Consider the following 72089-nt stretch of genomic DNA (forward strand, 5'->3'; position numbering starts at 1 on the left):
CATGCAAAAACAATTTAGCAACATTAATTTAGAAAAACTCCTAGCTAGGGCTCTTATCAAAATCAGCAGTTGGTTACCTAAAAGAAACACAATGCAATTTTACAATTTTCCTTTCATATTTACCAATTACGATCAGCATACAAGGAAGTCTTCGTCTCACAGGTACCGTTTCTCGATCAGCATGGGACGGGGCAAAAGGGGCAGGGGTGGACGGGGCAATTGCCTCACGGCGGCAAAGTAAAACTACTACTTCATGCAAAGGGATCAAAGTTAAAGTCTCTAGGGCAAGAATCATCAAAGTCTCTTTCTCTCGATTAGAGAAAGCATCAAAGTCTCTCAAAATGGCGTCGCAGCAAGATGGGCCATAATAGCTACGAAATGACGCAATGTCGGGCAATAGCTGGTAATGGCTTAATTCTTTCTCGTGCACCTGGTTTTTATAGACAACAGTTCGAATCCAGTAGGGTCTTCCATTGGAGGGTTCATAGGTTAGCTTCAAATTGTCCAATCAAAAACGACAGTTCTCAAGCTTTTACTTAAGCATACATTATCCTTGGAGATGGGTACGCACGTTGCAACATTGTATACCAATTAGTTCACTTTCAGAGCCTCCATTGTCCGCACCTGCAAATCGACCTTGGAGTAAAGAGAAAATATGCCAGGCTGGCACGAAACTTTAAGATAAGCATGTGAACGGTTTCTGTGGAAAAGTACAGCTTCAAGCAAAAATACACGTTTAATAGCACAGTGGAAAAATACGAGCATCTAAACCGTGAGACCAGGCCACTAGGCCAAAGCCTCCGCTAAAGTAATGCTAAGCTAACGCATTTCAAACAAGCAAATCGTAGCACACGTTTATGATTATGTCGGATTAGTGCAATTCTAATACACCACGTTACATAAAGCACGCTTATAAATGTTGGCGAACTACTCTAAGGGCACATTTTGTCCCCGTACAATCTTTATTAGTTCGGTTAAAGTCACACATGATTATTTCACACTACGTTTATGCGTTATTAAATCAAAACCTTCATTTTCTGCTTCATCACTTGCTATCACAGAAAAAACTGAGGTTATCAGCAAAGGTCAAGGAAAACAAGAAAGTGGACTTCTGTATTTTGTTTCCAAAACCAAAGGCATTCTGCTGCCCCCAAACTTATAGTTCCATGGAGGTATCTGCAATTACAATCCGCCAGATCAATAATGTCAGTTAAATGGTGGAACAAACAAAATACACTCTACTACCTATGTGCTCACTGCAGAATTTTCTCTTCTTGTGCCTGGGTTGGCTGGCACCCAGAGAAACTTCACCCGGCATTTCTGAAGTCTAGAAACCCAAGGAAGTCCATAACGGTATGGCTTTCGGGGATTTCATCACTTTTTCATACTTATTTTGCCCCACAAATGTCGAAGTGTGGGTAAAAAAACATACATTTTCTTATATTTAATTGACAGAAAATATTAGAACTTGTAGCCTATAGGAAAAGTTTTAATTTGTTGGTTTTCCACACCTCTGCTGATGACAATGGTATCCCACAATTGTGCGTAGGCCTAATATGCTGAATCAAAACCAGTCAAAACTTTGTAACGTCAATGCAATGTCAATGTGATTTACACCTGGTTACATTTTATGTCCATTTTTTATTACTAAGTTTCGTGGAAGCCATACCAATCTGAATTACCCTAGGTCTCTAGTTTCAGAAATGCTTGGAGTTGGTAGGGTTCCTTTTTCTGCTCACCAAACCCTGGTGTCTAGTGGACTTTATCCCCCACTGGAGTTGGTAAGCCTCACAATCTACCCCTCCAGGGGAACAGAAAGGCTATCTGAAGCCAAGGAATTGAGGGCATAACCAGATGCCAGGACCATTCGAACTTCCTACCCCGTTTTTTTTTTAAATTTATTTTCACTAATATCTATTGGCCCTCTGCACCCCTGAAATAGAAAGACTGATGTGGGGGTAATCCCTAATCTCCTTCTCTGAGGAGCAAAAAGACTGCTTAGCCATGGGTGGGTGAGATGTCCAATGCTAGTTTTGGCCAAAAACCAGCCTATTCCTTATTGTTAAATTGTATTTTCTATGGCATCCACTAGGCTTTTTGTCCCCCTGGGGTCAGCAGAATGGTGGTAAACCCCTTTTTGGGGTCTATGGGAGTAGAAAGACAGTCTAGAGGATGGTAATCCAATGCGAGGATGAACTGGCCCCCAATGCATATGTTTTAAAAAATATATATTGTCCAGCGTCTAGTTGGCTTTCTGACCGCCATGGGGCAAAACGTTGATGTAGGCACAGGGGTGGGGAGTGAGGTGAAAGCCGATACTAGAGTGTTATATTATGGTATGTTATGTTATGAAAATGTACAGAGTGCATAGCTACCCAGAGGCCTCCCAGCGCTATACAGAAAAACCTTTGAATATACGGCTTTGGGACACAAACTAAAATAACCACGTTTTTAATAGCCGCCGGAACGACAGTTCATGGCTGGTTTGACGTAGATTCAGTGGTAATTAATTCCACAGTCGAGCTCCAAGATACGATATTGATCTTCCTCCCCATTTGGCCTTTTTTACTGGGGGAATGACAGCTGGGGCCGTGGAGGATAATCTATGATGCCTGGTAGGTTTGTAAAAAGAAGCAAAGGTTGGCAATATTGGTGGGCCTTTGTCATATAGCGCTCTATGAATGTAACATAAAGATTTACATTTTATCTGTTGCTCCAAAGGAAGCCAGTCCAACGTTGATAAAGCTGATCTGGCCGATTCATGCCTGGGTAGATTGAAGAGAAGGTAGGCAGCAGTGTTCTGCACCACCTGCAAGTTCTTCATAACAAATTTTGGTGCACCAAGAAACAGGGCGTTCCCGTAATCCAGCCGAGAGATTATTAAGGTCTGTATAATGAGCCCTTTTGCAATGAACAGAAGTATTTTGAAAATCTTTCTAAGAAGTCTGAGTATGCCAAAACAGGAGGTGGATATTTTTTTCACTTGATGATCTATGGTCAACCATGGATCAAACCATACTCCCAGAGTCTTAATGCTTTCTTTGGGCAATGAAAGATCTTCTAATGGTTGTAATACTGGGGAGATTAAGTTTGTTTTTGCATGGTGACCCGGAAACATAACCTCTGTCTTGTCTCCATTCAACTTAAGTCTACAGCTGGACATCCATTTGGAGATTGCCTGTAGACAAGGTATGAGCCGAGAATTGGTTGAATTCTGATCGGTAGAAAAGGATACCACAAGCTGGGTGTCATCGGCATATGGCACTACAGAGAGTCCAGAGGGCTTCACTACTTTTGCCAGAGGGGCCATATAGATATTAAATAATGTAGGGCTCAAAGAAGAGCCCTGTGGCACCCCCCACTTACTCTTAAAACAGCTTGAATGAAAGGAACGGTCCAAAACTTGAAATGATCTTGCTTCCAAGAAGGAGGCAAATCAACTCATGGCATTGCTTGAGACTCCACATTCCCTCATTCTCTGGAGTAAAATATTGTGCTCCATCGTGTCAAAGGCGGCACTAAGATCGAGAAGCAAGATTGCCGAGACCAAGCCTGATCTACATGTTTCCTAACTTCTTCAGTGACTGCGATTAATGCAGATTTTGTACTATGTAATGGTCTAAAGCCCATCTGAGACAGATGGAGAATGTTATTTTCCTCCAAAAAACCTGAAAGATGAGTATTGACATGTTTTTCAAGTACTTTGGCAAGGGCTGGCGACATAGAGAATGGTCTATAGTTGCCAGGGATGAGTGGGTCCAGGCTGGGCTTTTTAAGCAACGGCTTCACAATTGCATGCTTCCATTGTGGAGGAACAGTGCCGACTGATAGTGACATGTTCCACATCTCAGTTACCACAGGGACTGTTATTGAAGCCCCTTGTCCTAAGATTGAAGGTTGGGCCAGATCCTGGGGAGACCCTGATTTAAGGATGGTCAATAGTATAGAGACCGCTTCAGGAGACAGGGAGGAATATATGTAAACCTTGCTGCACCCTTGGAACACTCCTCATTTACCGCTTGGGGACTACGGGTATCTATTGGAAAGGTTGAATAGATGTCTGTAATTTGTTCCTGAAAAAAATACAGCTAAATCATTACTATGTTTATGTGAGGCTTCTACAGCTTTTGCCCCCCATTCCTTTTTGTAACTAAATATTTTCCTTGGTGCCTAACAGGCTTTTTGCCCTCCTAGTGCCATCCCTGGGCAGGGATGCACTAGGGAGAGGCACCGTGGGAGAAGGGAGATACTCCCAAATCCATCTGCACCTTTGCCATTGTGATCAGCGCTCGGGAAAGCTAAACTGTGCCCTGAACACCTCACACAATGAAATAAGGAGGCAAAAGGCTTCGGCTACTTTGACTTTCAATAGAGACTACAACAGCACGCTATGCATGCTTCTCCTTCTTCAGAAAAACAACCTCAAGCAGCTGGAAAAGCATTTCCGGAACAACCAGAAAGAGAAGCTTTTATGAGCAGTCCTGCCGTTTTCAAGGTTAGCAGGTTAAGAAATCAATCTAAAACATACTGGAGTGATATTATTTAGTACCTCTGTGCCAGACCTCCCAGAAACATTTGCAAATAATTACTCAAAAGTACCGAAGTGTGATCTGGGCTTAAGGTTATGGAGAATCATGAGGAATTGTAGCAGTTTAATAACTCTTCTTTGCTGTCTGAAACTTGTGGTCTGTCCTGAAGATGGCAATTTCTCCTCCTCTCCCTTGATAGGTTTGAGGGCTTAATCAAAATGTGAATGTTGCTCTGATTTTTTTACATGACAATCTTTTTTCTCCCGTCAAGTGATATTTTTTTTGGGGTGGGGGGGTAAATTGGACCAAATGGTGATGGCTAGTAAATCAATGCCAGCGGAAATCTAAGTACCTAAATATCCTAGTATAGTCATGGTACAAGATCCTCCACTGGTCGTATGAACCTTTGGTCATCGACTGAATTCGAATGGAAGGCCCTTGCATCAGCAGTATACTAGAATAACAGTGAAACTAATCTGGCTGCACAATAATGACAAAGAGGATGGTGTCCACAATATGAATTTTATTAGCAAATTTTACTTAGGTTACAATCAATCATCATTTAGTAAAGTCATTGTATCCAAAATCTGTACATATCCATTTAATTGTGCAGTCTGAATTTATATATTATAAATAAGAAGATCTTAAATATAATCAGGTACAAAACACAGAATATAAAATAGATAATATCCTTAAAGGATCTTCCATAATCTAAATGAAGCTCTGAATGTAGCAAGGGGAATTTCAAAGAGGAAGGTGTCAGCATCAGAAGATCCACATTAAGGTACTGGGGGAAGAAACAGTCATTCAAGCATGAAGCTTAACACCATGAGCAGGACAAAACACGCAGAGTTGCAATGGCCCTCTCTCAGTGAAATCAGGACAGGATCTGTTTTACTATTCTAAGATATACACAATTAATGAGCAATGTAATTTTCTGGAAGCTCCATCACCTCCTTCTGAATGATCCAAGGAGGAGAGGTTTTCTGGCAACAGTTAGACTTCCCAGGTTCCCAGTGTGGAACAAAGAATGTACAGTTGTGTTGCCTTGAATTTTGGTTCGGCCGCGGTCAGACTAGGAAAACCGGCGGTCTCCCGCCGGTTTTCCGCTGCCCTACAGAATCCTCCATGGCGGCGGAGCGCGCTCCGCCGCCATGGGGATTCTGACACCCCCTACCGCCATCCTGTTCCTGGCGGGTCTCCCGCCAGGAACAGGATGGCGGTAGGGGGTGCCGCGGGGCCCCTGGGGGCCCCTGCAGTGCCCATGCCAATGGCATGGGCACTGCAGGGGCCCCCGTAAGAGGGCCCCAAAAAGAATTTCAGTGTCTGCCTAGCAGACACTGAAATTCGCGACGGGTGCTACTGCCATTCGGAGCCGGCTTCATCGTTGCTGGGTCTTTCCCGCTGTGCTGGCGGGCGGCCTTTTGGCGGTCGCCTGCCAGCACAGCGGGAAAGCCAGAATGGCCGGTGCGGTCATTTGGCGGTAACCGCATGGCGGGCGGCGACCGCCGCCCGCCGCGGTTAAAATCACCGCCTAAATGGCCAACATTTAATTAGGCAAGCTAAATCTCACAGCTCTCCACAATAAACAATGATTATATTCGTACCATCAAGCACTCCTCGATAAGACACACGCAGAGAGAACAATAGCATGAAACCTGCAACGCACTTATTAAAGAAAAAACTTGAAAGCCTGAGGCCAAGGTGGAGGTCATGTCATCCACAAGAGAAAATATAGCAACCAAGTATGCAGTTAGCATGAGAGAATACAGTGATTATAATACAGTTATACATGTGGCTCTTCTCACGTATAAATGCAGTCAGCTAATGTTAATTGATTAATATCATGCACACAGATTAACACTGTTATAAACAAAAGTGTATATATGATAATGAGTGCATGAAACGCTAAATTGCACTGCCCCACTGCTGAAATGGACCCAGCCGTAGCTTAGGCAGTGAGATTTAGGGGTTGTGAATCTCAGTTTTACAAAATAAAAAAGCAGTGCGCTGCAGGGTGGATGGAGGAGTTACTAAGGTTTAGGCTGGACTGTTTTCATGGGGAACTGGGTCAATACTTCTTTGCATTAGGGGGGCCTCTGTCTAAGCACACTGGGCAAAAAACTATAGGTTGAATTGCCACCCCTAGAGATTGCCACTGGTTAGACTACGTGCAAGCATTCATCCCATCATCTTTAAGTTGTTTGATTGCCAGTAGTATGCCTGAAAACTTAAAACTGGTAGAACTTGCCAAGCTTTCTGCTGCCAATGTTTGTGAATTAAAAAAGTAGTAAATTTGCACCCTTTCAAGGAGTATTTCTATTGGTGCAGATTTACTACTTTTTTTAGTAAACTGGTCACTATATATATATATATATGTATATATATATTCAAGTTCCCAATCCAAAATAGTGAACGTGTTAAAAAAGTTTAAAACTTTTTAGTGAAATGAGAACAGCGAGAGAAGAGAAATCCACACAGACATAGCAGACTCCAATTGGGCTCCCAGACCCAACTACAAACCTAGAATGTATTTGAGGGGTGTCACACCCCAAACACCCTCGCTGAAGCTACACAGCTGCCCGTTCCACCTGGGCCTGGTAGCTCTTCCTAGGGAATCCCTGAATATGGTCACGTACAACACAACAGTCTTGAATCCTTGCTCTTGGATCATTTATTTTCACTGCACATACTCTTCTTCATCTCTGTAAGAAGTCTTGTTGGTAGAGTTGTCAAATCCGGTCTTGTGGGCAGTACTTCATATTTTTAGGTACTTGCCTATTACAAATCATTTTATCAATGACTAAGGGCCCCATTTACTACGCCTGAGTTGCAAATAGAGTAGGGTGTGCAATTAATTAATAGGGGGAGCTGAGCCGGAGCCGAGCCATGGGTCGGTTTTGGCTCTAAGAGTCCGTGCATGAGCAGAGTTATAAAACATTTGCCATGTACATCGTGCTAGAAACAAAGTGGAAAAAGATGACACAAACTCTTCAAAATTAAAAACAGTGTATTCCTTTAATATGCAAAGGCATTTTTCCTTGGTATATCAAATTATATCACTGCATAGACAGATATTTATTAAAAATGAAAGTTTTTAGAAACATTTGTCTTGCCATCCAATGTCTATGCCATTACTGTACAAAGAGACAAACCAGTAGTCATATAAACCGTAAACATGGCCTAGATTCATATTATTGATTAACTTCATAGTCTATTAAATAAAACAAAAGAGGTGCTTTTAGATAGCACACTTGAAAGTCAAGTATTTAAAAGTGCTTTCATATGTGATAAGAAAAAGGAGGCTCTGTACATTAAAGTAGATGTTTAGGGTGACACAATTAGGACAAACAGTGGTAGCTGGTATTGATTCCAGGTTATCTGGTTTCACATTTTGAAATTAAATACCCAATGGGTATCCCTGTCTCTCTGACGTTTACATCAAAAGTTACTGTTTTTTATTTCATTCTTGACTCATGATGAGAAATACCGACACACAGATATAGCAAACACAACTGAAGTTACAGATCCAACTACCATGCCAAGAATTCATTTATTGGGGGGGAGGGACCCTAGACCCCACCAAAGCCGTGCCGCTAGTGGTGGAGAAGGGTGGAATAGAGAGGGACAATGCTGTTATATCACCATCATATGGTGGTCAAAGTGTATGTGATATCATATCCACTACCCCTGACGTTTTGGGAAACGATATCCATTCAGTAAATAGTGAAATAGACCTGCTCTGGTGAAACTACCAGAATGAAGGCTTGTGCACTTAATTGCACACATACATATATGCATATCTCATGCTTCACAGGCAGTCTAAGATGATGGGGCCCTAAAGCACCATACTGGTGAAAAGTGTTTCGCACAAGAGAGTGGAATGGGTGGGAACAGTTGGACTTGGGACATTCTGAACGGATCTGTTTGCAACCCACAAACATGCAAAAAGAGACCGTTTATAGATGTTTTGTTTGGGTGGGCATATTTGTAACTCAATCTAGCCTTGAAGCAACAACATATTGTACATCATTTAACTGTTTTGACAAATTCCAGAATGTGTACCTCAAGTGTGAATTTAAATATTTGTATTTCTGTTTCATTATATGCTATGGCATTTCTCAAATTTACATTTTAGGCACTAGGAGGTTAGCTAAAGTGCCCTGAATCACACGATGTTCAAGTGAAGAGTCTGGGACTCGACCTCAGGTCTCCTAGTTTTACAATTGACAGCAAAACCCCGACTTGTTCTTCTTAATTTTTCATAAACAATTTATTAAAAGTGCACCTTTGCTTTGGTCTGCAACGTAAACAAACTGTTAATTATAGTTTATTGACCGCGTTTATTTTAATTCGTTTTTTTAATCTTTTGCTTTTTTGGGCTCTGAGGCAGTGATTCCTCAAGTTGCAATTTCCTGACAAAGGCATGTTGCTGTGGGAAACAATAACAAAGCTTTAATGTAAATGTTTGCCATCTAAAGTGCATTAAGCTTAAGACTGTATTCATTAAACGACTTCCTTCTTCTCGATTTCCACAAGGGATAATGAGCTGTACTGCCAGGATTTTTAACAGCAGACGTTGTTTGTTCTTTCGCCGTAGTTCCTGCCTTCGGTCTTCTGTTTGTCGTGCTCCGCACACATCCCCACCTTATCCTTTAAGTGTAAGTGTGAACTGATTCCCTTCTAGCTGGAAGCTCTGCCTATTGATTTGTGTGCTTTAATAGCAACCTCTGAAGTCGGTCTAGGTCATTAATTATTGAGCGGAGCTTGAGGGCCCAGCCTTAGAAAAAGGCGTGCTGTTTTCCCTTAATGTGAGGAATATCTTGTTTAGGTGTTAAAGCTGCTGGCCCAAAATAAATACAAAATCCCGCACTGCAAGTTCATTAAATGAATTTTCTGTAAAAGCTCCAATTATTCAAGGTACCTGAATATCTCACAAACGCATACGGTACAAGCATTGCCAGGCGTAAATCAATACGCTGATTTTAAACGGGAGTCTTATTGCAGCAGATATGCTTGTCACAAACTATGTCACACAGAAAACCAAACTGCTCAATCGAAAAATGTGCATCCCTGGCAATAGAACGAGATGAAGGAGAAAAACCCGCCATAGTGTTCCATGGCACATCACTCCAGAATTGGCACCCTTGTGTGTTCAATTGCACCTCATCAGAAGTGCAACTAGATCCGGGGAGGGTGCTGGCTAACAGGCTAACCATTGGAGGCAGGACTAACACTTCAAACAATGGGTGGAGCTATCCTTACAGCCAATACAATAAAATAGATTGATAAATAGGGTGTTTTCCCATCAATCATAATTGGAACTGGAAATGACATCAGTGGATTTCCCATCATCCATCTGCACAGGAAGTGACATCAGTCTTTGACCGTTCCAAGACCTCCTTAATGGCTCCCACAGCAGGGACACACAGCAGATGTGCGCTGTGGGGGCATATAGCAGATGCACTTCTGGTGCACCAAATGATTGCCAAAGGCAAGCCCACCTGTGCTTGTCTGTGCCTGCACCACAAAGTGCAAGAAACCCTGGTCCTCCACCCTCCTGCCACTTCCCTGCTGCAACCGCCTGCGCCCTCAAACCTGGCTGCTGCACACACGCTGAGGCCTCGCTGCACCACACATCACGATGCTCTTGTGCTTCATGCAAGTTTTCATTCACTTACCCCCACCCAACACTCACCACACCAACAACACACAACACCCCACTTTCTCACACTCACACAGTCTTGCGACCACTCACACAAAACTCCACTCTCGCATCCATGCTCCTCAACACCTGATCACTCTCCAAAAATGCCACAAAGGTCTGGGACCTGCCTCAGGACAATGCAACTGACCTACTTTTCCTCACTGACATCGCCATGGTCACCCCCGGCTACAAGAATGCCAGGCAAGACAGACTTCACAAGCCTGGAGAGGAAATCATCCTAATCTACAAGAACAATAACAACTGCACCAGGTACATGGACAAGTCTTCCTCCAACTTGGAACACCTGTCATTCGAGCTCTAGAGCCAACTTCACCCTAAGCAGCATTCTCAACAGATCATCTTTACCAACACCATCACAGACGTCATCACAGCACTCACCGTCAATGGTAGCAATTCAATCCTACTCAAAGACCCGATCTTTCACCTGGAAGATCAATTCCAAATCAAGAGCACTCATTGAAGACCTAGGAAGCTTTGGCCTTACCTAATGACTAAAGAGACCTTCCCATATTGGAGGACACCTCCTGGACCTTATTTCAACCGACTTTGGCAACATCCAAGTTGACGAACCCACAACAGTTCCATTGACAGACCATGTCCTCAACAAGTTCAGCATCTCCATCCTGGTCCAATGCACAGACACCACTACCAGACCAGCACTCTGAAACTGGAACAGCATCACTAGAACAACGCTGTCAAAGCTCCCACTCCCAAATACAGGAATAGTCTCCCCAAAGCCATCAAGAATTTCAACAATTGGATCACCTCCTGCACTGACATCCTGGTCCCCCTCAAGCACAGCAATACTGCAAGATCTAGACTCCACGCCACTTTGTTTATGGAGGGACTCGGACTAATGAAACACCACTGCAAACAACTGGAGTGCAGATAAAGAATGAGCCAGGACAATGCAGACTTAGACACATTCAAATCCGCCCTAAGACCAACAAATGATCCAGACCACCAAATACGCTCCTTTGGTGCACCACATCAATGCCAGCATTAATGGAAGCAAAGAAATCTCCATTGGGAAAGATTTCACTTCACCATTGGCCACCTCCAACTTGGTCACCCCTTGCTTGACCTCTGTAAAAATCTCATTCAGTATTTCAGCAAAAAAATCACTACAATTTACAGCAACTTCAGCCTGCAACCTGACCCAACAGACCTTGCCAAAAGCCTCCCAATCTTATCCAAAAATACAATGCTAACCACATGAGCCATCATCTCCCCAAAAGAAACCACTGCCACCATAAAGTTTGTCTATTCAACGGCCCTATCGGTCCCCTAGCCCACCACGTCTACTTCAGAGGACTGCAGTCCATCAGCACCATGCTCACATCTATTCTGAATGCCTCCACCTCTTCCACAAACTTCCCACATGCTTGGAAACATGCAGCTATCCTCCCATTGCTGAAGAAACTGTCTATGGACCCTTCAACGCTCGCCAGCTACAGACCAATCTCTATGCTACCATTCCCAGCCAAAGTCCTTCAGAAAATCATCAAGAGACACCTCACTGAATACCTCAACAATCACCAACTCCTCGACACCACTCAGTCTGGTTTCAGACTCAACCACAGCATGGAAACTGCCTCCATTGCTGTCACACATGACAACCCATTACTGCACACAGGAGAAATGGTATCCCTCATCCTTCTGGACTTCTCTGCATCACTTGATACGGTCTTCCACCCCACCCTCACCCAATGCCTACATGACATCTGTATCTGAGGACATGTACTCCGATGGATCTGCTGCTTTGTAACTGGAAGGACCCAGCTAGTCAGCCTGGTACCGTACTTCTTGGATGGCTGCAGCCTCACCTGCAGAGTTCCGCAAGGATCTTCACTGAGCCTGATCCTCTTCTATACATATATTCTCCCAAAAAAATTATTGGCTTTTTCAGAAAATACAGAACTGACAAAAACACAGTGACCACGACTCCCACTAGGCATGAAAAAGCATATGTATCATGTACAACATAATTTCCGCAAAGTTAAAAGATATTAATTTAAGGCAGAGAAGGGGTGTCTCCTCCCTATTGTCCCTCTGAGGCTGAAAGCAGATAGGTTGTAAGGTTGCTCAAATTCCTTTGGCCACTAAAGCCCTTGGAGCTCCTCCGGTTAAAGTTCCAATTGTTCCTTGCAGTATGCTAGATCGTGCAACCATTGTTTTTTTGTAGGTCCTTTCATAGTTGGACCCTCCCTCCTTAGCGAGACTGCTGGTTTAGGGGTGACAGCACTTATGTTTGTAGGAGACTGAGTCACTACTACAACAAGTCACCACTGTCAGCCCAACCCTCCCAGCTCACAAGCAGTACCTCACCAAACTTAGACAGTAAAGGTGATTTCTGGCATCCTTACACATGGACTCTAGATGCGACTTCTCAGGGGAGTTGTGGTGGAATGGAAGTTACCCTTTTCTCTCATTAGCAATAAGTCTCAGACACACATAGGCAATGAAAGAGATGCAGAAGAGTTTTCAACATATTTATTGAAAAGACTGCAGTCTACGGTAAAATGCATGAATTGCAGTGATTAGTATAATGAGCAATAATAGAAGCAAAATTGTGAAAATGAGAGTTGTGAATATGAAACCCTCATCATACTGCAATAAACATAAGATATGAAATTCCTAACAAAGAAAACCTAATCTCTATCCTAACGAGAGCTAGGTGTGATAATCCCTAATCTGTCTGTACCATGTCCCCCCCATCCCTTGTTACCTGATGGTCTCTAGATCAGATTCCGTGAAGACACAAAGGCTGAGTTCGGCAGCAAGGTGACGTGCAGCATGAATAGCACCTGGAAGGAACGCCTTTAATTACCTTGTCCGTGTGAGGTGGATTTATATGCCTTATTAAGGATCCCTGATGCAGGTATGTACCAAAACAATGGATGATGTAGAAGACTTGTGTCAGCAATTATATAAACAATCCCTAACAAGTGCGCACAGTGTTCCAGTCAAACGTAAGAGTGAAAGGAACATGATGATAATACCTACGTACATCACTGATAATGACCCCTTCTCAGAATGGCACTGATAACAAAAAGCAAAACATTTCTTATATAATGTAAGCAGCTGCAGAAGTGCTAAAAGAAATAATGAAAATGCCATGCTAAGTAGGTAAAAGGTTACTAGGTAAAAAAGCTGACGGGCCTGCAAGCCGATGGCTAAGCTGGGGAACTCAAATTAATTCACCACACCCTCCAAATTGCCAGAACAAGGATGCTAACCCACTAGCGAGGGTGGATGAATCCAAATCTAAAATTGCTGTGAGGTAAAAGACTAAAATCCAGTTAAAATCTAAGCTAAAAACATACAAAAGTGATATAATGTCAACCATGACAAGTAAGGCAGGCCAAACACAAGCCAAGTGGATAAGGCAAGATGGTATCACATTTCAAATTTTGGAAGAAAAAAGAAAATGGTCGAATTTAACAATATGTGTGGTCCTGTAGAAAATCTCCAAAGTCATCAAATGGGAGTGACTCCACATCGGCAGATGCCTAATTGATCACAGGATTGGCAGAAGGATCCACAGAGCAAAAATACGCACAAGCATCAGACGCAGGATCACGGACATAGGCGACACCATCCATTGTGCCAAACATCGAAGGAGCCAAGTAGTTCACATGCGGTGACTCATAAGTGGCCTTGGGAATCAACCTCAGTCTCATGGGGCATGACTGTGAATTAACCCTCATTGGGAATTTTAACAGTTACTTGTCCACAGGAGGCACTGGCTGGAGAGCAAGACACACTATCGACGTGCATTCAAAAAGGCACCAAATACAATGAAACACATGCTGCATGCACAATAGGATTCGCCAGAATGGCAATGACCAATCAGGCTTCCATTCTTCCAGCAACCGAGTGCCAAAGTACTACATCATGCGGTCACGACACAGCTGGGCTGGTGGTAGCTCCATCACTCTGCTTAGGTGAGAAAGCACCACCACTGCATATCAGTAATAGCAGTAGCGGTATTTAATGCCAAAGTTATAGGAAATCCGCCAAATACACTTGTAAAGAGTGAATGGACAGCTGAGGAAATTAAGACGGTCTGGAAGGTGGAAACAAATACAGAACTGACAGCCTTAAAAAAATGTACAAACCCTGCAGTGCTCGAGGCGTTAAAAATCCTGCAGACCAGTTCTCCAAAGTGCTTGGGGAAGTTGTTATTTATTAAGGAGCGTATCTCAGCTGATGATTTTGCTTTCTGGAGATTGACCGTCTCTTTGGCCGATGTCAACGCCACTTGTTTTTGACAGAGTAGCGCCATTAGTCCTCTCAGCTTGTCAAAATTTACATTAGAAGTAGCAATGTGAGACCACATGTCTACTACCCTTATCTCAATTTGAGAAACTGAAATTATGTGCAAGTGTACTAATGCATAGCCACTCCCCACTTTGCCATCAGAAGACCCGCTGCCACAAAGCATCTATTTGCCGGCTTTCGTTTTCTTACCAGGCCTAGCAAACACAGCTCTGGGTGCAGTCTATGTTTCCAGTACCATTTCTGTCAGGGCCTCTGTGGTATGAGTCCAGAAACTCCACATCAGGGGTCACAACCGGGCCAAATGTAAGAAATCCGCATCTATCAGACCACACTGCACACATTTTGCATCCATCCTCAACCCGCATCTGAACAATTTTGATGGTGTATAATACATTTGATGTAAATATTTAAAGTGTATGATGCCTAAATTACAGTTAGATCTGAACGTACTCAACTGAGCACAGCAGAAGGCCCATTCTCCTAGCCCTAGTGGGTCGGTAAGGACCGCATTCCACATCTCCAGTGCCTGTTCCGGTGCCCCCAGCCTAGCCACCTGTGCTACATTGTATAAGTTAGTGACTGAGTGCCTGCTCGTGTCACTGGTCAACGTCTGCAGTGCGCTAAGCATGGGAGGCACACCTGGGAATTGAGGTGAGCACTTACGCATGGCAGCTCTGAGACTATAACAAACGAAGGTCAGTAATGGGGTATGTTGCAGTGTCCATCAAATGTTGGTCACGGATATAAGCACACATCGTTTGAGCAGGTGTCTCCCATTGTCTTCAGCCCAGCCTAAGTGAGGAGTGTCAGTGCCTTATCCTGATGCTTGACCGAAAAGGCGGGGTGAAATGTCAGTTGTAGTTCTATAGCATATGCAGTGGTCTTACCCGCCCTTTGCCTCAAAGCCTGCCAGGCTCACGTGGTGGAATGTATTGTGTTAATTTCAACACGTATAAACCCTCTCGCCTATGTGGAAGTATGGCTTGCAGCGGGATGGGGTGTGCATCATGGTGTTCTACCACCAGGTGTGAGGCATAGTCATGCGGAGCAAACCATTAGTGGGTGAAGTGGGCCTGTGCACAGAGATCATAGAAGTGTAGGTCTGGTGCATTGAATTCCCCTAGTGTATAGAGTAAAGTAAGGACTTCTCAATAAATGAGTGGCTGTTTCCCCACCCATGCCAAGGTTATCATGAGTGTCCGGCGTGTTTTAAAAAAAATGTTGTGGCAGTACTATTGAAATGTTGGTAAAAAGGTATAAAAATGTGGGTAGTACTATCATTTTCATAATAGCTTTTCTGTCTGCCTGTAAGAACCAGACCATCTTTAAATTGGGTCCTCCAACTGTGAAATTGCTCATCCCTATTTGTAGTGTAGTACCATTTCAGGTCCCTTATGATTCCAAATACCCATGTATTTAACATGATCTATACTCCATTGTAAGGAGAGGTCCAGTGGGAATGCCTGAGTGCACGGTGTCAGAGGAGACACCACTATATCGACAAGTTGATGCTCAGGCCCAAGTATCTTTCAAATCAGATATATTCATGAATTACTGGTGCCAGGTGAGTGACATGGTCCCTAATATACAACACCATGTCACTCACGTATAAGGAGATGCCCAGCAGCCTCAAGCAGAAGTGAAGAGCAGAAGCAGCATTCCACTGTTGGATCACCAAGCTTGGGCCTCCAGTGCAACAGCGGATAATACTGGCGACAAAGGGCATCCTTAGCGCACGCAACTATAATGGAAACTCCTCAGACATTGTACACTAAGTCAGTGGCGCATAGCCACCTAAATAGTAAAGTCATCTCTTCCATCGGAGAAATGCCCTAGGCTTCCTCATTCGGACCATAATCAGGAACATATAGTCCACAGCAATGGAGTCAAAGGCTTTGTCTGTGTCCAATAAGACCACTGCCACCTACAACTATCAACTGAGCTGATGGAACAGTGCGAACATAGTCCCCAAGTTGTAGGTGGTAGAACGGTCCGGCACAAAGAATTACTGGTCTGGCAGCACCAAGTTGGGAAGCAGTGGCTGAAGCTGAGTCGCCGGCACCTTGACATTATTACTGACATCTGCCGTTACGATTCGCAGTGAAACGGAGCTTTGTTTGGTTTCAATAATGCAGCAGTCAGGGCCTCCCACTGTTAAGGGGTAGCATCTGCTTAGTGTATGCCTCTTTGTACAAGGGATGTATATATGGCACCAGCAAATCTGCAAATTCCTTAAAGAATTCACCCGTTAGGTCAGTGGTTGAAAAACTTTTTAATTCTCAACCCCCCAAGCTCCACCTGGTAGAAAAAAAAATCATCGCCCCCCTCAGAATTGTTTACAATTATCCGGTTAAGTTGTCAATGGTTAAATATGCCTAGACTTATTTAACCATTCCAGTTAAATTGCCTTAACTTTTTAATAATGCAATAAATGGTTTTCTGCTTAAAACAAAACAGTTTTACCTGCATAATGCTTCTTTTGGTCAGAGCCTGGCGCCCCCGGGATCCCTTGAGGCCTCCCTCGGGCACCCCCAGTTTGAAGACCCCTGTGTTAGGTTGTTAAGGTCCGGGGCTCTACCATTTGGAAGTGATTCTATGGCATCTTTATTCTCCTCAGGTATAATAGGTTGTGACAAGAATTCCGGTTGTTCTGCAGACAGCCACACCAGCGTTATATCATAAAGATAGCTCCCTAGCACGGCCCCTGCAGCAGAAGGTTGGGCTCCAAACAGCCAGGCATAGAATTTTGTGAACTCAGTGAGGATGGAGGAGGTGTCATACTGGTCAGTGCCTTCTGGGGTGGTGATCTGTTTTACTTGTGCTTGCCCCTTTGGCTATTTCAATTTTGTAGTTAAGCTACGTCCTGGCCTACCACCCTTGCTATATGTTTGAGCTGAATGACATCTGGTTAAAAAGTTCAGTTCTTGTGTAGCTAGTTCATGAAATGTGGTTATGTGATCACAAATGGCAACCAAAGTAGCAGGGTCGGGTCTCCCTCATATTTCCTCTCTAGGGACTCAGCTGGGTCTCAATTCTTTGGATTTAGGTGCATATTGCACAGAACATTCCAGCCTTGGTGCTGATGCATACTCTCCGGATTGTAGCCTCGAAACTTCCCATAATAACCCCACACTCCACAGAGCCAACTTTTTTTTCAAAGTAATCAGTAATGGCAGATGATATCGGAACACACATCCAGAAGAGCCTTCGCCTGAAACTACCATATACATTGGGGTGGGTTATGAGTAGGTATAGGGAGCATGAGTTTCACTGGGTGTGATAATGTCTTGGAGAGATGTTAGACATCTATCGTCCAGGTGCTAACCTCGCACATGACCAACCAATAGTCCAAGCAAGACCATGAACCATGGACAGACTACACAAATGTACCTTCTTGGCCCTCTGGGTATCTGAGCCTTCATATATCCACTATACCATACTCTATCATAACATCCCTCACAATCTTAGCAGATTGTTTGCCATGCCACAACAGCGACCAGTTCAGAGCTAGATCTAATTATGTGTTAAGATCTCCGCTCATATCACTGTTGCGGGAAGAAGATCATGGACGTGACACCAAATGGTCATGTAATATCCAGGATCATCTATATTAGGGCCATGGATTTTGCCCAGAGTAACCTGAGAGCCACAAAGAGTGCCTTGTACCAGTGGTTCCCAACCTTTTGACTTCTGTGGATCTCCACTTTATCAATACTGGAACCCGGGGACCCTCACTAAATCATTATTGGAATTCGGGGGGCCCCCACTGAGTCATTACTGAAAGCTGGGGACCTAATCTTTTAAAATTATTAAATTTTCTAAGCAGTTGCGGACCACATGAGGAGGCTTCGTGGACCCTGAGGTGTTCCCAGGCAACAGGTTGGGAACCACTTCCCTGTACTATTGCATATCTGCCCTGTTCATCCACTACAGAACGTGTTTCTGAGAAGGGCACCCCTTTTTTTTATCAGGTCATGACCCCCCCGGAGTATGAGGAATAGGATGATGCAAATTTATAGGTCACCCAGTGGGACCCAATAGCTGACTCAGTGTGCCATATGAGGGACGTTTCTTGTAAAAAAAGGCAAGCTGTAATGATGTCTATATAGATAAGAGGGGACCTGACGGGTATTGCCAGAATTAGTAAGCCACCGGACATTCCAGGTGAGGAAGGCTACCTGGTCCTTTATTGGATCCATTGGATAAACTCTTAGGCCAATTGATTGTTGCTGACTGAGGTTTAGTGTGTACCATGTACATTCTCAGTACAGTGGCAATTAGCTTTAGTGTAGTTGCTGACAAGTAACAAACAACCCTCCACCCACTTTAGCATCCCAACCATGCCAAAGACAGTCCCATATTCACTGGAATGAAAGGTCATGCACATAAACATGTCCATAACAAACAGTTAATGTAACATGTTACCACACATCAGAAGTCTACGGGGTGCTCCCTCAAAAATGTTACCAGAGTCACGGCACTCCTCCAGATGACCAGAGTTGGCCAGGACGAAAGAATAATGTTAAATCGACCACCCTTATGATATCAAAGGTGAAAGCTAGGGCACGGCACAGGGAGGCAAGGGCCCCCACAGACCTGGTGTCCACCACACCTCGACAGTTCCAATATGTGCATATCTGATACAGCACTCTGCTCTAGCAAAGTCAATTGCTGTCTTCTGTAGGGTTTCATTGAGATTGATGTCGCTGCTTCTGGGTGATGGTCTTTAGATATTCTTTGGCTTTGCATGATGTCTCACAGATTTTTTGTGTACCCTGGAAATCGATGCATAGGCATGCCGGGTATAGCACAGCATATGCAATTTCTGCCTTCTGTAACTGCTTCTTGATAGGCAAGAACTATCGTCGGGTGGCTTCACCTCCACTGTGAAATCAGGGAAGAATGTGGGACGGTTACCCTGGTAGGTGATGTTTCCTATCTCCTGTGCCAACCTGAGTACTGTGTAATGGTCATGATAATTTAATAGTTTTGCGATTATTGGCCTCGGGACCTTATGAGACAGTTTCTTATTCTTGGTCTGACATGGGCTCCTGAGGGTGCCGTGGTTGCGCACTTTGATGTGAACGTGAGGTGCGTCTGCGTATGGTCTAACTTTCCCATCGTGCAACTATCTACCCTCCAGGTGTCCTTTCAAGAACAGTCTCCAATTACAGACTTCCACACCCAGAGTCACTTTAAGAGGGCGGGTGTGCTGTGTTGTCGCACGTTCCTTATCAGTAGAGGAACAGATCACTAGCGCCTTGACATATGGTAGATAATTTCTTTTTTAGACTTAAGTAAGAGATTAACTCAGGTGTTCATCCACCACTTTGTCCACTTACTCTGCTAGCACAGCAATCACAGTGGCCTCACTCACTGTGAAGGTCTGAAATGTCAGTGACAGCTTATAACAACACAGCAGGGTCAGTCCCCCAAGCAAGGCCACATTGCTGGCAGGCACTGTACTTTAACCAGCAAGACTCTCTTTTTTTGCTCCTCAGCTCATGACCCAGCGCCCACCAACATGAGGGATGCAGTCAGCGCATTCAGTTGAGAAAAGTATCTTGCCAGGCACTTATTGAGCTCTGGTGGTTCTGAAGGATTAGTTGCAGTGAGGGCCAAAGGAGCCATGCTGAGCGTCCTATTTCAGTCTCAACCCATCCGTGCTATGCCACAGCATGGGAAACTTCAGATGCTTTGTGTCCAGTCTGTGAGCAATGTTCATGCAGTCCCTGGACCTCTACTACCCCAGAGCATACACAGCCTGCACACCAGGCTGTCACAGCTAAAAGATAGAGCCCCAGTGGAGCTTGCAGTGGCCACCGTGTACAAAGTTATCAATTCCCCAGTGCCTGGCTAGTACAGCCCGGGCCGCTCTACAGCACTATTACCTCTATGCTAGCTGTTGCCACGTCTCAGTCATGGGGTTCCCAGCACCTGAGTCGTGTATCTCCACCTCCGCATCCAGAGTTTTCATGACTGCCCGCTCAGAAGATTGATGGACTGGGTGGCACAATTTGTCTCTACGGTCTCAAGACCATTGTCATTTTATACTGGTGATGTGATCCTGGCCGATGCACTTAGTGCTGCTCACAAATTAGTGCGGCTATCATACCTCAGCAAAAGCATCTGCTTTCACAAACCTTCCAGACACCTCCACTCGTCTACTTGCATAAATTCAGTGCATGCGAGAACCCAGATCTGGTGGACAAGCCTTTTTCTTCATCACTTGTAAAGGGTGGCAAAAGTGTGCAGAGGGCTGAGGTAAAAGTGTATTGTAAGGCATGGTTGGAGGGAAGGGCTATGGAGGGTGAAGGACTGAGTGGAGAATGTTGTCTGGCAGGGGGAAGCAAGTAATGCTCCCCCTCTGGCTTATCTGAGGTGTGGGAGGGTGTCATAGAAGGGGCTTGGGCAGGAAGAGTGGACCTCTTACAATTGTGCAGAACAGACATTCAGGTGGGAATTCTTCTTCCCACAGTTCCCAATTGAGATCCATGTCTTTTATGAGCATCTTGCAAGTGGGCAGGTTAGGAAGAGCTAGCGTGACACCACGAGGCACGAAAAACAATGAAAAAATAAACAAGGTCTCCTCTATCTGTAGATATGTTTTGATGCAGCCACCTTTCCTATAATTTGTGTAATATAGAGGTTGACAAGCCAACAAATTAACAATTGTGCATTTCAACCACTAGGTGTCTCTATTTTTCTCTCTCATACTTTATTTCAAAGGTTAATGCTTTTGTCTTTAATTCTTGATACATAAGGTTTCATCGCACATGAAAGCTCAGCTCCTTTTTGGGCTCGAGGATCTAAAAGGACCTCGAGCTGAACCAGAGAAAGGCATCTAGCTGGAGCCTGGGTAAGCTTTCAGTGGCTTGTCCACATCTATTTTAATACGTTTTTAAAATAATGATGCATAATCAAAGTGCTTTCAGTCGCATGTTGGGACCTATTAGCACTATAATGACACTATTCCACAGCGCACCATTCAGTTTTGTGACTGTTTACCCTCACGGACATCTGGAGTGATCACCTTAGCCACTTAAGCTGTCCTAAAAGCTGTTCTAAAACAAAAGAATACATTTTCCACCAATCACTTTAACTTGCAATTATTTTTCATTTAAAGTATGCCTATTGTATTTTATATGCATTTACTTCAAGGTGAAAGTTGCAGAATATTTTGTTCTCTGACTATGCCCCCATTGCCCTTAGGATCACAGTTCCATACCTTTTTTTTATGCTATTCAATTTCTGATTGACCTTCCAAATACTTTTTACGAGGCTGTCACTGAGGCAGAATACGTCAGCTAAAGAACCGTGGGGCATACTTATACTCTGTTTGCGCTGAATTAGCATCATTTTTGTACGCTAATTCAACGCAAACTTAACTCCATATTTATATTTTGGTGCAAGACATGTCTAGAGGCAAGACATTGGAGTTAAAGTCATTTTTTGCCTGCAGAAAACTACCTTGCCTCAATGAAATGCAAGGTAGGAGTTCTCAGGCAAAAAATTACTCAAAGGCCCTAGCAGCTTATTATCCTCCCATGCAAAAAGTGCTGCACAGGAGGGAGGCGGGCCTAAATATTGGTGCTAAGCTTGCGTAGCACCATTATTCAACACCTGGATCAGGGCAGGCGTTAGGGGACCTGTGGCCCATTTCCATGGTGGAACACCATGGAATAAGCCCACAGATGCCCTTCCCAGGCCCCAAGGACACCCCACCCACACCAAAGGGACAGCGGAGGATGGGGGACCCCATCCCAGGTAAGTAGAGGTAAGTATTTACTTTTTCTTTTTAAGTGCCATAGGGGGGCCTAACGTAGGCACCCCTACATGGCACTGTGCCCAATGGTCATGCCGATGGCATGGCCATTGGGCTGGGGGCATGACTCCTCCTGTCTAACAATGGTGCTAGTCAGGTTAGAGTCACTATATTGACTCTAACCTGACTAGTGCCATTCTTTCACGCACAACCTCCAGTTTTCCCTACGCCTCCCCCACCCGGTTAGCATCATATCAATTGATTCTATCCAGGCCTTAGCGTCCGCTTGCGCCATTCCTTAAATATGGCGCCACGCTGGTGCTCTGAGGTTGCGCTAGCCAGCGCTATACTTTTTGAAGCAAACCTGCACAAACGCAGGTTTACATCAAAAAGTATAAATCAGGGCCTGTGTGTACTAGAAGCTGCAGCAGCGCAGGCTATGGCACACGACGGGTGGGTAGGCCTGAGGCCTTTTGGATCAATGGACTTTGGGTGCCTGCATCGTTTAGCTCTGAGTACAGTGTGAGAAAGTTATTACTACTTTCACCAGGGCATTTCTGTTGCCAAATGAGCCTGGTAGGCTCCAGGGTTCTCATGATCGCGGGTGGGATCTCCAGTTGTACTCATTTACCTGAGCCTCACTAGATACTCTATGTGAATTGCTGGAATTTCCAGGAACATGTCACAGCAAAAATAATTGCTTCATTTGCCTTGCCACACCCCTTGTAAATAATGAAATGTTTTAATTGGCATTCCAGTAGAGCTTCTTTGTCACTTTTTTGTCACCCGCGCATTGAATATTGGAGAATGTGCCTTACAGTCTTTCTCTAGTACAATTGTGCATGGCCTACTCTGTAATTAGTGCAGTTTGTGAGAAGTGATTCTCTTTGACAGCTGATGTGTTTTCTAAAATGGATGCTACTTGACTAATGGATTTTGAACTTGTATTAACCAAACAAACCAGTCTTCAGATTTCTCCTGAAGCCAGTGAGGGAAGCTGGTAACGCAGTGTCAAGCTGCCACGCAATCCATACTAAAGGGGACTGAACCATGAAGGAGCATCCGCCCATGGAGGGCAGGTGATACTTGGGAACTGTCAGTAGAGTAATATTTTTACTACAAAGCTTTCTGTCCAGGCTATACACCCTGAGGTTAGATGAGAAATTCTATGAATTCATGGTGAAGGTATTTGAAAGTGATACAAGCTAACTTGAATTGTTTGGAACCAGCTACCCCAGCCAGTGCAAACACTTGAGAGCAATGGAAATATGGCTACACTTGCGGAGGTCAGTGATGCACATAACAGCTGCATTCAAATGAAGCTTAAGGAACAGTGGAAGTCAAGCATACAAGACATTATAACGATTTACACTCGAATTAATCAAGGACACAATTACTAACTCCTATTATTTTTTGAAGAGGCGAGGAAAAATTTGTTCTGACCAATACTTGCCAATTTGTAGATTTTTGGTTGAGCCTGCGATAGCGCATGCACTGCATGCGCTCTTGCTTGTGAGGGGTATTGTCAATGGTGGCTGCCGCATATGTCAATGTGGGGGTGGGGACAACGAACGATGGGGGAGACATTTAAAAAAAATAATTAAAAAATTGCCCTTGGCCCGCCTGTCTCCCGTCGCTGTTTCCTGCCGCCTCGAACCTCTTATGGTGTCCAGGTGTTTGCTGGGACACCAGCACTGGTTCCCCTGCAATCCTGGTGCTTTTTACATGCTAAACATAGCATGTAAGCAGCGCCAGGATTGGTCTGAGGGGCAGGCACTGCAGCTCAGACACAAGCCTGTGGTCTGTGCTGTTTCTCCACACGGCCAGGTTGGAGAAACCTAAGGGTACATGTGTTTTTGGCTGGCCTGAAACTGCTGGCCAAACACACTTGTGCACTTAGTGCACACTCCCACCTCCCCGTGGCTCAGCCACGCCCCTCCCTGCACCTGCTGGCTGAGCAATCAGATGAAAAATTAAAAATAAGACGATAGCAAGCTAGCTTTTATTTTTCATCTGCTAGCTCATCCAGGGGAACAACGTCCTTCCACCACTGCGGAGGAGCCGCCCCTGGGTTTTGTTAACAATGAAGGATTTGGAGCCCTCCCATTGCTTAACATTTGTTGGCTTCATTGTCAATCTTCCTTGCTGCTTCCTAATTGGTCAGCACATGCCAGGCGCCACTTCCTTTTCTTTCTGTGGAGCATGGACTAAGCACAGAGTGATTTAACTTAATTAGTCTCACACTGCTTTTTGCACTGTGATCGATGTTTTATGTTTCAGTACACTTCCTCCTTTGATTCCAGGTCTCGTGCTGCTTTCTCCATATGCTCTGTTTTCAAACATTTTCTGAACATTGTTTAGCTATGGCTGCCTCTTTTGGCTTACTCATACAACTCAAATAAATTACATTTTGCTAGTATAATGCACAACTGTCACACTAACTACATAGTTACAGCTTCATGATGCTTGTTGCTGTACACCTATTTTCATAGCCTTTCAGCCATTCACTCCCCTTTATGCCTCATAACTTTGCATTGATTTTTGTTTCAGTTACCTGTTTAAGTTACTTACACCCACAATTCAACTACACTCTGCTCTATATTGCTCTACTCTAGGATAGTCCACTCCGATCTACTGTTTTCCACTCCACACCACTCTACACAACTCCATGCCACTGTACACAACTGTACACTTCTCCACTCTACACCGCCCCGCTCTACCCTGTGCTACTCACCCCACACTACACTACTCATACCTATGCCACTCCAATCTAGGCCATTCCATGCCACTCCACTCTATACCACGCCACTCTGTGCCATGCCACTCTGAGTCATGTCATTCAACTCTACACCACTTTGTGCCACTCCATGCACTTTAAGCCACTCTACTCTATGCCACTCTATCATAGGCTACTCCACTCCACTCCACTCTACGCCACTCTAGCTATGAATACCTTTCATGAGTCAATACATGTTACATATGGAGGTACTCTATTCTACTCCATGCCACACTAGACTATTGTACGCCACTGTACTCTGTGCCACTTTATTCCACTTTATGCTACTTTACTCCACTTCACTCTATGCCACTCTACTCAATGCTACTCCTTGCAACTCTACACCACCCTCTTCTAGTCTACACAACTATCCTCCACTCTGCGCCATTCCACTCTACAACACTCCATGCCACTTCACTGTACTCTATGCTACTCTACACCATTCTACTCCACTCTACTCTGTGCTAATCTACACCACTCTGATCTGCACCACTCCACACCACTCTATGCGTCTCCATGCCAATGTACACATCTCTACACCACTCTTCTCTACTCCACTTTACACCATTCCACTCTAAGTCACTCAACACCACTCCACTCCACTCTGTGCTACCACTCCTCTCTACTCTACTCCACTCTACATCACTGCACTCTATGCCACCCCACTCTGTCATGAAACTCTATGCCACTCCACTCTAAACCATGCTACCTTATTCTATTCTACATCGCTTAACCCTTCTCTACACCTCTCTTCTCTATGCCACTCTCCTATATGCCACTCCATTTCACTCTACCTGGCTCTAGCTTTGAATGCCTCTCATAAGGCAAAACATGTTACACATGTTGCCACTCTACTCCACTCCATGCCACTCTATGCCACTCTACATCATCCTACCCTACAGCACTCTATTCCACTCTACACCACTCTACTCCAATCCACTCTGTATCACTCTACTATAGAATACTCCATACAACGCTATGCCACTCCACTCTACTCAACTGTACTCTACACCACTTCACTCTATTTTATGCCACTCCACTGTACACCACTCCAATCGACTCTACCCCACTCTACGCCATTCCACTCCTTGCCATTCTACTCTATGCTACTCCTCACTACTCTACACCACTCCATGCCACTCTACACAACCCTATGCCATTCCACTCTAACCCACTCAACTCTGTGCCACTTCACTCTACGCCACTCCATGACACTCCGCTCTACTCTACACAACTCCACTCCACTCTATTATGCACCACTTAATGTCACTCTACTCTATGCCACTTTATGCCATGCCACTCCACTCAACTCTATGCCACTTCACTCTTCTCTATGGCAACTCAGCCACTCTGCTGTACAACACGACTAAACGACATCGGCACAGCCAATGCAGGGGCATGGGCCAGACCAATTGGCTTTGTCAGTGCTTGTTGTCTCCTTCAGTCAGTGCTCATACAATTTTTGCACTGGTTGCAAATGTCTGTAAATCTGCACTGTACCAATTTTGAACTATACAACCTGGCTGTTTAAATGTACAGGTTTGTGCAATCTTAAAAAAGCATATGGCATTGCCTTTCTGGCATCTCTATTTTTTTTTTTACTATTTATGAACTGCAAGCATGGGGTTTGCGTCAGAATATCCTTAGCAAAAAAACCATCGGACTGCAATGTTGACTTCTAAATATTGTTTACAAAAATATCGTCCTCATTGGATGTAAATTTTCTCTTATTAATTTCAATGAGGTGACTTTCTTGTAAACGATATTTAGACATAATATTTCTGTCAAATAGTATTTTGGTTACGGTAATTTTGGAACAATACCAACACTTGTTACAAAACGTAACATAAAGGTGCTCATGTGCGGAAGTGTTCTTAGGTCGGTTTTGGCAAATTTCAAAGGTATACTCATCACTCACCTCATGAGTCACTGTTTTGGTGTATCCTTCTACTCTTACTCTAGTACTTGCATTGAGTCCAAGGAGGACTATTTTACAACTATAGCACTCTTTGTTCAGTTCTAGAGCTCTCTTCCACGTATATTGGCCCAATGTGCTAACACTGATTGCGTTTGCACATAAAACCTAGATCTATTTTCTTTGTCAATCCTTGTGTATCATTGCTAAGTGGTAGGACAAACTTTCATAAGTCAAGACGAGTTACAGACAGAGCCCCACAGAATTCTGGTGCTGTCTTGTCTAATTTCTAAGCAGAGTGGAGGAAAGTGTTTTTTTTTGCTTTTGAGAGCAATAACCTGCATCCTTGCTATTCGGCAATGGCGGCGTGGAACAGGCAAGGTATAATTCTGTGGAAAATTAACTTCTTCATACCATCCATGAAGTCAGAACGTAATTTATGCTACATTAGATATTTGATATAGAGCGGATTAAGCACCAGGAGAAGAGATACTGATGGACAACATTCTCCTTGCAATATGACTATCTTAATCACGAGGAGCTGTACAGACAAAATAATTTAGGCCATATTTACAAGGCCCTACGCCTCTTAGACCCACGGTAGCGTAATTCTTTTACACTAATGTGGCGTTAAGGTGGCAATTCGCCTTTGCCATTTTACAAAGTGGCTCAATGCAGGCATCGCTCTGCTTTGTAACCCATTGCGCCACATTATTCCTGAGCCAGGTGTAATATATGAAAAAAGTTTTTTCCAATGAAGGAAGGCCACAAAAATCAACAAGATTTCACTGCAACCTTTTTTTCTGTCATTTTAAACACCTGCTCGAGGCAGGCGTTAAAGTGACAGGACCATAGTCACCTTTGGGCCCCTCCAGTGCTTTTCTGCACTAGCTCCATAATTTATGGTGCTAATCCAGCAAAACACCACAATAGCATCATAAATTATGATGCTGTTGTGGAAATGAGCACCATTGTGCACCGTATTATAAATACAGTGCAATCATTAGTGTTGTTAGTTGAGGCAGAGGCGGCAGAAGATAAGAGGCGCACCGGGACCGCTGCATCACTTTCTTGTAGATCAGACACAATGTGTTAGGTCTGGTTTACATACTGCTATAAAGAATAAAGTGTGATAGCGGGTTTGTTTGTTCAGAAACTCCAGGATTTATATGTAGGAAAGATTTTGCACTATTAAAGCCTGTGCTCTGCTAATTTATAGACTTTGTGAATGCAGAAACACAAATATCAGCGTACAAAAATATCATTGCGTGTTGCAAATAATAAAAAGGGCATGAAAGGTTTGTGCCCCCTTTTTCGCAAATCATAGTCTGCCCTCAGGCGCACATTGGAAGCTGTTTGTGAAGTAAAGCTGCAACAATGTAAATGTCAGATGCTGACTTCAGTGGAAGTTGACAGCAACTCATGAGTCCACTGCAAGCTCCCTTCAGTCTCTCTTTGCATCATACCCCTTTTTGAGGTCTCACCTCAGACAGCGCATGCATTTTGCTACCTTCCGGTGGTCTTAGAGCCCCCCCCCCCCATTAGTTACTATCGGTTGGCTTCAATGTCACTCTCATGTGCTTGATTCTAATTTGTTAGGCCATGTGGGCTTCACTTCCTCTTCATGGGGTTTTCCTTCCTCTGGAGAATGAATCCATTACTTGTGTCCTTTCAATGATCCTTTTCCTGGTGCTACTTTTTTCTTTTAATTTAAGAACTCTCTACAACAGTTCATGTGTTTTCCCCACTAACCCTGTGTGCTTATCCCACTCCCATGTTGCTTTTTCACCCGTGTGCTTCTCCCTCCCTCTCCATATTGAGCTCTCTCTTATTTGTTTGCTCCCTCCATGTTCCTCTCGCTCTCATTTGCTTTCTGCCTCCATTTTCCTTCCCCAGGCCCTCTGTGTTGGTTTCTCCCATCGGCGGCCCATGAACTCCTTCTCTGGTATGTCCTAGTCTCCCATCGCTGCCTCCTCCTACGTACTACCTATTCCATCTACCTCTCTCCTTTCCTTTCAGCTCTGTATCATCTCTATCACCCTCTCTCCTTTGCCGCTCATACCTTCTGCTCTGTTCTCTCTCAACTTACATCCCATTTATTTATTTTTTTCTGCTGAGCTATATTTTCACATGTGAAGACGTGCTTTAAATGGGCCGGTACTGTCCGGTACTGAGTACCAGCACTTTTTTATTTGGAAAGGGAGAGTACCTGCACTTCTCAAGAAAAACGTAATACTTTTAATTGGAGCGTACCAGCACTTCTCAGAAACGAGCAGGTACTCTGGTATAGAAAGGAGGATGTTGATACAAGCCAAGATCGAATATATTGAAATTAAGTATAACCCAAGATATACAAAAAGAAGAAAAAGAAAAAGAGACCCAGAGGGTGAAAGGTATGTAGGTTCAGAAACACTCATGTAGTCCAAAAACGTGATTTGTAAAGCACTCCAGTTACCTAAATTAGGAAAGAATCATATCCTCCATCCACCAAAGAGCACAGTCTTGAAAAATGTCTAGATGAAACGGGGGTTTACATAGTCACCTTGTAGGTTCACCAAAAACATATCACAAGTCTAAGACAAACACCAGATGCCAAAGGACAAAGTAAGAAAAAAAATGTATATAAGACAAAAACTGAGTATACCTGTGAAAGGTGTCAGAACAAAAATGTCCAAGTAGTATTATCCCTCATCCAATAGCAAAAGGTAAAAATAGATCATAGTATCTCCTCAAATCTTGTAAGTAGTGGCCACAACTGTCAGAAAATCTAAATAGAAGGGAGGAGAAAAAGTCAGAGTCGTGTGGACAGGCCAACTGAGTTCTATTCTAAGAAAGTTGCCGGTCTCCACTTAAGTGAATCGTGTTCACTTAGGCCCATATTTATACATTTTTTGCGCCTCATTTGCACCATTTTTTTATGCAAAAGCTGCGCAGACTTACAAAATATATTTGTATTTTGTAAGTTTGCGCTGCTTTTGCGTCAGAAAGTGACACAAATGGGGTGCAAAAAAGGTATAAATATGGGCCATAGTGTGTAAACAATGACCCAGTATATTGTGATATATAAATACCTGATTCGGCCTGGTAAACGGCTCCAGAACCACTATAGTAAAAGTGGTGTGAGGGGTGACCGTGATAAGGCCCCCGCAAACCTAAAAACCCAAACGTTATGTCAATAGTGCACATTTTTTAAATAATAATGGTCAGTTCACATCCATGAGTACAGAGGTCTTACTTGCAGTGAGGCCCGATTTTGGTGGCACACAGACACGAGACGTCTGCCTCCACTCATTATTTAAACAGCAGCACCATAGACATATAGGCGGTCTGCCGCGGAAGCACCGCCAACAGGCTGGCGGTGCTTCTGGGGCAATTCTGACCGCGGCGGTAAGGCCGCGGTCAGAAAAGGGAAACCAGCGGTTTCCCGACGGTTTCCCGCTGCCCCAGGGAATCCTCCACGGCGGCGCTGCAGGCAGCGCCGCCATGGGGATTCCGACCCCCTTCCCGCCATCCTGTTTCTGGCGGTTTTCACCGCCAGAAACAGGATGGCGGGAATGGGTGTCATGGGGCCCCTGGGGGCCCCTGCAGTGCCCATGCCACTGGCACTGGCATGGGCACTGCAGGGGCCCCCCCAACAGGGCCCCATTGAGATTTTCAGTGTCTGCTTGGCAGACACTGAAAATCGTGACGGGTGCAACTGCACCCGTCGCACACCAGCAACTCCGCCGGCTCCATTCGGAGCCGGCATCCTCGTTGCTGGTGCTTTCCCGCTGGGCGGGCGGGCGGCCTTTTGGCGGTCGCCCGCCAGCCCAGCTGGAAAGTCAGAATGACCGCCGCGGTCTTTTGACCGCGGTACGGTCTTCTTGCGGTTCCCGCCAGACCGGCGGCTTCCGCCGCCGGCAGGGGTCAGAATGACCCCCATAGAGAGGTCTCAGACCAACAAGTGCAAAACCCATCTGTGAGGCAGCAGCCTGAGGGTACGTCATTGATCTCATTCCAGTCATCATAATGATCAATACATATGATAGAGTCCAGTACTAATTAAGGCTACTAAAATAGATTGTGAAAGTAACCTGTATAGACATCGTAGGTTGATATTCAAAGAAACAAATCTCCAATAATACACCCACCAAGGTGTATGGAGATATCGAACCAAATAGTAGCACCAAATTTGCCACATCCTAGGAGGTCAGCCTAAGTGTGTCAATAGCCTAACAGCCCGTACAAAAAGAATTTGTAGTCCAATCAAACTTCAGCACAAGTGAAGTGTAGGTATATAGGTTCCCCTATGAAAAGAGTAAGTATGTGATATAGAGTGGATGTATAAACAGGATACTTAAATCCATATGCACATGCAAAAATGAGCCAGAAAAAAAACTTTCTCCCAAATTCAAAATGGTCAGAAAAAAGCCAGGTAAAAAGAACAATACACCAATAGTAGTAAGGTGGTATATCTGTTAAGTACTTGCAACCATGACATAAAGAGGGTTTAAAATACAGCAAAATGAAAAAAACACTAGTATTAAAATATACTAATCCATTTGTAGCGGGCAATCCAACATTCAGCCCTTAGGGACCACACATAACGCTTTAAGGCAGAACATTCAAAGTTAAGAGTTATCCAGGAAGACATGTGACTCCCGGTCAACATTGAGACCTTGGTCTACCGATTGAAGTCTAGTGATCCTGTTGGTTTCCAATTTGTGAAGTGACCGAACTCTGTTGCCTCCTCTTGGATGTTCTTGTACCATGCATGTAACGTTAAATCTCAATTTGCAAAGTTCTCGAGTCTTATGTTGGGCATTGAAGTGAGAAGCCAGTTGATAATTCGCATTCACATTTCTAATAGCGCAGATGTGTCCCTGCGGTTTTTCCTTTGAAGGTCTTATGATACTCCCTACATAGATTCATTTACACACACATATGATACAGTAGACCACAATCTTGGTATTACAGTTCATAAACACATTAATCTTATATTTAACAAATGCATTATATCGAAATTGTTTGAGTCTGTCCAAAGCAAAAGGACACATATTGCAGTGTCCACGTTCAAAGAAGCCTACTGGTTGTGTCATTAACCATCAACCCATATTATGTATTGGCCCCTGCGCCAGATAGCTGGGACAAAGAATGTTACGTAAGGTCTTGCCTCTACTGTAGGTGATTCTTGGCTTGTTAGACACAAAATTCCTTAGTGATGTGTCTAAATCTAATGCATATCAATGTCGATATAGGATGTTATAAAATCTATTACTGGAGCTATGATATGGAGTAATAAGAGCCACCTTAGGGTACATTTGTTAAATTTCAGTTTACTTCTAAGTGTACTCTGGCAATCTACCGTACTTTTAAAATCCTGTCTCTCACTCTCCTTTTCATAGACATTTGGTAACCCCTTGACAAAAACGTGCATTGTCCCCTTGACAGTTTCACCTCAGTCTGATCATTTCTCCATACAGGATAGAGTAAACCTGTGTGCTAGGGTGTGCACTCTCAGTGTGCAGGATAGCATTACATGCTGTAGATTTCCTAAACAGTGTAGATAAGATCCTGGTCCCTTCGCTGTACATGTCAAATCAAGATATAATATCTGTTTATAGTGGGATTGATGGGTAAAGGCAATGTTATATAGGTTGGCAGTCAGAAAATGCACAAAGTTCAATAATAACTCCATGCCTCTTGTCCATATCATTTATATATCTGCCCCAAAATACCACATGTTTAATGAGTGTGGGTTGGCACTTTGACCATATATATGTTTTTTTCTATCTAGCCCATGTACAAATTAGCAAATTAGGGAGAAAATCTAGACTCCATTGACACACCCTGACATTGGTAAAACCACATGCCATTATGTATAAACACATTATTCTCCAAAACAAGGGCAATCATATCCATCAGCATATTTGTGTGTTCAAGTAAAGGTGCATCCCTAGACATAGGATAGTATCATACTGCTTGCAAACTCATGGTTTGTGCAATAGAGGTGTAAAGAGACACAATATCCAATGTAACAAAGCAGCAACTATCTGTCCAGGTAAAATCCATAAGTTGATTGAGGATAAAAGTGGTATCTCAGATAAAGGAAGGCAAATTGAATACATATGGTTGTAGGAAGATATCATTGTATTCGGATATGCGTTCAGTAGGTGAATCAATGCCCGAAATGATGGGTCTTCCAGGAGGAAAGGATCCTGATTTGTGGATTTTAGGAAGGATATATACACAGGGAGCCTTAGGATGCGGGTTGAACATATATCTAAATTCCAAGTAAGTAATGAGGCATGAGTCACGCCAACCCTTCAATTTCGTCTTAAATAGCATGTTAATTTGTTTAACGGGATTGCCTGCAAGTTTAACACAGGCTGTAGCATCAGAAAGTTGTCTGTCAATTTCTCCGATATAATCGGACTTGTTCATAATGACAATATTCCCCCCCTTATCCACTTCTTTGATGACTATACACGGAACAAAGGAAAGTTGTTTAAGTGCCTTCCTTTCGTCTAACAACTGGTTGTCTTGTGGGAACCTAGTATAGTTCCTAACATAATCTTCCCATGCATATAGTTCATTGGTAACCAATTTATAAACAGTTTAAATGGAGCAATCACCCTGTTGGTGGAAGAAGTGTGGATTTAGGTCTAAGGCCACTGTCAGAACTCAAGTCAGCAGAAATTCCTAAATCTGTGAGGATCTCAGTCAGAGAAGGCATCAAGGAATCCATTGTATTTAGAGGTAATAGTGTCTGAAGGTCCTCAATGTCCCTAATGGTCTTATGACAGGGACCCCGAGTACCTCCAAAGTGTTGATAGAATGTTGTTTCTTAGTTGCAAAACATTTCTTGAGTCTTAATTTACGTATAAATTTGAACAGGTCTATGTGCATCTGTGTAAAGTTAGGTTGAAAGACAGAACAAAAACCAAGCCCCCTGTATAGAAGCCTCTCTTGGGCAGGGCTTAAATCATAATCTGATATGGTCTCTTTACTGTAGGTAATATGTGTGGTGGAAATGACTAACTTTTCAGAACCCTGGCATCTGACCGGGTCGTCATACTTTCTCTTCTTGGCAGGCCTTTTTTTTACTCTTGCCCCTTTTTGTTTTCCTATGGGAGCACATTGTTTGTTGCCATTGGCTCTGGTGCCCCTGCGTTATCTTTTTATCTCCTTTAAAAAACTATACATGGTGGAATGATCCAATGACTCCAAATTACAGGAGTTAGTGCTAAGAGCACCTCCCTGGTCACTTGTAAGGCTGGAGACATCCGACTCACTATTACAAGTCATGCTAATGTTTCCCCAGTATTGGGTTTGATCATATCCTGCTTTAGTGGTTTGTTGTCAAATTTACGGGCAAATGTGAACATCCTGCCATTTTTGTAGTCATTAGCATCTCTAATGAGTTTGCCAAGAATTTTTATCTTTCAGATACAATTGATGTATGGTACTTCCTCTAATATTTTATAATTTTATTGTATGGCTTCAACCAAATTTAAATCTTTAATCTCCTCCTCTAATTTTGAAATATCCAGTAAGATGGAGTCCCTCTTCCTTTTCAACATGCCGAATGAGGAAGGTCATCATCCCATAAACAGATTGCATTAATAGATGTTCCCATTCTATTGACATAACGTTTTGTTTTTTAGGTTTGCGGGGGCTTATCACGGTCACCATTCACACCGCTTTTACTATAGTGGTTCTGTAGCCATTTACCAGGCTGAATCAGGTATTTATATGTTGCAATATACTAGGTCATTGATTACACACTAAGCGTACACGATTCACTTCAGTGGAGAATGGTAACTTTCTTAGAACAAACTTCAGTTGGTCTGCCCACATGACTCTCACCTTTTCTCTTCCCTTCTGTTTACATTTTCCAACATTTGTGACCACTTCTTATGATATTGAGGACATATTTGGGACTTTTTTTACCTTTTGCTATTGGATGAGGGATAATACTACTTGGACATTTTTGTTCTGACACCTTTCACTGGTACGCTCAGTTTTCGTCTTACATAAAAATGTTGGTTTTGCAAATATACTTATTGGTCTTTTTTGGAATAGGCCTATAAGTTTATGACTCATTTCCTTTTTCCAATTTGTTACTTTGCCATTTGGCATCTGGTGTTTGTCTTAGAATTGTTGGAATATGTTTTGGTGAACCTACGAGGTGACTACGTAAACCCTGGCTGCATCTAGAATTTTTTTCAGGACTGTGCTCATTGGTGGATGGAGGACATCATTTATTCCTAATTTAGGTAACTAGTGTGCTTTACTAATCACTTTTTTGGACAACACGAATGTTCCTGAACCTTTATATTTTTCACACTCTGGGTCACTTTTTCTTTCGTTTTCTTCTTTTTGAATACCCTGGGTTATACTTCATTTCAATATATTTGATCTTGGCTTGTATCAACGTTTTCTTTTCTTATTTTCCCACATTTTTACACAGCACAGGTGGTGAACTTTTATGGTGATCTATTCATGGTAGGGATATTGACTTCTTCACCTTCCTTGCGTTTTTGCTATTTTACGTAACACAGATGGTGTGCACTGTTGTGGTGACATATTTTGAACAAGGATACGTTTATTTAATTTTTGCTCATGATGTATACACCATTGGTGCAGAAATATAAAAATTCATTATTTCAAGCTTGAATATACTGTAACCAATGCATTTTTGTGGTGTGTGTTTTTGCAGCCTTGAGAAAGTCATCAAAGATGAAACACATGTCGGCTGCCTTCGTGGAATAAAAAAACAATTCACCGGGATGATTTCAGCTTTTTATAGTAATTGGGATCAGTCTTGTATTATAATAATACATTGAAAAAGTGTTGTTTGTTCTGGGTCACAAAAGGTTTTTCCATCACTGCCAGTCATCGCATATAGCATAACTCCCAGTTTACAAGCTCTGATTGTGAGAGCAGAACTGAAGCAAGCTGTAACAGGGGTTCATTGCTGTGATTCTAAAAGGTGCATCACGTGTGAATTCCTTTTAACAACATCATCATTTACAAGATCTATTAAAAGAAGAACCTATGTCATAAGACAGCATTTTACATGTCGATGAACATGCATTATTTACAAGGCTGATAGCCGTAGCGGCCATCGGGCATTTCACTGGGGGGCTAAAAGGTTGGGGGCTGGTTTTGCTGTGGTGGTGGAAGCTTTTGTTAATGGGGGGCGTTTTTGCAGCAATGCTACGAACTCAGGCCCAAGTAACAAAAGAAACACTGCTTTGCACTTGCTACTCACCGCCCCCCAACCCCAGGCTGTTCTGACATAATTGTCAGGGCTGGTTTGGGTTTCCAGTCAGGCCCTGATTATTTAGGTGATACAGTGTCAATGTCAAAGCTGTAAAAAACAATATGTAGACGAAACAGTGAATGACCTCTGTACAAGCTTCAGGAATCACAATAATTAATAAGACACTTGACTAGTCTGTAGCAAGCCATTCTAACATTTTGGACCATTTGCTATCAGATTTGAAGATTTCCCATGTGGAACATGCCTTAAAGTTAAAACTATGGGACTAACGAGAAAACGTCTGGATCTACAATTTAAAATCATTACATTCAGATTGATGGAACATCACTGACAATATTACCTGATTAATGCATATCTCAAGAGATCTCAGGACTGCATTGGATCCACATTCCAAATGGAATATTCACAAATGATGCTTTTTGAAAATCTACCATTGCCAGCTGTGCTGCCAATGAGCAAACAATCTTCTATTACCTGAAGAAAGCAGAAGCTGAAATGTAGTGGAAATATAAATTTGTTCTGTGTTGGTTCCATCTGTTTGAGTTCATTCTTTCTTGGATTTTTCCCCATATATGTTAGTGTGTGTATGTGTGCACGCGCCATGGTAGTTAAAATAAATGTGGCTCTTAGATGTGTTTTATTTGAACAATTGTACAACTGTTAATAAACATTCAAACAGTTATGACTGCAGTGCTAAGGATAAATTTGAGCCTATTACCAAACTGAAGTAAACGTAAACATATAGCCTAAGGGTGGTTTTAACTTGCTGTACAAATGTTACATCTTGCATCCTCTTTTGGTTAAACACAATTCTTTAAACAAATACATGTGGAAAAATGCCAATGCACAGACCTTATATACAGATGTGCAGAATATAATGTGCTGATTATACATAACACTCCTGGAAAGCCTCTTGTGCTTCAAACCTCCACTGCCTGAAACTCTGCCTGCACATCATCCATACCTGGATGTCCAGGGCCTACCTGAAGCTTAACTCACAAAATTCCTGTTGTAAGCCAATAACAACAATCAGGAACCAGTACAAACCTGGCTCAATGACATGAACTCAGACATCTTAAAAACACAACTTTCAGTGGAAATCAGGACATTGAGGTTCACCCTGAACGCCAACCTCACCCCAAGGAACACTTTCCCAAAAAAAGACAGCCTGGTACTAGCTCCCTCTTCTAAAGAATGTGAAACTGCTTTTTCCAGAAAGAAAATTCACAGCTGCTGTTTAAACCAATGTACTCTTGCTTTCAGATGGTGGTAACACCTTGCTCCATTGCCTTTCAGGTTCCATACTGGCACACATTGGATGCATCCTACAAGCCACAGCATGTCTCATCAAGGGCCAGAAGAAATATCATGACATCACCACATCCTTATGGAACTCCTTAGGCTTGCCTTGCCTGCCTATGCCATCTTCGACACCAGCTGCATCACTTACAAAGCCATCACGGCCAGCACTCCTGCTTATCATGAAGACAAGCTCACCATCTATGGTGATTCTAGTACACTTACAGCCAGGACACTATCAGATTGCAGACTAAGAAGAACAAAAACGAAAGAAATAGGGCAGCAGTCCTTTCCATCTATGCACCCAGGATCTAGAACAACAACTCCTCAAGCACATCAAAATGTATTAACAGTCCAAAATCCATCTACTTCTCTTATCACTCGCGGCATTTATGCTTGTCTTTGTCCCTGTACAGAACTCCACTGCCTTTTGGCTAGGTCTGAGCTATAGAAATACTATATACTACATACACATACATATAATATGTTATTACTTTTGTTGAAAATATTGCTTCACCTCTCATGAGTCATAGCACCTCCGCATATTCAGACATTTAGAGGAATGAGACTAAAGGTTGAATTCCTTTATAAGGTCATCAAACTCTGAGGTGACTTGCAATATTTTTTCAATGTACTGCAGAGGGTATTTTATTTATTGTAATACATGGTCACACCATTGTCCTTCCCACTTAATTCCTTGATGTCTTGCTCTTTCATATGAAAGAGTCAGTATGGTTGGAAACATGAATAATAATGGCAAAACTGTACTTTAATGTGAAATTACACACACTAAAACACATTAAGTAATCTGTTGCAAAAATATTATGATCAATTTAATGTAAGGTAGATTTAAAAAGATGCTGTAGCTCAGAATGTGTAGAAACAAGCAGAGAGATTCAGGGATGCATTACATAAAGGGCTGGCTGGTGTCTTAAATAGCTGATGAGGTGGAGAGCACTTTTTTATCATCTTAGACATTGGCAATCGCACATCACACTGCAAAAATGTAACACAACAAAACTGCAAAACTGCAGCACAATCAACCACAGAACACACTACAACAACAAAATGCTATGCAACAAATATACACAAACATTATGGCCCTCATTATGACATTGGCGGTAAATTCCGCTTACCACCATGCTGATGGCCGCTAACTTACCGCTGCAAGGGCGGATATCCGTTCACCACATTATGACACACACACACCAATCCGACAGAATACAACCACATACAAAACAACACCACATTGGACAATTCAAACAACACACACCTGACACCCATACACACAATACACCCACATACACACACCACTATGAAACACACACCCACAATACCCACAACCCCTTACGAATACAAATCATTGGCACAAGACTGCCACCAAGACCACTTAGCTGACTAGAGCCACACACCACTCACACCCATACACCACTCACGCACTACACATCACACACCCCAAAACATTACCCAACACACCCTCACCAACAAACCTCACATAAAACCCCGGTTTCACAGAGGAGGAGTTAAGGGTTATGGTGGAGGAAATAGTCAGAGTAGAGCCACAGCTATTTGGAGCACAGGTGCAGCAGATATCCATTGCAAGGAAGATGGAGCTATGGCAAAGAAACGTGGACAGGGTCAACGCCCTGGGACTGCACCCAAGAACAAGGGACGAAATCAGGAAGAGGTGGAACGACCTACGGAGGAAGGCATGTTCCGTTGCAGCAAGACACCAGCTTGCTATAAAGAGGGCTGGGGGTGGACCCCACCTCCTCCCCCACAACCCACAGCATGGGCGGAGCAAGTCTTGGCAATACTGCATCCTGATGGCCTGGCCGGAGTCGGAGAAGGACTGGACACTGGTAAGTGTACTTTCAACAATTATCACCCCCATCCCTGCATGCCATCACATACCCTCACTCCAATCACTCCACTCCATTCCACACGCCCCCCCATCACATATCTTCAATCCCAATGCCAAACCCTGCATGCTGTACCAATGCATGGACACCCCTCACAGCCCTGCATGGACACTCTTCACTAAAGCATGCATTGCAGAGAGAACTAACAATCCCACCACACACCAACATACACAAGTAAAAGCTGGCAGGCCAACAACAACCATAGAGGGGAAGGGAGGGATGTACAATATGTCATACACATTAACCATAACACATCATTAACATCCCCACAGGTACCCCAGCCAGTGTCACTGGAGAGGAGGTGCCAGCACTATCCAGTCCCCCAACAGAAGAGGCCCACAGTGATGACAGTAACTCTGTACTTCAGGATCTGGACGATCAACCTGGCCCATCAGGGACCACTGGACAGCCAGTTACCCATGCCCAGTAACAGACCACCACAGAACATCTCCCATCAGGATCCAACACCACAGCACCCACCCAGCGTACCCATACCTCTGTCCCCAGGACACGTCAATCAGCAGTGTGCCCACCTGTACAGGGACCCCAGGCCACACCTCATACCCAAGACAATCAGGGACCTGGGGTCAGTGGCACTGGGCACACGGTTCAGGGGACAGAGGCACAGGCCAACAGGGACACTAGGAGGACTGCTGTGTGCCATGGGGAGGACAGGAGCAGGGAACTGACTCTCAGGAGGCACTCTTCATGATCCTGGGAGCCTACCAACATTCCCACTACACGATGGGCCAGATCCTGGACAACGTGCAGGAGAACAGGTGGCTGCAGGAGGGACAGTACCAGGGGATCAGGGAGGACTTGCAGGCCATCAACAACACCCTGATCTCCATAGCAGGGGTGCTGGCAGACATGGCCAACATTATGAGGGAGGCAGTCTCACACCAGCGGGCCCCTGCCACTAGCCAGTCATCTGAACAGCCTACCACTTCCGCTGCCGCTAGTGACCAGGAGGCCCCACCACAGGACTCACAGGCCACCAACACCCCTCCCCCTGCAGAAGGTGAACCACCCCGCAAACATTCCCTGAGATCCAGACAGAAGTCAAAGACATTTGCCAAGACCCCCGCCAGGAAATTAGACTCTCCTGATTCTCCCCCTTGTGTCCCACACTGTCACCCTGTCCACCTTGAACTGCCATTGCTCCCCTTCCTATGTCCCCTTGGACAATGCAACTGTGCTACAAACAGACTGGAACAATACCCTGAACTTTCCTCCATCATCACCCCATCCTATTGCACTTATCCCCTATATGTTAGCACTTCAATAAACACCCTTTACAAAAAATCGATTTTGAGTATGTCATGTATTTCATATATGTATTGATTGAAACAGGTACAACCAGTGCAAATGAAATGTACATAGAATGAGCATAGAATAATGACCTGTAGCTGGCTGTAGTAATCACACCAGGGGTATTTGTTATATCACTAACACATGCAAAATAAATAGCCAGAGGGAACAGTAAGTGGGCATTGAATTGGGAAATTCAAGCATGCCAGTGCCACACAGAATACAACCAAATTCATTGAATATAAAGTTACACATGTCTCACCTTTGTGTCATTGGAAGTACTGACGGATTACAGGTGTTCTGTTGTCCTCATCCTCATCCTCTGCCTCCTCATCCTCACTGTCCACTAGATCAACTGCTGCCACAGGGCCATCTCCAGTTTCCTCCTCCTGTAGAAAAGGGACATGGCATCTGAGGGCCAGGTTGTGCAACATGCAGCATGTGGCAGACCTTCTTGGGTGAGTAGCACAGGGATCCACCTGTTAGGTGGAGGCACTGGAACCTGGCCTTCAGGAGGCCAAAGGTTCTATCAGTTATCCTTCTGGGCCACCCATGTGCCTCATAATAACGGTCTTCTGCCCTTGTCCTGGCATTCCTCACAGGGGTCAGCAGCCATGGGAGGTTTGGGTAAGAAGAGTCACCTGCAAATATTGAGGGACAACATTTAGCCACACACTATCCTATATGGCCCACACCATACCCATACACCAACATATACTGGGTGGGAACCAGTGCCTCTGTAGTTGGTCCATCACATTTGGGATGCTGCTATTCCTCAGGACAAAGGCTTCATGCACCGACCCAGGATACTTAGCATTGACATGGGATAAGTACTGGTCCACCAAGCACACCATCTGCACATTCATGGAGTGGAAACTCTTACGATTCCTGAACACCTGTTGATTCTGGCGGGGAGACAAATGCAATATGTGTTCCATCAGTAGCACCAATTATATTGGGGATATGTCCCATTGCATATAACCCGGCCTTCACAGTGGCCAAATACTCAACCTTGGGGAATGCAATGTAGCTGCACATGTGTTTTATCAGGGCAGACAATACTTTTGTCAGCACTATTGAGAACATTGGCTGTGACATTCCTGCTGCCAAGCCCACTGTCACTTGGAAAGAACCAGTTGCCAGGAAATGGAGTACTGATAGCACTTGCACAAGAGGGGGGATCCCAGTGGGGTGACGGATAGCAGATATCAGGTCAGGCTCCAATTGGGCACACAGCTGTGTGATTGTGGCCCTGTCCAGTCTATAGGGTAGTATTATGTGCCTGTCCTCCAGTGTAGCCAAGTCCACCAGGGGTCTGTACACGGGGGTATGTCTTCATATCCTATTCATCCTCAGCGGTAGGAATCTAAGAGACAAAAGAGTGAGGAGCCTGTCACAAACTGAACAATGGAGACACAACAGTAGTTTGCAATCTGTAAACATGTAATGGGTCAGTGTGATTTGTCCCATATGTGCCTATTTCTCCTGTGATGCAGCATTATTCCATAGGGCTGCTCCCCCTCACTGAAATGGCGTCCGCACGCCGTGGCGCGAGGCGGTCATGAACCGCCGTGCAATTCCTCATTGGTTAATATTGAGCCCTATGGGGTACAGTGGCCATAGGAGAGGACGAACACGGCATATGCTGCTGTGACCTGTGCCTGGGACCTACCATGACCTGTGTGACTGGGAAAAGGGCCCCAGCCTTCACTTCGGAGGAGTTGGAGAGACTGGTGGATGGGGTCCTACCCCAATACGGACTGCTGTATGGGCCTCCAGACCAACGGGTGAGTACACTGTGGGCACGATGCATGTGGCATGCTTGTATGGAGGTGTGTGTGAAGGCATCGTGTAAGGGGTGATGGATGTCCACCTAGCTGGGTACACATTGAGTGCTGGGCTATGTGTGTGCCAATAGCGCTGTAAACGGCTATGGTGGGCCATTTGTGTAACTGGCTGGACTGTTTGTCTGATGGTGTTCTCCTGTCTGTATTGCCTCTGCAGGTCAGCGCCCATCAAAAGAAGGGTATATGGCGTGCCATCGCCAAGGAGGTGCATACCCTGGGGGTCTATGGCAGGCGGAGCACCCACTGTCGCAAACTGTGGGAGGGCCTGAGACGCTGGGCAAGAAAGACCGCTGAGGCCCAGCTGGGGATGGCCTCCCAACGAGGAAGGGGTGCCCGTCCCCCCTGATGGCCCACATAATGGTGTTGTCCTATCCAGAGCTGGATGGGTGCTTGAAGGCAACACCGCAGCCACAAGGGGGTGAGTTCAGTGGCTATCATTACGACTTACGCCTGGTGGGGTGGTATCCGGGTGGTGGTGTGTGTCAAAGGGTGCCCCTAGGCCAGGCCAGTCATAGCAGTGTAGGTCCTCTGGTGGCTAAGGGTCTGAAGGGAAAATACTGCCTACCTAGCTTGTAGCATCCACTACTGGCCAGGGCTGCATGGGTCCCAGATGTGCTGCAGTTAGTGGTGTGTGCTCATCCTCATGCCTTGGTGGCTAGAAATATCACTAATTGTGCAATGCTTGGAGCGTAGGCCTGTTCCCTGTGTGTGAGGGTGTTGTGTATGCCAAAGGTGGTGTTGGTGAAGTCATTGACCCTGTCCTTTGTCTCTCTCCCCCCCCCTTTCTTGTTTTGTCATCATGTCCTTATGTGCATTAGCATCACCTGGCGGAGGAGCAGAGGCACCAGCGATGGAGGGAGCTGCATCCCACAGGATCCTGGATGCAGAGTCCACCGACGCTGAGGGCACCAGTGGCTCGGAGGGCGAGGGGAGCACCACGACGGAGACTGGAGGGGACAATACAAACTCTGATACCTCCTCCGGTGGGAGCTCCCTGATGGTGGCGGAAACCTCTGTGACCACCCCAGCTACAGGTACAGACGCCACCCCCGTTCCAGCAGCGCCCTCCCAGCAGCCCCTCAGAGAGTTTCCAGTGCCCGCTCACCCAGGAGGGTGAACTTCTCCTTTGCCCCAGGAACCTCAGGCCCTGCCCCATGAGCCCTGCTGCCCTAAGTGAGGAGGCTATTGACCTCCTGAGATCCCTCTCTGTAGGGCAATCAACCATTGTGAATGCTATCTGGGGGCTGGCAGCCCAGATGCAACAATCTAACGCATTCCTGGAGGGCATTCACAGTGGATTGGCGGCCCAACAGAGATCGATCCAGGCTCTGGGCTTCTCTCTGATGGCAGCCATTGTCCCTGTTTTTACCGTCCCCCCTCCAACTTCCACTTCCCAGTCCCATTCTCCTCAACCCCAACCCATCCCAAGCACACACCAGACAAGCATGCACACAGGACAACACCCAAGAGTGTAAAAGGCAAACACAAGCACCACACTTCATCCCACAGGCACTCACACAAACACAATCCAGTTTCAGACACAACAACATCCACTATTTCCACTGTCTTCCCCTCCTCCTCCAACTCCCACCCAGTTATGTCCACACTCACACCTGCATGCACTACATCATCTTCCACTACCTGCATCATCACCACACCAAGCAGAACACACACCTCATTGGCAGACTCCTCCACAACATCCTTGCACACTTCCCCTGTGTCCTCTCCCACCGTGTCTGTCCCCCCCTCCTAAGGTACACAAACGCAAGCACTCAGACACCCAACAGCCATCCACCTCACAACAGCATACAACCCATGCACCTGCACCCAAATCCAGCAGACAAACACCTCCAACAACCTCTCCCTCATCCTCCACTCCCACTACTTCTCCCTCTTCCCACCCCAATGTCCCTGAAAAGCTTTTCCTTTCCACCATTGACCTCTTCCCTACCCCTCCCCCCATCCTGCACGTATGGCCAGTGCATCAAGAACCCAGCCAAGCACCTCAGCCAAACAGTCCACGGCCGGTTCCATCTGCACCTACTCTTGGTGAAAAGGAATCCAGGCCACAAATACTGAAGGGGAAGGAGCCTGCGCCAGCAAGCAAGAAGGGGAAGGCGCCTGCACCAGCAAGCAAGAAGGGGAAGGAGCCTGCACCAGCAAGCAAGAAGGGGAAGGAGCCTGCTCCAGCCAGCAGAAAGGGGAAGGAGCCTGCACCAGCAGCTGTCACAGACCCCACTGCCACCCGTGGTTGTGCAGCCATCAGTGAGTACAGGGGCTGAGCAGGAGCCTCCCACTACCACCACCACCACCACAGTGCAGTCATCGGAGGGTGCAGGTGCTGAGAAGGAGCCTCCCACTACCACCACCACTACCACAGTGCAGCCATTGGAGGGTGCAGGGGCTGAGCAGGAGCCTCCCACTACCACCCCCACCACAGTGCAGCCGTCACCGCCGGCGGACGCCATGTGTTCCAGCATCCATGGGCTGCTGTGCGGCCTGTCCCCTCCAGAACCAGTGGGGTATTCACCCACTTAAGAGACTGTGGCCTTGCACTCCCCAGGACCAAGAACAGGGCATGTTACCCCCTCCAGAACCAGTGGGCAAGTCACCTACTCGAGAGACTGTGGCCTTGCACTCCCCAGGACCAAACACAGGGCATGTTGCCCCCTCCAGAACCAATGGGCAAGTCACCCACCTGAGAGACTGTGGCCTTCCATTCCCCAGGACCAAGCACAGGGCATGTTGCCCCCTCCAGAACCAGTGGGGAAGACTCCCTCCTTAGAGACTGTGGCCTTGCCCTCACCAGGACCAAGCACAGGGCATGTTGCCCCCTCCAGAACCAGTGGGCAAGTCACCCACTGTAGAGACTGTGGCCTTGCACTTCCCAGGACAAAGCAATTGGCATGTTGCCCCTTCCAGAACCAGTGGGTAAGTCACCCACCTGAGAGACTGTGGCCTTGCACTCCCCAGGACCAAGCACAGGGCATGTTGCCCCCTCCAGAACCAGTGGTCTTGTTTCTGCATTCGGCTGTGGTGCCCACCCTCCCCCCTGAGGTGCCTGCCTATTTGCCAACTGATGCCCCTGCAGTGTTCTCTCCATATTGGTACAGGGAACGAGCGGGGCCTTGGACTTTGCCCTCTGGCCATGTGGCCCCTCTGAACTGAGGCCTGGACAGTGTCCCTTTTTTTGTACATTTGTACATATCTATTGTATTGGCAAATTTATTATTGCTTTTGATGGTGCACTGATTGCAATTACTTTAGTCAATTCCTGTTCTCCTTGCATTATTCAGCCGATTTACTGGGATAAATTGTTTCTTGTGCAGCTGGTTGTGTGTATGGTGTTGTGTGTCGGGTGTGTGTTGTGCTTGTGTGTGTCACTGTCGTTTTCCTCCCCTCCTCCCTTGTGTGCTAGGCGGCTGTAGTCACGGTCATCGTCTTCGCCGGTGTTGGGGTTCGTGGTGGAGCATAACGTAGATCATCAGAAATACTTCCAATGCTGGTTCCGTGGGAGCGTGGTTCTTCCCTGTGTCTCCAATGGTGAGTCCTTTCACTTCTGTGCTCTATTTTCTCCAGGCTTTTGATGGCGTAGGTACCACCCCGGAAAAGGTGGCGGATTGTGTAGTTATAATATGGTGGGCGGAACTTTGTCTTCCGCTCCGTTGTAGGCGGCTACCGCCATGGTGACTGTTGTTTCCACCCTGGGGGTCGGTGTGGTACATTGGCTGTCTTTTGGAGATCTTACCGCCATGGTCATAATTTGGCAGTAGTTACCGCCAGCCTGTTGACTGTACTACCGCCACTTTATCACCGACCGCCAGGGCCATAATGAGGACGTACACATTACTGCCTCTAGAATCCTGCCTTTGTAGTAAGAAGTGTTTGAATGAAGCACTGCTTTAACTTATCTACCAAGACTGATCAAGACTAACTCAAAACCCGTTGGTGTGTTGGTGTGGGAACATCCTGTGTAGTGAATAAAGAAAATGAAGATGAACTGCTCCCTGGAGCGCGACTTCTTCGTTTGTGGTTATTGCGATTTAAGACAGAGCATGGTCAGGCGCTGGAAGTCAGCACTGGTGTAAAGAACGCTGTAATTGAACTCACTCCAGAGGAGGATTATATATATATATATATATATATATATATATATATATATGGCAGTTTCCATTAGGGAGTTGTAGTTAGGACTTAGTTTAATTAGGAAAATCTTTTTTTTTTTGGCCAACAACTTTGGCACCTTTTGACGAATCCTCACAAAATTTTCAAAAGTTTTTGCCACCCACTTCAGCTCCTGTCTTGAAAGCTTTGGGAAGATTCATCAAGCAGGGGCCAAGAACAGGGAGACACCCAAAACACTTTTTCCCCCATGCAAAAATTTGGCAGGATGGTAGCTCTTGGTTCAGAAAGAGCCCCTTCTGTTATTTGGTGTAAATCCATTCCGTAGTTTTAGAGTAATTCATAAAAAACAAATTTGTTTATCAAGGGACGTGGATCCTCCGCAGATCTAACAGTTCCCATGCTGAAATCTGATTGGCTGCCAACACTTACACCAGGAAGTGTTGGCAGCCATTTTGAGACTCGGACATAGCCAAAAATAAAGTATTAAAAAAAGGCAGCTCAGTAGAAATACCCTAACCCTGAGCCGTGGTGCTGGAGAAAAAAAAGCATTTAAAAAAAATGTCACTAGAAATCATGGAGGATCTGGTGATCCGGTGCAATTTTTGAAAAAAACAAGTCCGGTATATATATATATATATATATATATATATATATATATATATATATATATATACTGGTTATAGTTAGGATCATGTTTACATAGAAAAAAAGGTTTTTTGACTTTCCTATATCTTTGGGACCGTTTTACAAATCTTCACAACATTTTCCCAAGAAAGTGCCCTGGCTATTCTTGTTTCGGGTGATGTGTCAAGAAACTGAGAAAAGGGGAGACAAAAAAAATTGCATTTCCCATGTTAATTTCCACAGGACATTTAAACCCGACTACAGCTCAAACGGCTGGACGGAATTGCGCCAAATTTGGTAGAAAGCTAGCTTTTGGTACGCAGATTATGTTTTCGCTTATTTGGTGTAAATCTGTTAAGTAGTTTTGAAGAAATTAAAAGGAAAATAAACTTAGCTATCTCTGGCCATGGTACATTTGTGATCATTGTGCAAATATTTCACAAAAATTTGTGAATTTTCGTGAATGTGCATCCGAAAAGAGGCGCTGTAATTGGCTGACTGCAACCTGACTTAAAAGTTGTGGCCACCATTTTATTTCACCGGACATTGTCCCCGGGGGTGAAAATCCTAATTGAAAGTGGTATAAGGAGTCAGGGTGAAGGTACCCTGACCCCAGAGGTGTGCTGTAGGTGTGTTCTAGGAGCAAAGTATGGGTTTAAAATAATTTTGTGTCACCATGCAAATTATTTGCAAAATATTCACGATTATGGAAAAATTTGGAAGAAAAACCACAGATTCATTCATACACTAATTCATTCACTCATACGTGCACTCAGAGACTCATGCACCCACTCACACACCAACTCAGACATTCATGCACCCACTTCAGACACACTCATAGACTCACACACCCACTTTCAGACCCACTCAGACACTCATGCACCTACTCACAGATCCACTGACAGACAGTCGCCAACCTGCGCTGCGCACAGCCAAATGCAGTGCGTGGTGCAGGGTTAGGTGGTTATAAGGGCTTGGCTGCAAAGCCTGGCTGCAGGCCAAGCCTTGCTACCAACCCCCGCCGTGCATGTCAGCGCATGACTGGGGCTCAAGTTATAGTTACCTTAGGGCATGAGTTAGTTACTTGAGATAATTCTAACTATAACAGGTGAATTTCTATAGTTTTGTACTTTTAAAATGTGAGCCTAATATAATGTCCCTGTAACCTTTGTTTTTTTTAAGTGAATCATTATATATATATATATATATATATATATATATATATATATATATATATATATATGTGCTCACATGAAATTCAAACGCTGGCACTCCATGCAGGTTACTGTCCTTTATTTATGTCCAAAATTCCATATCATCCCATATGACACAAAATTAGGGCGACACATTTCAACCATCACGGTCTTCCTCCTTGGCCCCTCAAGTATACTTGTGTAATTTGGGATGATATGGAATTTTGGACATAAATAAAGGACAGTAACCTGCATGGAGTGCCAGCGTTTGAATTTCATGTGAGCACATATCTAATGGGTCCTGTGCCCATTTTTCTGAGCACCCACCTTGACAGGGGAGCACAGGAAGAATAGCAGGACTTTTGTTATTTTATATATATATATATATATATATATATATATATATATAGGGAGAACAGAAGAGAGAACTCTGGGTAGTTCCCAAGTTTAGGTGGAGAGCAGCTCCAGTAAGGAGCATCCTGCAACACCAGCTACACTCTAGATTTGCTCACTTCAAATGTCTGTTTTTCTAGCACTATGCCAATCCTATGCTTAAAACCTTACTGGAGCTGCTGTCCACCTAAACTTGGGAACTATCCAGAGTTCTCTCTTCTGCTTTGCATAATTTTTGTGTCACAGCCGATTGAAAAGACAGAAGATAGAATGCCATTAATTTATACTTGGGCATAAGGATGGTGCTTAGAGTTATTTAACAAATGAAAGGGAGTGCAGACCAAAACCCATTTCATTGACTACCTGGAACAATAACGAACAGCCTTGAGAATTTAAGTCCTTCTCAAAGTCGAGGAGGAGGGCTGCAGTGCTAAAGAGCATGTGGTGGTGTGCTAGTGCAGTGTGGAACCTGCAAATACAGTGACCAGTGCTGTGGTGAGGCATAAAACCACATTGATCTGGATGGATGAGTGTAGTAAGCAGTGGCAGTAGGCCACTATTTTGGCAAAGATCTTCAACTCAGAGTTGATCTATGAGATCCGGGATAAGATGTACAGCTATCTGGAGGCTTCCCAGTCTTATGAATTACTGCAATGGTGGCTAGGTCAATCTCTGGGGGAACTGGCCCATCTCACCAGCCTCAGTATATAGTTTGACAGGGTAGGACCAAGCAAGGTTCTGAATTTGGAGTAGTATTCAGCCATAAAGCCATCTGGCCCTGGTATGATGCGTGAATGCATGGATGCATTTTTCCCCTCCACCTCGCTTAGGGTTATCAGTTGATCAAGCTTCTCTTTGTCTACTTCTGGGAGGGTGGCAAGGGTGAAGTCTGCAATGAGCACTTGGGTGGTATTGGGTTAGGCACACAGAGAACACATATGTAGGTTGCAGTTGTAGGAAGCAAACACAACTGCTATTATCTCAAATGTATCCCGCAGGACACCTTGTTGATTGTGGACCTGTGAGACCAGACTCATGGCTGTGTCTCAGGTCGCCAGCCAGTGCAACAATTTCCCTGTTTTTATTGCCCCACTCGTAGAACTTAGGCCCATATTTATACTTTTTGATGCACAACTACGCCAACGCAGTTATGCGTCAAAAATGTTACCGCCGGCTAACGCCGTTCCAACGGGCCATGCGGGCGCCTTATTTATGGAATGATGTTAGCCAGCGCTGCGGACTGGTGTGCGTAAAAAAAAATGACTCACACTAGGCAGCGCCGGCGTATGGGAAAATGGGTGTTGTGCGTCAAAAAATGGGGCAAGTCAAGTCTGAGGCAAAATTCAGGCCTCAAACCGGATTTGCGCCATTTTATTGGGCGCACAACCTCCATTGACATGACTCCTGTCTTAGCAAAAACAGGAGTCATGCCCCCTTGCCCAATGGCCATGCCCAGGGGACTTATGTTCCCTGGGCATGGTCATTGGGCATAGTGGCATGTAGGGGGGCCCCAAATCAGGCCTCCCTATGCCACAAAAAAAAAACGGAAAAAAATACTTACCCGCACTTACCTTTCCTTCCCTGGGATGGGTCCCTCCATCCTTGGGTGTCCTCCTGGGGTGGGCAAGGGTGGCAGGGGGTGTCCCTGGGGGCAGGGGAGGGCACCTCTGGGCTCCTTCCGAGCCCACAAGTCCCTTAACGCCTGCCCTGACCCAGGCGTTAAAAAACGGCGTCCATCAGGCTGTGCGCCGTTTTTTAAGGCCCACCCCCTCCTGTGTGTCAAAATGACGCCAGAGTATAAATAAGGGGCACAGGCATTAAAGTCATTTTTTGGAAGGGAACGCCTACCTTGCATATAATTAACGCAAGGCAGGTTCCCCCTTCCAAAAAATGACGCACATGGTGGTATTTTGACGCCCGCAGGGTCGGACGTCAAAGTATAAATATGGGGCAGGGTTTGCGCTGATTGTGTGTCAAAATTTTTGACGCACATTTGGCGCAAACAGAGTATAAATATGCCCCTGAGTTTGCAAGGCGATTCAGCACTGTTTGACCTCTTCTAGGCAAAGTTCGCAATGGGAGGTCGATGTGCTAAGAAGCCATTTTTGTGTAGTCATCTGATTGGTACCTATATTTAGTCTCCAGTTGGAAGAGGGATGCCTTCAGGACTGCGATTTCCTGGAACCTGTCTCTGGCTCACCCTCGCAGGCAGGCTTTCCAGTGCCACGTAAGCCTGCTTTCCCTACAGTCCAAAGGGTCCCCTGGATAAATACAGAGCCCTGATTCAGCTAAAATTAATCTGTAAGTTCCTGAAGAATGTACTGGAAGCATTCTGAGTCAGTGTAAAGTGTATCAGGACCAGGACATGGTCCGATATCCCTCTTGGGAGAAGGGCCGCAGCTTTGATTACCACCAGGTCAGTAGCAGGCATGAAGAAGTAGTCCATTTGGGACCTGCTGCTGTGGACTTCGGAGATGTGCATGTATCCCACTTCACATGGGTGTAATGTCCACTACATGTCGCATAGTCCCAGGGCGTCGGCCGATTCTCCCAGAGGAGATGGCTTGTGTTTTGACACTGCTCTGGCCCAGGTTGAATCCATCCGGGAGTTGAGCCCCATCTTAAAGTCCCCACCAATGATCATACGGCTGGGGGGGGGGGTGATTTAGGATCACTGCCTGTAAGTCTGTCAGGATTGCCTTCTTTAGGTGAGATGGGACATAGACAGAAATTATTTTAAAATGGACTCCTTCCAGGTGACCTCAAGAACCTTGTATCTACCAGTTCATCTGTGGAGAAATAGGTAACCGAGGGAAGAAAGCTTTGATAGAAGAGGATTGTGGTCCCTTGGGAGCTGCTGGCATGGCTTGCATGGAAGACTCTGTCATTGCCCGGCCAAGACTGGGCAGTGTGTACCAAAGAGGTGTGTCTCCTGGAGGAGAACAATCATCGGCAGGTGGTGTTTCACAAACATACAGGCTGTGCCTCACTTGATGCAGTCATTTAGGCCATTCACATTCCTGATTATTATTCTAATGCTGGCGACTGTAAAAGATGTCTAGGCCTTGGGTCTGAAGGGAGATCCCCCTGCTGTGTCGTTAGCAACTTCCCTGCGGAGCTGACGTGGCTGACTGAGCTGCATTCTGGATGTAAAGGTGGTGGAGTGTGTGCGATGCAAGTGAGAAATAAACAAGGAAAAGAACATAGAATTTAGAAATCAGAAAGAGTCCCCTGAACCCCCCAACTAATCCCCACCCCACACTTCCTCCAGAGAAGTATCTGTCACCCAAACAATCCCTCTCAGCATAGATATGAAATCAACAATTGTTATTTATGTGTGGCTGGTCACTCCATAGATAATAGGATTTGATGCTGCTAGCAATTAGAGTTCTGCTCAGGTGTGGGGGTTGGGGGCAGTGTCACATTCATGGGTATAGTCTCCTGGTGGGTTACTGTCTACCGACTTGCAACCTGGATCATCTCTTTCCTCCTCTCTGGAGGACCTTGGGGACTCAGTCCATTGGGCCTTCTTTTTCCTGGACCAGTGTCAACAGAAAATCTTACCTCTGTCTAGGTGTAAGTTACTTTTGGGAATCAGGCTCAGTCTGTTAAAAACAAAATAAGTGAGAGAGTTTATAACTTCTCTTATCTGGGGGTTATGTTGAATTCCGTTAGTATCTGGTCCTTTTGCCATAATCTCAGATACATGAAATTTGCCCAAACTGTAGGGACTATTTTAAATGTTGCCTCTAAACTGGGATGGAAACTTCTAGATCAGATGCTAGTGACTTCCAAATTGTGTGTTTAGATTTTGTGCTATGGCGCTGGTATTTGGGGTTACTCTTCCCATGCCAAATTACAAGAAGAAGAAAATCGCTTCTGTTAAAGGATATTGGATCTGTCTACTAAATCTTTTCACTATTTTACCATTAGGTGCTTGGTGTGCCATATGTTGAAGATCTTATTTTGCTGGATTCCTGAATGTTATCTCTGTCAATTTGGTCTCACCCTAAAGCTTCTCTAAATAGGGCCATTTTTATTGATTGTCTTAGGACTCCTGACGCACTTGGCTCGGCATTCCTTGGCTGAAATTGATTAAATCTTCTTTTAGCAACCTCTGCAGATTGTCTCTGTTTTTTATGCCTGAGAACAGTGTTAAAGTAAATAAAAACAGGGTTATGCAGCATTTGTTTTAAACTTGTGTCAGTTCACCCCAAGCTTCTGAGCTTCTTAAACCTTCAGTTTGTGCATACCTTTTGTTGCAGAACTTATTTGACATGGAGTCGTTCTTACCAGCTGTAATTCACCCTTAGGTGAGAAGTTTCCTTTGTCATTTCAGGTTGGGCTTTGTTTGCTGAATCCTTCCTTCCCTTAAGGGGTAATACAGCTCTGTTTACATCTGTTTTTGTCCATGTGATAAGGCTTCACCCCATTCACTTTTTTTGTAACATTTATATATCTTTTTCATTAAGATTCTTACTCCTGTTTCTTAAAGCACTTGGTTTTATTAGATGTAGACCACCATTCACGTGTTTATATATGCTGTCTGATACAAATGTTTGTATGCAGCAGTAGGGTATTTTTTTAAATATGCGGTTAAGTATAGTAACTCGATGTTTTAATGAATTGTGTTTGATGTATTTTATTTCTGCGTGCTTATATTTTTATCTTATATTGGAACATTTATTGACGTGAGACTTATTCATGCCTTTATGGCATTTTTATATAGCCGAATAAAACTTTATGTGTTTGATTGAGTGCTGGAGAGCCCCACCTGCAACCACCGGCTCAAATTAAGCACTGATACAAAGACTGGTTCACAAAAAAACAATGCATTTGGTAAAGACGATGCGCAAATGTTGACCCCCATTACCAAATGCATTTGTGTTCATTATGTCCTTTGTCTTCCCGTGCTTTAAAAAACTGCAATGTAATTTGATGCCCTTATAACGCTCTCTAATGCCCCGGGATAAAGTTCACACTATCTAAAACTGCAATTAAAAAACAAAGTGGCTTCATCTGTGCTCTCTGCTTCCATGCTGCCAGAGCGTTTCACTGGGAGCATTGACCGGCATTCCCTTTATTTTCCTGTCTCTGATGGGGGGTGAAGGGTTTACGCAGCACCGGTTTACTTCATACACCCCTGCACAGTTAGTATAGCCCATTCTAGCTATGATGTCTTCCAGGAGACATTGTGACTTATTTTAATGGATGCGCTTTCTCTGGAATGCTACTAGGAGGTTTATGTTTGATGAAGAAGGCTACCAGACCATCTTCATACCAACAGCTTCTTGCAGAAACTTCTATAGGCCGCACTTTATAATCTGGGTTTGTTTTGATCGGTAAAAGATAAACTTGCCTCCTCTGCTTTATTTCTGTAGTGGGAAGCGTTGCTCGTTTTCTGATGCCAAGACTAAGACTCCACAGCCACGCTGAATTCCTTTTCGCGGTAGGGTGATTATGTCGAAGGGCCGTCCTCAGGAGGGATGGGGAACGCCAGAAAATATAATCAAGTCCAGATGAATGAAGCCATTTACTGCAAGAAATGTCAATGTTTATTGCAGTTCCAGCAGGATCTTTGATTATATTTCAGAGTAGTGCGACCGGGAGAGGGTAGGGGGTGGCAAAATAGCCCAACAACCAAAGAGGTACTTTTTAGCTGCTTAAGTTGTTAACGCTAATGGCGTTCCAAGAATGTTAAAGGATTCACTGGTGTATTCACACCTTTTTTATTTCACAAAATTCATTTACAGGTTTTCTTTGACCTATTTTTATTTTCACCTCAAAACAATGATTGCTGCGTGTTAATTTAGAGTATTCATTTGATAGAAATGCAGTTCACCGAAAATGATGACAGCGGTGCTGAAATGAAATATTATTTTTTCTGTTCCTGAACAGCATAACTTACCAGCCACATAGCAGATCTGACTGAAATGAGGGGATGGGATGGGGCAAGAATGTCTCCAGATGCCACCCCTTTACACACTCACCTAAAAACTGACAGAATCTCAACGTATTGATTACTTTGAGTGGGTAGCAATAGTTTACACAAATGTGTTTTCCGTTATTGTTTCTCATGCCCTACCTCATGAAGTGAATAACTGAGTGCATACTGTGACAAGCTCACAGGTCTTCCATCGGAAGAGTGAGCGAGCCTTCTGTGCATGCCTCTGTTTCCCATATTTGATGTCAGTGTTGGATATTGCACAGTAAGGGAGTAGAAAGGGGTAGAGTAACCGTCCCGCTCTCTTAGCAAGGGTGGTCCTGTACACTGACTGGGCTGGGCCGTCTTCCAGTGTGCTTGGTGACTCAGTGTGAGGAGATTCTTGAATGAAGAGATTTGTCTGGCGACTGACTTGGGAAAGACTAATCTGGTGCAATGATAATTTGTTTGTGAGAGTGAAAACCTCTAGTGAAGCAGATGCTTTCACATAGTAGGCCATCAGTGGTCTATGTCTATGAATTGACATAGGGAGGTGGTGATCCTGGGGGTTGCGGGAAGACTGCGCAGCCCTCCACCTTTTTTTTTTTTATCATGTGTTGCCCCAGGGAGGTGTCGGTCCCCAGAGCACTGGCAGGCTCAGCAAGCCTGCCTGCAGAAATAATTTCCTGTGCCTCTGGAAGGTGGTAGCCCCCAGGGCTGGGGTGATGTGTGGGTCCCCTTGCATTCTGGTAAGAAGTTTTGACCCAACGAGGTGGCAGTCTCCTGGGCATGAGCGGGCCTGCCTGCATATATCATTTACAGTGCTCAGTGGAGGTTGTATTTCCCGTGGCTGCAGGGAGGCTGTGCAGCCCCCCCTTATTTTATCAAGTTTTGCCCCAGGGAGGTGTTGGTCCCCCGGGCACTGGCAGGCTCACCGGGCCTGCCTGCATAAATAATTTCCTGTGCCTCTGGGAGGTGGTAGCCCCGGGACTGCGGGATGCCACGTAGGCACCCAACAAACATAATAAGCAGTGCCCCAGGGAGGTGGCGGTTCCTGGGGTTTTCATAAGTCCTAGGAGGGGAGCCCCATGGGCCTGCTCCTATTTTTTTTTGGTATGCCCAGGGAACTGCCCCACCCAGGGGCAAAATGGAAAGGAAGTGTTGGAGACTGCACTTGCTTTTAAAAAAAAAAATCACAGCAAAATTAGTGGATTTGCCATTATTTTTACTGTGATTTTAAACAAAAGAAGTACTTTTAAGCCTTGGAGGGGTCTCGGGCAGACCCCTGTACCAATGCTTGAGAGGTAGGGTAACAGTACCCTCCCCCCTTTGCTTTTTTTTTTTTAGACTCGTCTGAAGTCGAGTTTTAAAACAGTTGCTCACACTTCCTGGTTGAAGTGCTAGCAACCAATGAAATCTCTGCAGAAGATCGGGAGTATTCACAAAGACTTCACACCTCCTCATATGCAAATTTGGCTTTCTTTTAATATTTCAAAAACTACTGAACAGATTTACACCAAATAGCAAAAAGGCTTCTTTCTGGACTAAAAGCTGCATTTCTGCCAACTTTGGTGTAATCCCATCCAGCAGTTCGGGCTGTAGTCGTGTTCAAAATCCATATAGGAATTAAAATGGGAAGTGCACTTTTTATGCCCCTTTTCTGTTTGACAGATCACCCCCAAACTTCTCATGCACCACAAGATTGCTGGGCATACTTTTTTGGGAACATTTTGTGAAGATTACTTTAAAATATTGGGTTATTGGTTGAGGGCTGTGGAAAACTCTCTTAGGCAATAACCACAATCCTTGTCAGGGAGAACCACAAAAGTCAATAAATTGACCTGTAGTTAACCCCCTGATAGCTTGTCACAAAGCAGTCAGGCTTAACTTAGGACCAAAGTGGAAAGTATTTATGCAGCACGTAAACAGTAATAAAGTGAAAACACAGAACAAGAAAAATCCCAAACCAATTAAAAAAATAGAATACATTTTATTAAATAAAATTATACTAGAACTTCAAAAATGCAATCAGCACCACCGGAGATATTCAGTTTTAAACTTTTAGGTAGACATAGCAACTAAAAGCACAAAGTGCTACTTGTGGTCACCTGGTCATACTAGGCTGAAAAGGTTACCTTTTTAGAGCCTGGCATGAAGTGTACCATTCATAAGGAACAGGGAGAGTGCTGAGGATGGACATAGCTGTTTCGCCAAGAGCAAGCTGGGCGGTGTGGGCTGTTGTTGCTGAAGCGCGAAGAGCCAGTTGGACATTACAAATGGCCGTGGCTGGAGCTTTACAGTGGTGGTCACCACAGGCTGTTTTTGATGCAGCGTGAAGTGCAATCTCGCATTGCCGGTCATTGCTGGCGGTGGAGATAGCATGAAGAATCGGGTTCATTGAAGTTCACATTGGTGGTCATCGCAGGCAGCAGAGACTCAGCTCGAACAGGCGTGTTCTCCACTGCAAAGAGCACAAACATTCATAATTTATCCTTTTCTTAAAGAGGAGAACACTATGATGACAGCCAAGGGCCCAGGACCTGGGGAGGCATCTCCAGGGATCAAGGACTCAACCTGTCCCACTCCAGTCCAAAGCAATCTGCCCCACCCCAATACAAAATAATCTGCCCCACTCCAAAACAATCTGCCCCACTCCAATCAACCCCACTACAGTCCAAGCCACCACACTCCAATCCAATCCACCTTAATCCATCCAAACCCACCACACTCCGATTCTCCCACCCTGCCCCACTTCCAATACAGAAATCCAAAAAATCTGCCCCACCACATACCAAAGCAATATGCCCCAACCCAGTCCAAAACAATCTGCCCCACTCCAATCCAAAACAATTTGATGTATTCAAATCCAAAACAATTTACCCCACTCCAATCCACAACAACATGCTACACTCCAACCTGCCCCACATCAATCCAAAACATTCTGCCCCACTCTAATCTTTCTCCCTATAATCTGCCCCACTCTAATCTGTCCCACTCCAATCCCTGCTGCAAGCCACAAATAATTCCCCCATTCAAATCGGCCCCATTCCAATCCAAAACAATCTGCTACACTCCAGTCCAAAACAATCTGTCCTGCTCCAGTCCAAAACAATTTGCCCCTCTCTGATCCAAAACAATCTGCACCGTTCCAGTCCAGAACAATCTGCTCCACTCCAATCCAAAACAAGCTGCTCCACTCCAAACTGCCCCACATCAATCCAAATCCCCACTGTAATCTCCCCCACTCTATATCTCTCTAAAATCAAAACAATATGACCAACTCCAATCCAAAACAATCTGCCCTACACCAGTCTGCCCTGCTCCAAATCAGTGCACATCACCCCAAATCAATCCACCCAGCTCCATCCCAGTTCAACCTACTCCATCCCAATTCACCCCTCTCCAATCCTTCCTACACCAATCCAATCCAGACCAATCTGATCCACCCCAATTCAGCTGTTGAAAATGGCAGTTTTTTCAGGGTTATCCCCAAACATTTTGCTGTCTTCCTCCTATTTTTTTCAGATATGTTTTGTTGGCTTTAGTGCACTGGGCACTTTACTAGTGCTGACCAGTGCTAAAGTGTAAGTGTTGTTATGTAAATTCTATTGGCTATTGGTTTATTCATGATTGACATATCTGCTCTACTCGTATGTCTGTAGTAAAGTGTACTATGTGTGCCCAGGGCCTGTACATCAAATGCTGCTAATGTGCCTGCAGCACTGATTGTGCCACCCACATGAGTAGCCCTGTAAACATGTCCAAAACGTGCCACTGCAGTGTCATTGTGTGCAGTTTTAAACTGCCATTTTGATCTGGCATGTGCACCTACTTGCCCTGCCCAAACCTACTCGTAAGTTACCCCTAAAGTATGCCCAAGGCAACCTAGCCCCAGGGGCAGGGTGCAGTGTATGTAAAAGGAAGGATATGTACTAGTGTACTTAACATGTCCTGATAATGAAATGCTGCTAAGCTCGTTTTTCAATATTGCAAGACCTATCTCTCCCATAGGGTAAAATGGGGATTGCCTTGAAATATCTTTTAAGTGTAATTTCTCATGGTAGCAGATAAAGATTTGGAGTTTGGAGTCTCTGAACTCACAATTTAAAAGTACCTCTTTCAGTGAAGTTGGGTTTTGAACTGTGAGTTTGAAAATGCCACTTTTAGAAAGTGGACATTTTTTTGCTTAACCATTCTGTGCCTCTGCCTGCCTTCCCAATACACGCCTGGGTCAGGATGACAGTTGGGCTGTTTGGTCATTCACTCCAGACAGGCACACGAAGGGAGCTGAGGAATGCCCTGCATATCCTGATGGCCCATCAACGGGCTGATGCGTGTTTCTGAGCTAGAGTGGTGGGAATTGCTGACACACCTGAAAATGGCTGTGTCTGCCCTCACACAAAGCAGTCTTCAACCACCTGACGTGTGTCTGGGGTCTGGGCAGGGAAAGGCAGGGTCTTGTGCACTACAATGACTTCTCTTTGAAATTTGCCTATTACAAAGAGAGAAATTGCTTTACCTACTGGACCTCTGATACCACAGAGTTAGAACACTTCTGGACTGAGGACATTCTGCCAAGAAGAAGAGCTTCTTCTTTGCTGTGCTGACCTACTGCTTCTGACATGGGAGTGGAAGGACTGGACCTAGCTTTCTATATCCTGCTTTCCAAGGTTCTCAAAGGGCTTGAACTGAGTTTGCCTCCTGTTAAGAAGTCTCAGGGCTACCAAAGGGTTCACCTGCCAGGCTTGAGCTCTCCTGCTTAGAATCCTAACTTGCCAAGTAGTACCAAATCCAATTCCTAGGGCCTTTGAAGTGAGCTCTCGTTCAACCAAGAAGAAACTAAACACATCGACTCCAGAGCGACTTCAGGACAGGCACCACCACCTGACTCCGTGCCGCTGCCTACACTGGAGCCAATCACTACGACCTGCAGTACAGGCCCGATGCTACCACAGCAACCTAAGTCCCGCCACAGTGTGAGTCCTGAGCGCTGTGTCATTGACACCTGTGACACTTGACTCTGTCACAACATCTGTGACTACTGGATGTGATCGTGACAGTGCAAAGTCGACACCTTGCATCTTAACCTGCTGGATTCATCGACCCCGCCTTGTATTAAGGAACCGATTCTTCGTTACCGAAGCCGCATCACCTCCCCTGCACCCGTAAGGAACCAACGCCTCACCGCCTCTTTGAAACTGTGCATGTTTATTTGTGTATGTTGGATATTTGTTGTTTTGGTCTTGTTTTGCTCAGATAAATATTGGCTATTTATCAAACTGTTGTGGAGTACCTTTGTGGTGTTTTCAACTGTGATGCTGTGTTTGTATACAAATACTTCACACATTGCCTCTGAGTTAAGCCTAACTGCTTAAGCCAAGCTACCAAGGGGTGAGCAGGGCCTATTTTAGCTGTGTGACACACTTATCCTTACTAGAGTGAAGGTCCCTCCTTGGACAGAGTGCAAACTAGGAGTGGGTGGAGTTTTTAATTCCTCCAACTGAATTGGAGGAATTTAGTAATTCTGCGTTACTCTTATAATGCAGAATTACTAAATAAATTCTGCTGCACCGGCAGAATCAATTAATTAGCAAGCATTCAGCACTGAGCGCACACACGCCACAAGACCTCACCTTGCTAGTTCCATTTCACACAGCTACAGTCCTTCTTTTATTTTCCCTAAGCTAGCCCCTTAGAGCTCATGGTCCGAAATGATTGCGAAAGTGAGTGCAATAGGATCACGTGAAGTGCAGGGGATAGGGACGGGAAGCTGCTGCTGTGCTACTGAGACTGAGTGTTGGCCGTGGCTATGTGCACCGACTACTGGTAGGAGACAGCTGTGGGCACCAAAACCACGGTAGGAATGCCACCAAGACGTGTGACATAATCCTGGCCCAGTTCTCTGCTCTCCTATTTGCTGCTTGAGATGCTTGGTCTTCCTGAGGCAGGGTTGTTCTCTCAGCTGGTGGTCGGGCAGAGGATGTAGTGTTTTTCCACAGTGTGCTCAGTTAAGACTGTTGCTGGCTCAGAGAAACACTTGTCGACATCTAGGATCCTTCTGGGGTCCACAACTCAGAAAAACGAAGGCCTTTTTTGGGAGATAAAGCTTGCCCTGTGCCCCTGAAGGTGAGTCTTATCTCCCCCTTTCCGACCACTATAGACCCGAGACCTTTGCTTCTTTCGGCAACAAATAGCTTGTGAATTGGTTTCATATATCCCTAACTATACGGGAAGGAGCATTCCGAGTCCCCGGAGGTCTGGCTAGAGCGCTGTGCCTTGGACACTCTCAAGAAATAGTGCTGTGCTGAGAGCCCAGAACTGAACTGAGGATAGAAATGGACAGAGGTCTAGGACAAGGAAAGCACAGGGTGAGTACGGAATGCTGAGAACTGAATGCTGAGAACTGGGTAAGTACAGGAGAGTACTGGAGAGTAGGGGTTTTGCAAGCTAGGAAGTGATTTTTCACGTTAGAAAAACACAATTAATATGAGACCAGGCAGCTAGGCCCAGACCCTCGCTAACTAAGGCCCAGTAATTTAAGTTGACAAACCCTAATACATGACTCTAACTAAGATACGCTAATACAAAACCATACATTAGTACATTGTTAATTCATCATTAGTCAGTTTCATTAATCATCGCATATATATTGGTGGCCACTCCCTGTGGGCACATTCCAAACGTGTACATTATTTTTCTATGCTAAAACATTTTCTATGCAGTTTCATTACACATTATATTGCAAGCTTTTCATGTTAATATTAATTTTAATTGTCAAACTCCAACAATCCCTCCTCTGATGACTCTTGTCATCACACAAACCTTTTTTCCATTACAATTTGCACCCTAGAATTCCCTCATTTCAATTTCCCCTCTCAATCGTTCCCCTTTTAATTTTGCTCTGAACAATTTTTCTCTTTTCTTTTCTTCCCTCCTCTTATTATTTTTTGCCATTTTCAATTTAATCCTTTTACTAATTTTGCATGATAGCCATAATCCAAATATGCAAGTTATAACAATCAATATTCCCTGTATTATTTTTGCCAATATCCCATGCCAAATATTACTAAACCAATAGCCCACTTTAGCAAGTCCATTTCCAACCTTTTCCCAAACTACTGGCTCTTTCAGTTCCTTCAAATCTGTACAATCTCTTGTTAAGTTAGTAAGCATACTTCTGGCCACTTATCTCCTTTTAGTGTCTCTTTGGTCTTTGATCTTCATTGCGGCAACTCGTCACCCTCCTCTGACTCTATGGTGTTTTCTCTTGATGGACCTGCAATTTGCTCAGGAGGAGTCTCACTCCTTCGCCTTCTGGATCTGTCAGGGGCTCTAATTATTGTCCATATTCGTCTGCTTCAGGGAGAACCTCCCTCTGACTCGGTCCTCCTGGTGCCTCAGTTCAGATAAGCTCACTGTCACCCTTCTGGGTCTCTGCTCCTTCGTCTCTTATTGGAGTGACCAAGCCATCCTCAAAGGGCCCTCCTTCTGTCTCAGTTCCCCTTCGATCACTCTCTGGCCCTGAGACTTCCTTCTCTGTTGTTGGTGCTTTCAACAACTCAACTTCCTCATCAGTTGGACACGTCACCTTTTTCGTGTGACTGGCATGGATTCAGTTTGGAATTCCCGCACATTTAACAGCAGTAGTAGTTGTCAGTATTACTTGATATGGCCCCTTCCAACGTGGCTCCAAACACGACTTCCTCACGTGTTTCTTGATGACAACCCAGTCACCAGCTTTCAGGTTGTGACCTGGATCATTTATCGGTGGCAGTGTGGTGTCTTTCACCTGGTGAGAGAAAGAGCGGACCACGTCAGCCAGACCCTTGCAGTAGTCCAACACCATATCATTTGTGATATTCACAAGAGAATTGGCAGGCACTGCGGGCAGTCTCATAGCTCGGCCCATGAGTATTTCATGGGGAGACAGTCCTGTTTTCTTGTTAGGTATGTTTCTCATTGACATTAGCACCAAAGGCAATGCCATTTCAAATTTGTGGCTGCACACATCTTTGCCATTCTCGACTTCAGGGTACCATTCATCTCCTCCACTAATCCTGATGATTCAGGGAGGTAGCTGTAATGCAACTTCTGTTCAATGTTCAATGCTGCACACAATAGTTTAACCACCTTGTTGTTGAAATGACTTCCTCTATCTGATTCTAAAGAGACTGGAAACCCGAAACATGGTATAAATTCCCTAAGCAGCAGTTTCGCTACTGTGAGACTGTCATTCCTACGTGTAGGGTATGCTTCAATCCAGTGACTATAGATACACACAATCACCAACACGTATCTCAAACCTCCACACACAGGCATCTCAATAAAATCCAATCGCATTCTGCTAAATGGACCTCCTGCTCTCCCAATGTGGCTCAAATTCACCACGGTCCCTTTCCCCGCATTCATCTGTTGACAGATGATACACCTGTGACAGATCACTTCTGCAGCTTGTCTGAATTTCGGGTTAAACCAGTCAATTTTGAACAGCCTGATCATGGCATCTCCCCCAATATGTGTTTGCCCATGGTATAACCTTGCAAACTGTGACAGGAGACTGTTCGGCAAAACCATTTTCCCTTTGTCTGAAACCCACAAACCATCTGGTCTTTGTACACATTGCATCTTAACCGAAGAACGCTTCTCATCTTTGCTGGCGCGTCCTTGCAACAACCTCAATTCCTCCAACGTGTCAACCACCCTTAAAGCGTAACCTGTGCATGTCTCATTTTCTGTCTAAGGGAACAATTTCCACTGATCTATAAACAATATACAGTTCAATGCGAAAAACCTTGCGACTTGATCCGCATATCTATTTCCCATTGAAACAAAGTCTTGTGATTTCAAATGAGCGCTGCATTTCACCACGACAATTTCATGAGGTAACTGAATCGCGTGCAACAACTCCTTAATTCTTTCACCATTTTTCACCGGGGAACCAGAAGAGGTCAGGAAACCCCTCTGCGACCATAGCTGGCCAAAGTCATGGTCAATTCCGCATCCATATCTGATATCAGGTTAGATAGTCATTCTCAATTGGGCAGCAGCATGGCAAGCTCTAGTAAGAGCAACCAATTCAGCCACTTGAGCAGAATATACCCTCTCAAGCCAAGACGCTTCCAGGATACCAAAGATCGTACATACAGCGTATCTGGCTCTCAGCACTCCTAATGAATCTCTTAAACATGAACCATCAACAAAGATAATTTCGTAATTCTCTTCCAATTGGGTATCTTTTTTATCAGGCCTCGGTTTGGTGCACATTTCTGTTACCTCAGGACAATCATGTTAACATATCCAGCATCGTCAACTTCATTTGGAAGCAAAGTTGCCAGGTTCAGCACTGTACATCTTTTCAACGTTACATTTGGTGACCCCAATATAATTGTTTCAAATTTCGTCAGTTGAGATCTTGGTAACCCGTACAAAAACTCAGCACATGACAAATTCAAGACTGAGTGTGGGACCATAACTGTTAAAGGATGTCCCATCACTATGCCTTCACATTGTGCAAGGCTTTGACCAATTGCTGCTACTGCACACAGACAACCTGGTAGGGCTGCTGCAACTGGGTCCAAAGTAGCTGAAAAATATGCTACTGGTCGGTTTACACCTCCATGGACCTATGTCAGGACAGACAAAGAACATGCATCACGTTCATGACAAAACAGAACAAAAGGCTTCGTGTAGTCAGGCATACCTAAAGCTGGAGCCTTGCACATACACTCCTTCAGCTCAGTAAACGCCTTCATTTCCTTTTCTGACAAAGTTATGACATCTGGCCCATCCTTAACCGTCAGTCTCACCAATGGTTTGGAGATGACTGAGAAATTCGGGATCCACTGATGACAGTAGCCCACCATTCCCAGAAACATCTTAACGTCTCTCTGTGTCATTGGGGGATTCATCTGCAACAGGGCAGTAACTCTTTCCCTGGACAACTTCCTCGACCCTTTCTCAATTTGATGACCTAAGTATTTCACCTCTTTCTGACAATATTGCAGCTTCTTTGGGGACACCTTATGCCCATTCTTTCCCAAGTGGTTCAGTAAGGCAATCAAATCATACTTGCAGTCATCGCTCGTTTTGGATGCAATCAACAAATCATCAATGTACTGCACGAGAGTCGATGGAAAAGGTGATTCCAATTACTCCAAATCCTTCTTCAGTATCTGATTGAAAATGGAAGGTGATTCCGAAAACCCTTGAGGAATTCGACACCAATTGTAAACCTTATCCAGGAATTTGAAACTGATAAGAAATTGGCTGTCCTCATGAAGAGGCACAGAAAAGAACGCTTGGGACAAATCTACTACTGTGAACCACTCTGCATCACATGGAACCTGGAACATGATCACAGCTGGATTTGGCACTACTGGGCAACATTTCACCACTATGTCATTGATTTTTTCTCAAGTCTTGGACAATTCGAACTTTCCCACAAGGCTTTCTCAGTCCCATTATTGGTGAATTACATGGACTGCTCATCACTTCTTTCAAAACTCCCTGCTTTACAAAGTCTGCAATTAGTTGTGCCACCTTTATAAGAACATCCGGCGCTATGTGGTACTGTGGTACCTGGGGGAACACAGCATTTGGCTTCACACTGACTGGTTCTACTCCTTTTATCAGTCCCACATCCTTCCCTGTCAAGTCCCACACTTTCTCTTTGACTGTCCCCTGCAAATCTGCTGGCAAATCAGACACTGTAAACATGGGGAAGAAGTTAATCAGAGGATACTCCTCATCTGTTGTTTCCGTCTCAGGCTCTGAAACCTGCCCTTCATCTCCTTCATTATCACTGTTTTCCAGCACCTCAATCCCCTCATTGGAACAGGTGATCGAACATCTTGTCTTGCACATTAAGTCTCTTCCCAGTAGGGACACAGGACTTGAATCACAAACTACAAACCTGTGCAACCCCTGGAAAGTGCCAAGCTCAACCTGAACCGGATCTGTGATCGGGTTTGTCAGGAGTTGATTTGCCACTCCCACTACTTTAACTGTTCGTCCTGAAAGGGGCAACTTTGGAACCTCTGCACTTCTAACTGTAGAGCGTGTAGCTCCTGTGTCAACCAAGAATGAGACCTTGTGACCCATTACTTTCCCTTGCACATAGGGCCGTCTCTGATCTACTTCTAGGGACGCTGCAAGCCTGCACTCCTCACTATCTGAACTCTCATCCGACCATTCATCGTTTATTCCATTCTCACCACGCAATGGGAATTGTTGTACTGTGTTATTTTGACTCATTCTTTGGCCTGTGACCTGTTGAGGAAGCATCACCTGTTGCTGTTCCATTGGTGCTAAGGCAACTGCATTTGCTGTCTATGTACCACAGGAATCTGCTGTTGCATGTGCTGCATCTGCATCGGTTGTACACGTGGCATCTGCATTTGTTGCACGGGTTGGAGACCCTGCATCTGCACCATGTTATTCTGAAAGTTGGGATTTGGACCTCTCATCCTGGATCCTTTAACATTTTGGAATGCATTGACATCATTGCTTTGCTGAACAACACCTTCCTGCACCATCATCAGGCACTCCCGCTTCCAGTGTCCGACGCCCCTGCAAGCATGACAAAGTAACACTTTCTTCAGACCCTGCATATCATTTTGAACTACTACGGGATTCAAATCGGGACCACGGTTCACAAAACCCCCTCGACCTCTGCCTCTCACTTGCGCCTGAAACAACCCATTTCCATGCGGCTGTTGTACCATCTGTTGTAGGCTACCTCCCTGCAACCCTGACTGTGCTGCCTTAATTTGCATCACCATCACCTTCTCCTTCAACTTTCTCTGCTTTAACTCAATCTCGTCACTACAGTACTTCGCATACTGCAACACCTCGTCAATCGGCTTCGCTTGCCAACAGATCAAATGATTCTTAATCATCTGACTAATCTCAGGTCTCAATCCCTCAACAAATCTGGACACAAGGTGATTCATGTCCTTCGCCTCAACAACCTCTGTACCACTGTAGTGCTTGAACGCCTTCAATAACCTCTCATAGTAGGCATGTATCGACTCCTTGGCCTCCTGCGCCGTTCGATCAGTCTTTTGCCAATGAATATTTTGCGGCGATACCCTCTGTTTCAAGAACTCAATCACCTTATAGTAGTATTTCATCACCTCAGGTGACGGTGCTCCTGTGACTCTATCTCTTGCCGGTTCCGCAGCCAGCCAATCCACACTCCTCTTGCACTCGAGCCACAAGTCAGCTGGAACTATGATCTCAAAGAGAGTATTCAGGTCTTCCCAAAGACACTTCGCAAGCTTCACAAACCTGTCCGTCTGCTGATACCACTCTATTGGCTACTCCCTCAGCCTTGGGAAATCATTTGTGAATGACAGAATATCACCTCTGGTCCACAGTACATGGACAAGAACCCCTCCGGCCGTTTCTCTCATGGGTAAAATCTTTATTGTACTGGTATCCAGCATGGCTTTCGTCTGCTGCTCTATGCCGTCACTCTTCCTTTTGTCTCTTTTCTTTGCCCATCTGCCTTCCCACTTTTTTAATGCTCCCCAAACTTGTGCACTCTGCAGTATCTCTTTGAGGTGTGCCTTCATCCCCGTAGACCTCATGTGTTCAAAATCCTTAGGCTCAAAGTCTAACCTATAACTTCTCTTCAGATGTTTGGTATTTTCTAAATCTATTCCATATTTATCTGCCAGGTTCGCCAACTTCTGGTGCACCCTGCCCACTTCTTTAGTTATCTTTGGGCACAAATACCTCAATTCTGCTTCAGTGTATGACTCTAGCCTGTTCACTCCGATGCTCCCTTCAACTAGTTCATTTGCCTCCATGCCTAGCCTCACAAAATTCAGGTACTCTTCTCTTTCCGACTGCTCTGCTGTCGCAGGAGTGGTCTGTGGTGAGTTTAACTTGTCTAACCAATCGTTCAGCTGTTGCGCAGTTAATCCTTGCAAGGAGATATTTCCATCCTGCATCATCGGTGTTTGCGGTACATTCGCACTTGGGATCTGCGGAATCAGCAGTCCCAAATCTGATTGTCTCATGGTATCTGGAGGAACCCCAATTGGACTGACGTCTAACAGAGATCTAAATCTTTCTATTGTCGGTTCCACTGGAGTCATCCCTTGAGAGCTCCCTACGAACCCTCCTCTTGTCACCTCTTGGGTCATCATTCCTTGATCAGATACACTAGGCTTTGCCTGTGCGTACAATGGTACTGGTGGACCAACTGTAATGGGCAAGGATATGGCGTCTGGCGTCTGCCTGCTTCCCAAAACCTGTGGAGCATTAACTCCCATATTCTGATTTATTCCTGGTGCTATGGCTGACTGCGGTTCTGTGACCGAAGAGTAATTTGGAATTATCTGTTGCTGTGCCTGAGGCAGTAAAAGTGGAGTTGGCTCAGTCTGTATCAGCTTTGGTCTCGTATGTGCCGGATCTGACGGCACCAGCAAATTCGTAGTAGTCTCTAGTATTGGGAAATCAGGGTAAAGTCTCTGAACCTGTGGTGGCTGTAACTGAGGTTGCATCTCTGGAGCAGTAGACACACTGACACTATTCTGCACCGGAACTGGTGTAGCAACAGTATTAACCTGTACCGAATTTGTTGTTCCCTGGTTCTGCGTCGAATTTATAGGATCTGCACTAGTACTTGGTCTATTGTCATCTATGGCATATGGTGGTGGTCGATCATGTAACAACTGATTGAAGAACTCATCATCATCTGAGTCACCTGCATCTGCCCAGGACTTCTTAGTCTGTTTCCCTTTGCTAGAGCCCTTATCTGTCTTACAGGTGGCTTTCCCCCCTTCTGCTTCACTTTCTTGAGTTATTGCCTGAAACATTCTAACTCTGTCTATTGTTTCTCTCCTCCAAACCCTCTGTGCGCTATCCCACCTAGCCTCTGCTAGTGTCTTTTCTGTTTTCCTCATTCTCCTCTCAAACTTTTGTTGCTGTTGTCGTATTGCCATCAGTTCCCAAATTGCTAGCGCCTCAAACTGTGCTGGCCTCGGAGGTGGCTTTAGCTCGGTTAACACCCTCCGCAAGTTTTCCAAAATCCTTACATTGAACGTTCCGTGCTCCGGAAACGCCAAACACCCTTCTTTCTCTGTCACTTTGCACCATTGCTTTAGCCAAAGACATGGCGCGACTCCCCTCTCCTCCATTTTGGCATAAGCCGGTGTACCCCTGCCGGTGTAGGTTTTCCTACACTCGCGGTAATGTACACATCTCCCCTGAAAGTGCTCTTTAAAGCCTTGGAAAAACTTAATTTTTGCGTCTTTTATTTTGTTAACAATCGAATCAGGAAGTGACTTTAATTCCCAGAATTCTCTTCGCTCACCTTCTCAACCAATTGCCTCTCACGGACGGCTGCCAATCCGTGCGCGACCCTTCACACTAACCGACCTATCCCAGAGCGGCTCCAATGACGTCACACTCACACACACTGCGGCTGACAAAGTCTTGCGGCTTGTCCCTCTCACTCTCGATTCACACAAAACGAATGCAATATATTGTGAGCACTAATAAAACTCAAATTTGCCGGTCTACTACAGGAAAGGGTAACACAATCGCTTCAGAACTTTACAGAGATTTCTCTTAGCCTCAGCCGCTACTCTCTCCTTCTCAGATCCCGCACTCGCAAGCAAAATTTGACCCGCAAATTCTACTCTCGACCTGTCAATGGGTTGTCCTAGTGCACTTTAGGACTCGCCAAATCTCCATCGAAGTTTTCATTCACTCACTTTGACTCAAACTCGACTCGCCAACCAGGCCTGATTGACCTATTAAACTGCACAAATTACAACATAAACCAAGTGTCCCATACATTTATCAGTCTACTCCGGAGTCTTAGACCACGCAGGGTCCGTACATCACCAACAATCACGTGGACAATTTTTGAGCACAAAGCGCCACACTCACATGAAGTTCGCCGACTTCCCTACTCCCATACTGCGGAGTACGCACACTCCTACTAAAACATTACCTGGCCTAAAATTCTCACAAACTTCACAATGTACCTGCGATATGCATAAGCTGTGCAAGCGCAAACCCATTTCATTCACACTATCACTAGCACGCCGAGAACATACCCAACTCACTTCAGCAAGCTCCGAGATTCCGGGAAAGTCATTCGGGACTTAGGGGCCCATCATCTCTCCAATTTGCATCTTTGAAAAGAACAATTTTCCCAAAACCCAATTTTCCCAAAACCCAATTTTCCGATACACCTTGCTTACTTCCAAACTACGCTCATCAATTTCTACCAGACCTTCGGACCTTTTGAACCCACGATCTTATTAAACAGTGGTCCCTCGTCCTGGGGCCCCAAAGGGACAAACAATTACCTCTGCTACCAAAACTGATAACGCGTCAGAACCTTGATAAGTAAACTTACAAGGAGACACGTCTAGGCCAATGAACCTTTTGACCACGTTTGGAGACTTCCCAGAACGAGATATCTTTTTAGCATCACAATCAATAGGTCAATAGCTCTATCAGTATGCACAATAACTAATCAATTGAGATAATCAATAACATTTAATATAGATCAATACAGCGAACGCACCATGACCTTTCAGCCATGATAACCACAACAAATCTAGTTAAGAGTTAGGATATTTATTCCCTATTAGTTACAATCTAAAATCATGTTTATTAGTTTCAATATCAACAGGCACGTCAAAACCACTATAACTTGGCAATCAGAGCAAAACTTTATCAAAGCATAGATCATGAACATTTAGAATGAGGCACAACGTTAATATGATTCAACTTTAGCAGAGCATCATTAGTACATTATTCAACAAAGCAAGAATCCAGTCATTTGTCTATTTGCATCCGATATTAGTGAACTCCTCAACTAACCTCAAACTAGCATCAGCATGTTGGGCTTCATGCAAAACAATTTGGCAAACACAAATTTGGAAAAACATCTGACTACTGCCTCTATCAAAAGAGCAGTTGGTACCTAGAAAGTAAAGGCAAACAGACAATTACAATTTTCATCAGATAGTTACCCATCCGAAGGAGTCAGCAAACAGCGTCAGTCTTCGTCCTCAGGGCATCAGTCGATTTGCCATCAGCAAGGATAGAATAGGCAAGTCTCAGTAGGGCATAGATAAAGAACAAGGCTCTTCCCTCATAAGGAGGAAAAGTGTATATCAAATGGGGGTAAGATGAGGATGGTTTAAAATATCAGACGGTTAAAGACAAAGGGGGTCATTCTGACCCCTGCCGGCGGCGGATGCCGCCGGCCTGGCGGGAACCGGCAGAAGACCGTACCGCGGTCAAAAGACCGCGGCGGTCATTCTGAGTTTCCCGCTGGGCTGGCGGGCGACCGCCAGAAGGCCGCCCGCCAGCCCAGCAGGAAACCCCCTTCCACGAGGATGCCGGCTCCGAATGGAGCCGGCGGAGTGGAAGGGGTGCGACGGGTGCAGTTGCACCCATCGCGATTTTCAGTGTCTGCCACGCAGACACTGAAAATCTATGTGGGGCCCTGTTAGGGGGCCCCTGCACTGCCCATGCCAGTGGCATGGGGACTGCAGGGGCCCCCAGGGGCCCCACGACACCCATTCCCGCCAGCCAGGTTCTGGTGGTGAAAACCGCCAGAACCAGGCTGGCGGGAAGGGGGTCGGAATCCCCATGGCGGCGCTGCTTGCAGCGCCGCCGTGGAGGATTCCCTGGGGCAGCGGGAAGCCGGCGGGAAACCGCCGGCTTCCCTTTTCTTGCCTGTTGGCGGTGCTTCCGCGGTCGTTGGCCCTTGCGGTCCATGACCGCCAGGGTCAGAATGACCCCCAAAGTCTCTCAGAATGGCAAGGGATGATGAAGAATGGCGAGGAGTAGTCTCAAAAGTGGCTTCAAAAAGTGGCTGGCCTCTCCTTGAGTCATGCGGTTATATTAAAACAGTCTAACAAGTCTCTAATTTGCCATTAAGCAATATTTGGTGCATCATTATCTCTGTCAAATAATTCTCCACACACCTTAGTAGAATTTTCACCTAACACAGTTCTCATGCAGTCGATTGGCTCCTGTGATTGACGTCTTCATCGGGTGGAATGTCAGTAATAAAAGTTACACTTTACACTCCAGTCAGTAGTTCCATTGTCTTCTCCTAGTCCAGCGATCTTGCACCTGTTGCAAATTACACTGTTGCATTCGACAAAAATGTCTCCTTGAGCAAGTCGGGTCCCATGAGGAAGAATT

This window comes from Pleurodeles waltl, chromosome 9 (genome assembly GCF_031143425.1).
Source record: "Pleurodeles waltl isolate 20211129_DDA chromosome 9, aPleWal1.hap1.20221129, whole genome shotgun sequence".
Classification (NCBI taxonomy): domain Eukaryota; kingdom Metazoa; phylum Chordata; class Amphibia; order Caudata; family Salamandridae; genus Pleurodeles; species Pleurodeles waltl.